This window comes from Neophocaena asiaeorientalis, unplaced genomic scaffold, assembly GCF_003031525.2.
Source record: "Neophocaena asiaeorientalis asiaeorientalis breed wild unplaced genomic scaffold, Neophocaena_asiaeorientalis_V1.1 scaffold99, whole genome shotgun sequence".
Taxonomy (NCBI): Eukaryota; Metazoa; Chordata; class Mammalia; order Artiodactyla; family Phocoenidae; genus Neophocaena; species Neophocaena asiaeorientalis.
The window spans coordinates 1,386,037-1,458,125 of record NW_020173022.1 but is presented as its reverse complement, the minus strand read 5'-3'; the positions used below and the strand labels follow the sequence as shown (position 1 = coordinate 1,458,125).

The following is a 72,089-nucleotide window of genomic DNA, read 5'->3' as shown; positions in this document are numbered from 1 at the left end:
TTATCTTACAACTGGAAGTTTGTACCTTTCAAACACTTTCATCCAATCTCCCCTCTCCCCACCCGCCGCCTTTCATAACCACAAATCCAATCCCCTTTTTTTCTGTTTGTTTGTTGATTTGTTTGGTTTTGACGTATAAGTAACCTACAAAACTATGTTAGTTCCTGGTACCAACATAGTGATTCAATATTTTTATACATTTCAAAATGGTCACCATGATAAGTCTAGTTGTCACCCACCATACAAAGATATTACAGAATTATTGACTATATTCCCCACAGTGTACATTTCATAACTGACTCATTTATTTTGTCACTGAAAGTTTGTACCTCTTAGTTTCCCTCACCTATTTCTCTCCTCCCCTCACCCCCTTCCCTCTGGCAACCACCAGTTTTTCTCTCTGTATCTCTAACTCTGTTTCTGTTTGGGCACGTTTTTTAATTGTTTTTATTTGTTTTCTTTTAAGATTCCACATATAAGTGAAATAATACACTATTTGTCTTTCTCTGACTTATTTCACTTTACATAATTCCCTCTAGTTCCATCCATGTTGTTGCAAATGGCAAGATTTCATTATCCTAAGGTTCTATCTTTTCAAAGACAAAAATAAAAGCAAGGACTTCCCTGGTGGTGCAGTGGTTAAGAATCTACCTGTCAACGCAGGGGACATGGGTTTGAGCCTTGGCCCAGGAAGATCCCACATGCTGTGGAGCAACTAAGCCCATGTGCCACAACTACTGAGCCTGCACTCTAGAGCCCGTGAGCCACAACTACTGAGCCCACGTGCCACAACTACTGAAGGCCGTGTGCCTAGAGGCTGTGCTCCACAACAAGAGAAGCCACCACAATGAGAAGCCCGTGCACGGCAACGAAGAGTAGCCCCTGCTCACAGCAACTAGAGAAAGTCCGCACACAGCAACGAAGACCCAAAGCAGCCAAAATAAATAAATAAATAAATTTATTTTTAAAAAATTAACCATTCATTTAAAAATAAATAAATAAAGACAAGATTACTACTATTGTTTTCTTTGAAACATACTTCCAGTATATTTTTTCTTATATTGTACTTAGTTTTCTTCCCCCTAATTTAAAATAGCTTTGTCATATTTTTTCTAATAAAAACAGTGTGGTTATTGTAAAAAAAAAGTCAGACGCTATAGAAAAAATAACTTTTTTAAGAAAATTCACCTAAATCCCACTACCCAAGATAGCCATTTAACCACTACTGATGGACCTTCTCCCAAGCATCTCTCAGATAAATATGCCTACACGTATATCACTTCACAGTCTTTTTGCAGCATTCAATGGCTGTAGATTTATTGTACATTTGCAATGTGTGAGGCTTTGTTCTAAGCACTCAAGGGCATTAACCTATTTAAGAATAGCAATATTATAAATTAAGTAGAATTATTATCTATAGTTTATAGATTAGAAAATTGAGGCTAGGAGAAGTTAAGTAATCCACTCACAATCCCAAGGCTTAGTGATAACAGAGTGAAGATTCAAACTCAAATCTGCGAGATTCCAAAGCCTAAGCTTTTAAGCAGTGCCCTATGCTGTCAGATCTTCTTTGATGCACTTACTACTCCCTATTGATAGAGTCTCTAGGTAATTTCCTTTCTAAACCACGACCACACAGCAACAAGAATAGACATGTCTTTGAACTTTCTGTACTTTTCTGTATATCTCTTTGTCATCAGTTCCCTCCAGAAAGTTTTCACAAAACAGTCTCTTACTTTCATACATACTGCTCTCTTAAAAAGCTGTGCAAAGGTTGAATATGTAAAAATGAAGCTTGCTGGCAGGTAAATGCCACATAAGATACCTCTCAATGGTCGTTACTTTTCCACTGATCTGCAGAGCCAAATTTGTTACATGAAAGTCAATTTATACCACTCAGACTTTGGAAATGCTTCCATTTATGGTATGTATTGACGTGCAATTTTTAATTTATTTCATACCAGCTCAATGGTTCTCAGATACCATGTTTTGTACCCCTCAATTAGAAAACATCTTTCTAAATCAGAACACCTAGATTCATGTAGTTTGTTGGTCAGATACTCCATGTTGCATGCATGTGGATTAATGGTTCATTAACTTGTTCTTTTACTAAACTCTCACATCGTTTGGAGTGTGCTGTTTTGATTACCTTTTAGTAAGTGTTCGTTGTTGTATATTGGAAAGGCATGGTCTTGGACATTAGATAGAAGTGGCCACAAATACCAAGTCTGCATTTTTAATAGTTGTGTAAATGTGGGTGAGGCACTTTGCATTTCTGAACTTCAGTTACCTTATTTTGAAAGATGCTTTAGCATTCTTCAAGCACTATTGAGAATACACGATTATGAAATAGATGAACATAAAATAAGTAATCAATAAATTTGTTTCCTTCCTTCCTAAAAAAACAAATCTATGGATATTTATTTATAACATATGAAACTGTGGCTTATAGTAAGGTCAAAATAGGGCCTAAATTACCCTCCCACTAATAAGGTATGAAAACACAAGTTTTCCCAGATTAACCAATACTGGGTCTTATCAATCATTTTAGCCATTGCAAACATATAGGTGAAAGGTTAATGTTTATATCTTCTTCAGTTTCAATTGTTTTGACTACTAGTAAAGCTGATAATATTTTACAAATTGCCTTTCAGTAATTTTTGCCCATTTCCTTTGGAATGTTTGTACCTTTCTTTTTATTGTGAGAGTGTGCTGTCATATTTATTACAACTATTTTTCTACTAAATTTCCTGACTATTGCAATGCTAGTAATATATAAAAAGTGAGAATACTAGGTATATACTGGTTTATTCACTTTCACAGGAACTACACATACTTCCTGCAAACCTCAAAAGTGCCATTTCTAACAGAAAACCTCAGCTTAAAAGTACAGATAAAATATTTTAGTTTGCATATTTCTTGTGCAAGATCTAGGCCAGGGGTTTCTCCATGAGGGGAATATATCTTGTTGCTCTGACATTTTGTTTGGGGACTCTCATTTAATCCATAATGAATAAAACACTGCTTATTACTCAGAGCTCTTCTGTGTGTTCCTTACTTATTAATTAGGTGACTTATAAAGAAACACCACTTAAAATGGAGTACAAGAAACTATGCCACGGATACCAGTAGAGGCTCTACCACAAACTAGTTTTGAGGAATCAGCCAACCAGTGACTGTCAGTGACCCAGTGCCTCTATCTTTACTTTCATTAACCTCTTGGACATATGGTGGAAGCTGGTAGTATTATGTCTACAAAATACTCAGATAATATACAAAGTACAAGTGTAATTTGTAACCATGCTCTTTCTCTTTTGCCATGTAGATCATAGTATGTCAGACAATAATGCAGGTAAAGAAGTGAAATTAAGGAAATTAGGTAGCTCAAGGGTACATTTTTATGTTCAAGTTCAGGATAATTAAAAGGCAAAGAGGAGAGGGAGAGAGAGAGAAAAAATGGTACCTAATATGAATTGAATGAGTAGCCTGTTCTCACTCCCAAGGGTTTCTAAGCAGAGTTTTGCAGGTACTGCCAATGGGTACTGTGAAAACAAGTGGCCTTCATACTTTGAGTTTCAAGTTGCCACCAAAATCTCTCCTGACCCAAAGCAATACTCCCATGATTCTGACATAATATCAGAAATCCCTCCATTAAAGTCATTTACTCATAAAGTTACACCTTCATTCAACAAAAACAGTTTTTATTATGTGTAAGATACCATCTTAGAAATAAGGGAAAAGAAAAGAATAAGGTATGATTCATGTTCTGGTGAGTGATATATATCTATATCTACAGACATATAGATATATATCATAATCCATTGCAACATGAGCTGTACTATCATAGCTTGATTAATTACTTGAAAAGGAACATTGAATCTCCAGGAGCCACAAACAATCCTGGGGGTGCATAGAGCATAGAGCCTCACTCTCAGATATTAACACTGAATTATGGTTAATACATTACGTAATAGAATGTCACTCTATGGAGCAAGAAGGTCCCTAAGGGAGCTCACAGAGAAGATAATTCTGAAGAAAGAACGTGGGAAGATTGGCTCTATTGGCATTTTCCCAAGTGTTTTATACCAAACACTAGTTTTGAAAGTTATTCTATGAAAAAAGAAGATGGGGTCCACTTCTAATAAGCTTGGGATATTTTTGTGTATTATTAAATCACAGTATACATCACCATATTAAAAGTTCTGAGAAGACCTGCAGTAAAATTTAGCTAACCCAGCTTTTCCTAAATATTTTTAACTTACAGAACCCTTTTTCATAGAAGACTTAAACAAACTGGAGATGTATTTTAGAAATACTAATCCAGTGCATTGGTATTCTGTCTAGCGAGGGCCATACTAAAAGTTAGGTGTGATAGGGGTGGGTGCTAAACATAGCACTGTCTAAACTAGTAAGCACAGGAGTCATTTTAAGTTTTGTTTTCCTTTTTTTCAGAAGGCTGACATTTTGGCCACAAAGTCTGCCATAATCTTAAAATCCTCTGTCATGCAGAATTCAAACACTTATGGGTTTCCTAAACTGGATGTCAGGTAGCCTCAATCTGCCTGAAAAGAAATATACCTGAGGCCTGACATCCATGGCCAGCAACCATCCTAAGGAGCCTTTCCTTGAGAAGCCACATACTGCAATGGAAACCACGAGCTGTAAAATCACATCGTTCAAGCTTATCCTGATCCTGGCTCAGTTGATACAAGATGTGTTACATGAAGGAGAATCAAGATCATCCCCACCTCACAGACATCAGAATTAGAAACAGAACATATAACTTGTCTGGATCATAGGAGGGACTCAATAAATGGCAGTGATTACAGTCAAAAGGTAGTCACTGAAACCAACACAAAGACTCAAAACTAGAGCCAAGACTGCCAGAAAAGTTGGTGACAAGAGAGGAATGTGGTTTTTATGAGAGGTTATGATTTTATTTTTATGAATACTAATGATTGATTTTTTTGGAGTCAGCCAAACCTATGATCCTCTGTTTCCCTTACCTGATCTCCTCCCCATACTTGAAATACCAGGAGGAAGATGTATGTCACTAGACAACTTTGACCTCAGGCTAGAAGACATTTCCATCTTCCCGATGAAGGACCACTCACAAATACAATAAGACCTCTTTATTGTGGAATAATTAGTGTGTGAGTGTTATGGATGACCTAACTCTCTGATCAACCAAAACAATTTTTAACTTTATTCTTTACAGAAAACTTTTCCAATTTTTTTTTCTGATAGAGCAGAGGAAAAATACTGAATCCTTAATGATTGAGCCTCAGTCAACACATTTCATATTAGTACCACAGACCAATAACCGATACACAAAACCTAGAAGGATTCTGACCGTGTATGCATTACCTTAAAGAGCCTATGATACTAGATTGAACCTGAGTGGGTCCCCAAAGCTGATTCCAAAAACAAATTGATCAAATGTGGTCTTATCAGAGTCTTAGCCTGGATATTCCATATAAAAGAGCAGCCACCATCCCACTCCTAAAATTTCTCGTCACCTGCTTTATCTGGACTCATAGCTCTTATCATCACCTTTGACACATCTTTGTATATTCTGTGTATTGTTCTTCTCTCTCTCCTAGAATCTAATGTCCTAAGAGCTGAGACTGTTTCAGTCTTGAATTCTCAGTGCCTATAATGTAGGAATTCAATAAACATTTATTGATTAAATAAAGGAATAGAAACTGATTCTCTTGTCATTTTCTTCTAAGAACAAAAAAGAGAAGCCCTGTTCAATTTAACTCGGAGCAAACCACTATATGCTGATATTATCCTAGTATCATGAAACATATGGAGGGGGAAAAGCTTAAAGTTTATGGGGACTAGAACAGATCTTAAAATGATCTAGCCAATCCACTATCCTTTTATGAATAGGAAAACAAATTACACTTATGGATGCACACAGTTCAATGCATTTTGAGAAATGAATACCCCTCTGTAACTAGTACCACAAGACATAGAACATTTCTGTTGTCCTTTGTGTCCTTTCCCACTCAATCCTCTCCATCCCTGGGCCCAGGCAAAAACTGATCTGCTTTCTGTCACTGTAGATTAGTTTTCCTGTTCTAGAATTTTATATAAATGGAAGCATGCAGTGTGTAATCTTTTGAGTCTGCTTTCTTTTACACAGCATTGTGTTTTCAAGATCCATCTATATTGTTCCATGCATCTGAAGTTCGTTTAATTTTATTGCTGAATACTATTTCATGGCATGGATTTAGAAGAATTTTTTTATCTAGTCACCTGCTGATGGACATTTGGGTTGTTTCTAGTTGTGGGCTTTTATTAATAAAGTTGCTATGAATACCCTTAAAAAGCAAATTGCAGTTATGGGCAACACCAGGAAACTAATGCCTGTTCTGTCACATCCCTAGGGCAGGGCTCAGTGGAAGTCAGAAGAGTGACCCCACCAACAAAAAATGTGATATAGGGCTTCCCTGGTAGTGCAGTGATTAAGAATTCACCGGCCAATGCAGGGGACACGGGTTCGAGCCCTGGTCCAGGAAGATCCCACATGTCACAGAACAACTAAGCCCATGCGCCACAACTACTGAGCTTGCATTCTAGAGCCCATGAGCCACAACTACTGAAGCCCATGAACCACAACTACTGAAGCCCGCGTGCCTAGAGACCGCACTCTGCAACAAGAGAAGCCACCGCAATGAGAAGCCTGCGCACTGCAACCCAGAGTAGACCCTGCTTTCCGCAACTAGGGAAAAGCCAATGCGTAGCAATGAAGACCCAATGCAGCCAAAAATAAATAAATAAAATAAATACATTTAAAAAAATAAAAGAATAAAGAGATGAGATTGACAAACATGAATCATTTTTTCAAAAATGTGATCTATATGGGGGAGAATGATTAATGCATTTCTTTGTTTGCTTTTCCAACTACACAAGACAGAGCCCCCATGGAAAAAGTACACAGCGATAGGTTCATGTGGTGGATGCATGCTTGCACGCTAGTCTTCCCCCATCACCTGTAGTGGCTCCTTTTCTGCGATCCTCTTCGCAGTTCACTGCATCCAACCAGGACAGACATTAAAGTAAAATTAAGTATGAACTGCATTGTGACCTGGGGTATACACACAACTCTAACCCATCTACTTCCCTTCTTTCTGTAAATGACATTACTCAAGTAACTTCTAAAAAATTCAAAGTGTTGATCATCTTCTTTTTAAAAGTTGTGATTAGTACCCCTAATTTCATTATACATTTTCTTACTTATGGTATTTTAATATGTTCCATAATAAGCTATAAATGTAAAGCTGTTCCCGAAAATTTCCCTCAAATACCTATAAAAGTTTTATACTCCCCTTCGCTGCTTAGCTGAGTTTACAGCTTACCTTTTCCTTCTCTTTACGACCATGATCATTTTTCTTTGGGTCACAGTCAATAGTCTACAAAAATGAGTCACCATATTTGCACCAATCTCTACACTCCCAGAGCCTCCCATTTTTTTTAGTTCTTGTTTCTTCTTTCTTTCCTCATGTCACTTATATTATCCCTGCTGTAGGAATTTACTTAATCTTTGTATTATTATCTCCTATTGGAATAAAGCCTATTAATTTCTGAGTTTACCATCAAAACCAAAGATGGAATCATCCTCCCACTGTTAGAATCAGTTGATAGTCCTAACATTTAAAAAATAAATCTTTAGATATTCAGCATCTGGATTTTTCTTACATAGTCAAAATAAATTTGTTAGAGGTATTTACATTTGCATAACTGACATGAAAGGAGTTTAATAAATGTGTAAACTTTGCGAATTTAGTGCCTAAACTGTTAGTGTGAGGAAATGCTAACACTTTTATTAAACAGTTCCTAGAAGTGAATGTATGAATGTATTGAAAGAAGGTAGGAAAATTACACGTGCACTTAAGTATTTCTGGCAGGGATATCTCCACCAAAAAAAACACAAAAAACAAAAACAAAATGGTGCACGTATAGAAACAAAAATGGTGTACATATAGAAATTCAAGGAAGCAAATATCAAAATGAAGAAGACTTTTTTTTCCATTCAATGGAGAGAAGAGAGTGAATTAATTATTCAGGTATTATGCCTATAATGGAGTTACTCATTGAAATATATTAATGTGGGTTTTTTCCCTTTCCACATTGGTGTCTGTAGTGGGTATTTGCCAGAATGGTGGCAATATGACTTCCTATGTCTATGGACATTCCCATATCATAGTCCTTTCTCCCAACGTAGAGTCCTGAGTCCATCTCCAACCTGTCATTGTCATATGGCTTAGATTGAACCAATCAAACTACCGCTACAAGTTTGGATTTGGAAGAGATTAATATGCAGATGGAATGCTCCACATGGAATCCATGTTTTGGGAGAATTTTGTGATTGTGGACAAAAGCCATGGAGTTTGTTTGTTTTTAGTTAACTGACTTTATTTTTAAGGTCAGTTTTAGTTTCACAGCAAAATTAAGCAGAAAGTACAGAGTCCCCATATATCCCCTTGCCCCACACACAGGTATAGCCTCCTCCTATCATCATCCCACACCAGAGGGGTCCATTTGTTCCACTGATGAACCTACATTGACACATCGTCACCCAAAGTCCACAGTTCCCATTAGGACACAATCTCTGTGTTGTACATTCTATGGGCTTTGACAAATGTACCCACCCTTTACAGCTTCATACAGAATAGTTTTACCACCCCAAAACTCACCTGTGCTCCACCTATTCATCCCTCCCTCAGGCTAAATTTCTGGAAACCACCACTCTTTACTGCCTCCATAGTTTGCCTTTTCCAAAATGCCATATAATTAAAATCATATATTATGTAGTCTTTTCACTTTGACATCTTGCACTTAATAGTATATTTTTAAGTTCCTTCCATGTCTTTTGTGACTTGATCGCTCATTTCTCTTTACTACTGAATAATATTTCATTGTATGGGTGCAGCAGAGTTTATTTATCCAGTCTCCTGTCGAAGGACATCTTGGTTGCTTCCAAGTTTTGGCAATTTTGAAAAAAAGCTATTAAAACATCCGTGTGCAGGTTGTGTGTGAGCATATGTTTTCAACTCATTTGGGCACATTCCAAGGATAGCAAGTGATGGATCATATGGCAAGACTATGTTTAGCTTTGTGAGGGACTGCCAAACTATTCATAAGTGGCTGTGCCACTTTGCATTCCCACCAATAATGAATGAGAATTCCTGTTGCTCCAAATCCTTGCCTTCATTTGGTGTTGTTAATGTTTTCAGTTTTTACCATTGTAATAGGCGTGTAGTGGTATGTCATTATTATTTTAATTTGCAATTTCCTGATGAGGTATGATGTTGAGCATCTTTTCCTTTGTTTATTTTCCATCTGTATATCTCCTTTGGTGAGGTGTTTGTTAAAATCTTTTGCCTGGGTTATTTAGTCAAGTTGTTTGTTTTCTTATTGTTGAGTTCTAAGAGCTCTATGCATGCTTTGGATAACAGTCCTTTATCAGATATGTCTTTTGAAATATTTTCTCCTAACCTGTGGCTTATCTTCTCCTTCTCTTGACAGTCTTTCACAGAACAGAAGTTTATAATTTTAATGAGCTCCAACTTAATTTTTTCTCTTAAGGAGCAGACCTTTGGTTTTATACCTAAAGCAAAAATAATCTCCAAACACAAGGGCATCTAGATTTTCTCCTATGTCATGTTCTAGATGTTTCATAATTTTGTGTTTTACACTTGGCCTATGATACATTTTGAGTTAATTTTTCTTGAAACGTGTAAGGTCTGTGTCTAGATTTTTTTTTTTTTTTTTTTTTTTGCTTGTGGATACCCAGTTGTTCCAGAACTATTTATTGAAAAGATTATCCCTTCTCCCATCATACCCACTCTAAGAAGAGTTGTACGTTACCACTCTCTTTCCTGAGGCTGAGATATCACAGAAAGTCACTATCTGAGATCAGGCTCAGTTTCTTAATAACTGTGTGCTCTTAGCCAAGACAATCAAGCTCTCTGTGGCTCAGTTTTCTTACCATTTAAATTTCAGTGACAGTTTTAGACTCGCTGTATCCTTACATCTAATATCTACGAACAAATATAACGCTCTACAAGTATTACAATCACAGTGGAAGAATTTCCTAGTGAAGAGAGAAACATGTGACAACGTCTTTCTTCAAACTAGCTAAGGATGCATCTTTCATTTCCTATTTAATAATCGTAACTCATACTTATATATAAATTCAGAAAAATTTTAGAGAACATTCTTGGTATAATTCTCCCCTTCTCTCTGTTATTTCTATTTCTTGATCATGTCCATATTATTACCTATTTCAAATGCTGTACTGCAACTGGCTTTCTTACATCATAGTGTCATCTGCTGGATTGTGAGTTCCTGGAGAACAGAAGTGGTGTTTTAATTATCTTGACATATACTAAGCTTAACAAGCTGTCTGTCTTATAGCAAGTACTCAAAACTACTTGCTGAATTGAACCTCCTGTTAATAAAGTTTATTTTCCGTTATACATAATTTTAGAAATATGAAAGTATAGAATGAAGGATATAATGTAATTTGTTATTCCTCCCATTCATCCCCAGAATATTAATTGACCCCCTTCCACCGTTCTGTGCTAGGCAAGGGGACCTGGTGTCACACAAGCAGCTTCCAGTCTAAATACAGGATTGGGGTGAGGGAAGCACAGACAGGCAAAGGAGCAATTTCAATATAAATTGGTAAGATTTAGGTTAAAGTTAAGTATAAGATGCCACAGAAGCACAAAAGAGGGGTTGCAGTCACTAAAAATACAAATTAATATTGTAAGATCTCTCCTTTTTAGATTATTTCATTGAATTGAATTGAAGTCCAAAAGACCACAGGGTTATTGTTAGTAGACTCAGGTCCTACCTAAGTGATTCAAAACATCCAGTCAGTTAGTTAAAAGTTATGTGCACTATTTGGTTGAAACCTCTTAGCCTTACCTAGCTCCCTTAGATAATGTGATAACAAGATATGTATACCTATATTCTTCCACATATATTATTATCTTTTGAAAACCTCTAGAGTTTGGAAGACATTTGGGAAACTCAAGTACATGTTCAGTCAGGAAACTTTCCTTTCATCTTCTGTGACTTTGCTAGGTTTCACCCCTCATAAAACAAGTATTTTCTTCTTAGTGTTTCATTTAAGACCAGCTTTGAACATTATTATAGGCAAACATCAATGAGAAAGGACAGATGACACCACCCTTTGCTAGGAGGCACTGTGTTAATCATTTCCTCTCTGGTTCACTAGTTGGATGACTAGAAGTAAGCTGATTCCAACAAGCTGCCCTCAGTTACCCTCTGAAAATACTTGACATTGCTGACTCTCCCCTTAGGACTAGTAAAACAGTCCTTTCTCTTCCCTTGAAACTATCTAGGTTTGATCATCTCTTAACTATTTAAAATCACATAGAAGTGGATGTATACATCATCAGCTACTTGGATAGTAGAGTCATACACATGAATCAAATTAGCAACTTAATAACAACAGGGGGGCATGAGTCTGGGGTGCTAAGTGACCAGGTGAAGTAATGTTAATTAAAACGTTACTACAAATTGTGATCACATTCAAAAAATGTTCCAGGTGACAGTGTTTGGAATGTTAAAATCTTACTGGCAAAACAAAAAAGCATGACTTGTATGATAACTAGAGTAGTGACAGTTATGGAAATCACAGAAAGGCAGTGAGATCATTGCCCAATTTGAGGAGAATTGATTTTTGTTTGAATAAAGTATCTTTCCATCAAAAGTCTAATCTTTGCTACTTTGGCAAATGAAAGAACTCGGAAGTTGTATTTTTTTTTCTTTCTTTTAAGGAGATCAAATGAGACACAGAGGTATGAGAATTTGCTCCAGATCAAACTTGAATGAAGCTACTTTTTGAGTAGTGAACCCTCAGAATGGGACCCCCAATAGTGGTTGGATCATTTTCTCCTTTATTCCATAAAAATAGAACTCCATTATGAAGACAGGTTGAAATAGATTTTAAATTGTCATTGTCACAGTTGTCACCTATAACTCATGTGTAGAGAACCATTTTGCACTAGAACCTAAAAATGAGGAATATAGCTTTCATCTCTAATAAACACTGACCAAAATCTCTCCCATCATGGCTATCAACAAAAGGAGGTCCAGTTAAGACAGAAATGGAACACAAATGATGAATTACTTTTCCCAATAGGTAATGAATAAACTTTGGGACTGTTCTTAATAACAAATATGTATTAATTAGAGCATCTAAATGAATATGAAAGACATAAAAATATAAAAACAATAATTTGACTCATGCAGCACTTTATAAAAGGTGAATATAATGTAATTAGTCCATGAGCTTTAAAGGGAAATGAGCTGCCTGGCTAGTGAGGGGACAAGATGCCAGAGGGTCACTACCCACTCAGGGTCACAGCTGGATTGCTGGATTGCTGGGCTCCTGTAGGCTTGGTCTGGCTCACATTTCTCCTGGTGGACTTTATTGTTCGGACTGCTTTGTTCACCCATTCAACTTGTGGATCAGCACAGACTTTAAGGCCACGTCTGGTAATAAATCTGCAATGCAAAGAAAAAATAGACAAAGTTAGTCACATCCTCAAAGTCTTGGGACCAGAAGTTAAGATCAGATCATATATAAGAGATCTTGTGCAGAAATGACTGGACAAAACAGTCTTTCAGATTCAGGAGAACATAAATGAAAATCTTTCCTCTGCAATCTATTTTCCCATAACTGAGAAATAGCTCCAGGTAATACCCAGATCCCTGGTTCAGCATAAATTGCAGGCTCCTTTTCTCATCATTGCTACCAGGTGATGTAATTAAACTGGACATTTGAGGTCATCTAGTCCAATTATTACATATCATCTTCTTTTTCAAATTTAAACACACTCATCTTATTTGCTGGACAAAACATAATTTCTTTATCATATTTTGGGAGGTAAAGTTGCAATTGTGTGTTGGGAAGAGTTGCTGTTCTGAAGATGAGATCCTAGAAAGAGAACGGTACCATGTAGGCTAGTTGTTGACACTATTCCTCGAGATATGGCAACTGATAAAATATGGCACTCTACTCCAGCTCACCATAAGGGCAGAGAAAGGCAGGGAAGGGGAAGGATGGGAAGGGAGGCATCCCACACCAGTGTGTCTCTGTGGTCAAATCCTGATCTGAAACAGCCAGCTCTAAACCTAACCCTCGGGACTGAACATATTATTCATCTGGTTCCCAGTTAGATTCTTCTGCTAAGATAAAGCAGAAAGGAGGGTGATAGTCTTCACTCGGTTGCCAATTTTTTGTCATAAACATTGTTTGGGGCTCTGTAAAGACATGGTTCATATGGAAAAACAGACAGACTATTGGCTACGTTGAGGTTTTCCTCCTTGTTGACATTTTTCCTGAGGAGGGCAGCATTTCTATATACTGTGTTCCATCAAGCTCATATTTGGGAGAGAGAAACTCACATCACTGCTTTCATGGGGCCCTCCTTGATGGTGTAGGTCTTGATGTTTTTAATTGGCAGTCGCTGGGTAGTCAGACTCACACAGATGGTCTTTTCTAGAACTTCACTCCCCACACCTAGGAAAGAAAACCATGTAAATAAAAATAAAATATAATTTCTAATACTATAAATGTTTGAATGCTATAAATAAAACAACAAAGAGTGACATGATAAAGAATAATTTGGGAAAGCAACACTAAATATGGGAGAGGTAGCTCATTTTTGACTGAATAAATAAAGGCATTCTCATTTTAAATGGTAAAATGTAAAATATGTGAAAGAAGTAGTTCATAAAGTACTCCTCCTCAATAGAAATGGTCCAGGGGATTAAACTTTTTAAGTGTAGAGAACATCTTACATTAGAGAAGGGAGAATTACTTGGAAGAGTGAATAATAGTAAGGGTTTTCTAAAATCTAAAAAGGGTTTCTAAGTGCTGATTTCCTCCTAAGTTGAAGAGACTGGTATTTGCTTCTCAAGGAAGCAAATATTCTCAGAGACTATTTCTTAGAGAAATATTCAGCAAAAAAGCATCTAAAATAATAGCTGATGATGACAAAGTTTGAGCTACAGTGTTGCTGATATCAGAAGTCTTTCTATAAACATGAAACTGAGCAGAAGGTATTCACTAATATTGCTCTTCATCTCTCCTTCTCTCCATCACACAATATCCAGCCTGTACATTCTTAACCCTCTACATTTGCCTATTTATTTATTTACTTATTTTTTATTTTTTGCCAATTTATTTCTGATGCTGAACTATCTCTGAACCCAATGAAAGAGGGAAATACCCAAGTGTCTACAGTCTTCCTTAGTCTTCTTTCCCCTACCCATACATGGGTTTCCACCAAATGGTAGAATATTGTCTCAGAAAAATGCCAGCCAGCCATGGTTAAGACAACGTTTGGCCTAAACTTTCTGTTTCATCAATATTTTTTTATTTGGGGCACAATTTCAGGGAGTTCCAGACATTGCCATCTCTATTTACGGACACCCTTGGCATCCACGATCAGGTTCAGATATTCTAGTCTAAGTAATAAGTCTACGGATTAGGAGGTTGAAAGGACAGTTAACTGAAACATTAATTATACCCAAAGGATATTCTCTCTTGTTGCCAGAGCCACAAGGAGAAATACACTCCAACCAGCTGGGAAAAAATGATCCTTTAAGAAATATGTGTAGAATGCTCAGGTAAGTCTCAGTGTAGTTAAGTCTCATCTGGGTATGTCTTGTAGGTTTATTTGACTGTATATAAGACATTGATATTTGTTAGCACTTATGGTCTCTTATAAACTCAAGAAATTGATCATCAGTGGGAACAACATTCATAGAAGTAATAATAGACTCTCCTACACACTTAAATGTAATATTGATTTCCTGGGTATGAAGGTATGAGCTACCAGTCATTTTTGTTTTCATAGAAAACATTGATTTCCTTCAGAACATACACCCTCTAGCTCATTCCTGCATTACGAAATGTCAAAATCTGGAGAATTTTCAAGATCAATACTAAATAGGCAAAACCTTCAAAGTCGTCATCACCATTCCACAGCGAACATTAATCAAGAAGTTAGGACTTGTGTGGAAACCTGATAAGTGATTATAAGATTTATTGCATTTTAATCCCTGGTAAGGGTATCGGTTATAACATTCTTCTTATAGATAAGTAAGCATAGGCACAGACAGGCGAAGAAATTTACCCCAAATCACCCAATTGTGAAAAATAGGAGACCAGATTGTGACCAAGTTCTATCTTCGAAATCTACAGAGTCTCCTAGAGTCAAATTATTCCCGTTTTCACTAGGGAAGTCTGAGGCTAAGCTGGGCGAAAGTTTACTGCAGTCAAAGCTTGAGTCAAAACGAAAATGTGTGGCCACTGCCTGCATACATAGATGCTCCTTATCTCATAAATAAGCTTTTGACTTACCTTCCACAGTGTATGCAGCGAGACAGCAGATCCCGAGGAAGGCCAGGATGAGAAGTCTCATGGCTGAGGTCCTGATGAGCTGTGCAGCGAGAGGCTGAGGAACTGATCCTTTCAGTCTCTTTTATTCCTCCAATGATCAGCGCACTTCCTGTGGTGAGAGGGCGCTTTCGAGGTGGGTGTGGAATCACGGAAAGTCTTTGCAATACTGATGCTTTCTTTGGTTGAAAAAAAAAGTTCCTTTGTCCCCACTCATACTAACCCAACACCTTGTGGCCTTTTCTCCTCCTCCTGTGGTTAATGTGTCCGTGAAACCAAATACGTGCACAGAAGAAACATAGTTGTCTCATCTCCTGCCACCAGTCTAAATTAAAACCTTCCACTGCACACATGCCAGTGTCATGGCCCAGCACAGGGACAGTGTAAAGGAAACAAGGTGGAGTGGTCCCTGTGGTCCATCTCCCCCACCTGCCTCATGTAACATCAGCTGTGACGTGAGGCTTCCACCACTGTGGATCCTAAGCCCAGTGATACCTTAGGGAGGTGAAGGGATGCTGTTGCTTCCCTGAGTTCCTCACTCCTCTGCCTTAATCTTCTTATTTCTCTCCTCTGCCCTCATTCAAGTGATCGCCTTTCTTTACACCAGCCTCCCCACATACCCAAGAAACATTTCAATAATGATGATTGGAGCCTGTCTATATGCACAGGTTTGCCTTATTTTAACTTAATACATACCTTTTTAAAAGATTTTGAAAAGTTGTCCTCAGAAAAACTTTATTTTGGAAAAAAGAAAAAGGAAATTATCTATAATCTTACCATTCTGACTGTTTTCATTTTTATTTTTCTTCAATGAGTACCTATCGGTATATATATGTTTGCAGAGTTGAGACAATTATTAAGACTATTTTTACATCTATGTATATATGCTGCCATGTTTCTTCATAGTCTTCATGCTTCTACTCTAAATAAACACATGCACAGGCACTTAAACCAGCCCCTTATAACTTATTGTTATATAAACCACATCTGTAAGGTAAATTTTGATTAATTACACTGAATCTTTTGCTTTTAATCACCAGACGTAGGATTACTAGGCAAAATCATATGATCATCTTTATAACTCTTGCTACATATTGACATATATACTTCCCAAAATGTAATTTCCATTTGCAATTCTTCCAGCAGGGTTTCAGTGTATCGGCTACAATAGAACCTATCTGGCACTCAATTTGTTGTTCTTGGTTTTTGTCTTGTTTTATTTAACATAAGTATCTATAAAATGCATTTATTAATTATGTGTGTAGCTAAAAGGTTTTGTCATTACCATTCAGGGATATGAAAATAACATTCTGATTAAATATATGTATAGCTAAAAGTTTTTGCCATTGTTATTAAGGATATGAAAACTAATTCCTATATTTCTATAGAAATTATAGGTTAACCTCTAAGATGCTTTTCATTAATGGCATTTAATTTTCCACCCAGATTTTACTCAGAAATTCAAATAGCTTTTTAGTTATCTCCACGTGGCTACACTGTCAGTTCTTAAACTTTGAACACATCTTTCTACTCAAAATGCTTCTCCTCCTATTACTCTTTGACATCGAATAATGTGTTATCTACTATTCAATTTCCAAATACAGATTACTTGGGTCATCTTAGACTCATTGCTAGCCACCCATATGTTGTTTTCAACCAAGCTGGACTAAGTATACCTTCAAAGTAGCTCTTCTGTATGTCTTCTCCTCTCTCTCCACAATGCTCAAGGCAAGACCCCATCACTCCTTGTTAGGACTACTACAGTATACCAACTGATTCCCCAGGTTTGGGTCTCCTCTGTTTCCAATCTATTTTCCACAGCATTGCCAGAGTAATCATTCTAAAGTCTTGATCTAATCAGATTGTTTTCCTGCTGAGAACCTCTTTGCTAATTCCCATTGCCTACAGGATTCATTCATTGTCATATATAAAGGTGTTCAAGATATAACACTGCTTCTTTTAAGACTCATTTTCCACCACTCATGCACATGGTCCAAAACCTCTAGCCTTAATAAATGTCTGTGCAGTCAACCAAATGGGCCATCCTCTCTTCTACTCCCAATGTATTGCCTCCGTTTTCTGGAATGCCCATCTAGCTCCCTACATAATTATTTGTAAACTCATCCTCTTTCTACAAGTTTTCCTGAATTCTCTAGATACAATTAAGTTGTGCCATCTTCAATGACCTCTTGGAACTTTCTAGCCACCACTGTTCTACCACTAATCTCATTTTTATTCTCCTACTCAATTACATTTCTGCATCTCCCACTAGATGGCAGGCTGCTTGAGAGCAGGTATTTGACTCAGAGCTGTCTGGGTCTCTGGCACTAGCAGAAAGTTTGCTATATAGTGGACGCTCACCAAATGGTTTTTGAATAAATGAATTTTTCAAAAGACAAACATTATAATATTGTACATTAAGTAAAGGATGAACATCTAAAAACATAAAGCCTGAAGACTGTGCCTATGTCTTCCTCTCCTGTTTATAGTCAAATAGACAAACTGACCAATGGCTGAATTTTTACTTAGCATATTGAAATGGAATTTCTTACACTCTAAGAATGAATTATTCATTTCAATTGTTCAAAGCATGCACTACAGTCTCTAATGGAGAAGAACTAAGTAACCAACAAAAAAGTAGAAACCTATTGCAAAATGGGCATAATCTGCTAATGTGGACGTTGATTGACAATCAGTTGAAAGATATTAGAACAAATTTTTCTCATCCTTGACTCCTCTCTTTCTCTTACATGCCACACCCAATCTGTCAGAAAATACTGTTGTCTCTCTGTCCTCAAAATACAATCTAAACCATTCTCATCACCCCAAGAGACCCAACTCCAAGCCACCCTCACTTCTCATCTGGATTAACAGATTCATGCAACAGCCTCCTAACTGATTTTCCTAATTCCTCCCTTATTTGCTTTTGAACAATTTACCACCCTGACAAAGGTAATCATTTCAAAATGTAAGTAATATGTTACTTCTCTGCTCAAAAATCCTTCAATGGAGCACATTTTCATGAGTGAACAACAAAGTCTTTTTTTTTTTTTTTTTTTTTTTGCACAGGCTCCGGACCCGCAGGCTCAGCGGCCATGGCTCACGGGCCCAGCCGCTCCGCGGCATGTGGGATCTTCCCGGACCGGGACACGAACCCGTGTCCCCTGCATCGGCAGCAGGACTCTCAATCACTGCGCCACCAGGGAAGCCCCTCTTTTTTTTTTCTAAGTATTGTTTAATATATTTAGGTGCTTTGCTCTATGTTAATCACTTGACCCTAGAGTAAAGGTTAAAGGGCAAAAGTATTAAAAATTAATATAGCTACCATAATTTGTTAATGATACACAATATAAAAAGAGGAAAATTAAGGCATCAAAAACATAAAATGGAATGGGGATTAAAATAGATAGAGTTTTTACATGCACACAACGTTATGTTGTCATAGTAGGCTGCTATATTTGTCAGATGTTTATTTAAGCCTCACGATAACCACAAAGCAAAAACAGTATATACACAGAAGAAAAGAGACAGGGATCAAAGCATATTACTATAGAAAATCATCAATTCACAAATAAATTCAGCAACAGAGGAAAAAAGAAACAAGGGGACTACAAAATAACTAGAAAACAACTGAGATGGTATTAGTAAGTCCTTAATTATCAATAATTACTTTAAATGTAAATGGATTAAATTCTCCAATCAAAAGGCCTAAAGTGACTAAGTGGGTTTTTAAAAAAGACCCAAGTACATACTGCCTACAGAGACTCAATTCATTGTTAAGGACAAAAAACAGCTCAGAGTAAAGGGATGGAAGAAGATATCCCATGAAAATGGAAACCAAAAGGGAGCAAGGCTAGCTATACTTATATTTAGACAAAATAGACTTAGGTCAAAAACCATAACAACGTGGCAAAGAATGTTATGTGTCTAGAATGTAAAGACTGTAAATATATACAGTCTTAACAAGGGTTTACACGTACCTCCATGACCTATGCTCTCATCTCCCATTTACTCTCTGACATCATCTCTTGCTACTCTTCCCCACTTCTTTCTCCACTGCAGTCACAATGACCTCCCTGGTGTTTCTCAGACATGTCAGCATGCTCCTGCCTTCAAGTCTTTTCACTTGCTGTTTACTTCGCCTGGTATTTTCTTCCCTCAGACATAAGCATGGTTCAGTCCCTTACCACCTTCAAGTTTTTGTTCAAATACTGCTTTCTTATTGTGGCTTTCCTGACCACGCAATTTAAAAGTGCACACACATACCAATTCTGATATCACTTGATTTCTCTTTGCTGCTCTACTTTCATTCATAGTACCTAGCACCTTCTAATATAACAATAATTTACTTTTTTATTATCCATCTTTTTCCTGGAGTTGTTTGCCTTTTTCATTTCCTCAGAGTCTAGGACAATGCCTGGCATAAAGAAGGAGCTGAATTAATATATACATTCTAAATGTAAATATATAAGAATGCATAAGTGTATGAGTGTGTGAGAAGTCATATGATCACATAAAATATTTGTACCTGCAAAGACTAGTACTCTGGAAGATCAGTACCATTTATATATGTGTGACCACAGAGTGGAATGGTAGAATTTTTTTTGAAGGAAAAAATTCTTGGGGGGGAAGAAAGTATAAGCATGAAGGGTGAAAGTAAGAAAATTCAATATATTTTCTCTTTTCTTTTTACTGTATGGTCTGAATATTTTGATTCATCTGAAAAGAAAATTAATTCATATTTTATCATATGTAACATGTAATTCACATAAAAATTTCTTCTTCTGTAGAATGAATGTTTGCATAATATTCCATTTTTCTATTGGATAAGTTATTTTCTTATTGATGTGTATGATTTCTTTATGTATTTCCATACTAATTCTTTGTCTTTTATACGTGTTGCAAATATTTTCTCTCAGTTGGTAGCTTATCTTTTCACTTCCTTTATGATGTCTCTGATGGGCAAAAAAATATTAATACCAATGTAATCAAATTTATCTATATTTTATTCTATGGTTAGTACATTTGTGCTTTAATAAATTATTTTCTTCCCCAAAGTCAACAAAACTTACTCCACAGAAAGTTTTAAAGTCATGTATTTGACACTTAAATTTTTAACATTTCTAGTGGTTATTTCTGTCTGTAGTGTGAGATAGAGATCCAAATGCATTTTTTTCCTCTTTAGATAACTGAATTTTCTAGCTCTGGTTTTGAATAGTTTTTCCTTTACCCATGCTACCTGTCACATATTAAAGTTCCACATACATGTGCACCTCTTTCAAATTCTCTGTTGCGTTGGTAAATCTGTCTATCCTTGACTCATACCATTCTATTACTATTTAATTACTATAGGCTTATAATTTAACCTTAATTTCTAGTAGGGAAAACCCCCTTTCCTTAATCTTTTTCTTCAGAAGTGTCTTGGCTTAAGCTCACTGGTGATCATGAAAATATAAATCAAACCACGTGTGACCCCACTTTATTCCCATTCAAATGGCCAAATTAAGTCTAATAGTACTACTGTGATGGCAGGGATATGGAACAACATGAATTACTCATGGCATTAGAAATTGGTACAACACTTTGAATAGCAGTTTGGCATCATTGTGTAAAGCTACACATTTGAATATCCTGAAGCTCCAGGAATTCCACTCCTAGATGTATACTTAGAGAATATCAAAAGGAAGGAACACATAGATAGGAGATATTTGAAATGCTCAAGTTATCTGAAATGTTAAGTTGGAGGTAGGTTACTAGTGGAACATTACACAACTTAATTAATTGTATAAAAGAAGGTCATATGTAGACCAATGATGGTAACCTATAATTCCATAACTCAAATTGGACTAACTGCTATAACAAGCAAACAAAACTCTCACTGCCATAACACCAGAAAAAAAAAAGTTTACCATTCACTCACACAAAAGTCAGTGCAGAAGTGCCTAGCAAATTGTTTTTCTTAAGGGCTCTTCTCCAAAATGTGACTCGGGAATCTAGTATGCTTGTACCTTTGAGCAAAACTAACCCTTACAGCCTGGGAGTCCTTTTCTTCCAGCTTCAGAAAGGAAATGAAACAACACAAAAAAGCACACCTACTCTTAATTACTTTGATCTGGAACTGAAATTTTTTTCTTTGGTCACATTTCACTTGTAAGAACCAGTTATCTGGTCCCAATCTAGAAGCAAGGACAGAGGGGAAGAATAGGGTGCATCTGGGAAATGTGATCTAGATCTGTGTTTGGAAAGAAGAGCAGTTAAGGTCTAGTATGCCCTGCCTCAGCCATACAAGTAGCTAAGGACTCAAGGGCATTAACCATTTATGAATAACAATATTATAAATTAAGTAGAATTATTATCTATACTTTATAGATGAGAAAATGGAGGCTAGGAGAAGTTAAGTAATCCACTCACAATCCCAAAGCTTAGTGATAACAGAGTGAAGATTCAAACTCAGATCTGCCAGATGTCAAGGCCTAAGCTTTTAAACAGTGTGCTAGGCTGTCAGATATTCTCTAATGCACTTACAGTTCCCTATTGATAGTCTCTAGGTTATTTCCTTTCTAAACCCCAGACCACACAGCAACAAGGATAGCCATGTTCTCCTTCTCAATGGTGAAAAACTGATACCATTTCCACTAAGATCAGGAACAAGATAAGGTTGCCCACTCTCACCACTATTATTCAACATAGTTTTGGAAGTTTTAGCCACAGCAATCAGAGACGAGAAAGAAATAAAAGGAATCCAAATTGAAAAAGAAGAAGTAAAACTGTCACCGTTTGCAGATGGCATGATATTATACATAGAGAATCCTAAAGATGTTACCAGAAAACTACTAGAGCTAATCAATGAATTTGGTAAAGTAGCAGGATACAAAATTAATGCACAGAAATCTCTTGCATTCCTATACACTAATGATGAAAAATTTGAAAGAGGAATTAAGGAAACACTCCCATTTACCATTGCAACAAAAAGAATAAAATACCTAGGAATAAACCTACCTAAGGAGACAAAAAACCTGTATGCAGAAAACTATAAGATGAAAGAAATTAAAGAAGATACAAACAGATGGAGAGATACACCATGTTCTTGGATTGGAAGAATCAACATTGTGAAAATGACTCTACTACCCAAAGCAATCTGCAGATTCAGTGCTATCCCTATCAAACTACCAATAGCATTTTTCACAGAACTAGAACAAAAAATTTCTCAATTTGTATGAAAACACAAAAGACCCCAAATAGCCAAAGCAATCTTGAGAAAGAAAAACAGAGCTGGAGGAATCAGGCTCCCTGACTTCAGACTATACTACAAAGCTACAGTAATCAAGACAGTATGGTACTGGCACAAAAACAGAAATATAGATCAAGAGAACAGGATAGAAAGCCCAGAGATAAACCCCCACACATATGGTCATCTTATCTTTGATAAAGGAGGCATGAATATACAATGGAGAAAAGATGGCCTCTTCAATAAGTGGTGCTGGGAAAACTACACTACAGTGGACAGCTACATGTAAAAGAATGAAATTAGAACATGTAAAAGAATGAAATTAAAACACTCCCTAACACCATACAAAAAAATAAACTCAGAATGGATTAAAGACCTAAATGTAAGGCCAGACACTATAAAACTCTTAAAGGAAAGCATAGGCAGAACACTCTATGACATAAATCACAGCAAGATCCTTTTTGACCCACCTCCTAGAGAAATGGAAATAAAAACAAAAATAAACAAATGGGACCTTATGAAACAATAAAACTCTCTCACTTCATCCCAGCTTATCCCTCCCCCTTCCCATGTCCTCAAGTCCATTCTCCACATCTGTGTCTTTATTCCTGTCCTGTCCCTAAGTTCTTCATAACTATTTTTTTTTACACTCCTGTGTATGTGTTAGCATACAGTATTTGTTTTTCTCTTTCTGACTTACATCACTCTGTATGACAGAGTCTAGGTCCATCCACCTCACTACAGATAACTCAGTTTCATTTCTTTTTATGGTTGAGTAATATTCCATTGTATATATGTGCCACATCTTCTTTATCCATTCATCTGTCGATGGACACTTAGGTTGCTTCCATGTCCTGGCTATTGTAAATAGAGCTGCAATGAACTTTGTGGTACATGACCCTTTTTTGAATTATGGTTTTCTCAGGGCATATACCCAGTAGTGGGATTGCTGGGTCATATGGTAATTCTCTTTTCAGTGTTTTAAGGAACCTCCATACTATCCTCCATAGTGGCTGTATCAATTTACATTCCCAGCAACAGTGCAAAAGTGTTCCTCTTTCTCCACACCCTCTCCTGCATTTACTGTTTGTAGATTTTTTTTTTTTTTTTTTTGCTGTACGCGGGCCTCTCACTGCTGTGGCCTCTCCCGTTGCGGAGCACAGGCTCCGGACGTGCAGGCTCAGTGGCCATGGCTCACGGGCCCAGCCACTCCGCGGCATGTGGGAATCCTCCCGGACCGGGTCATGAACCCGTGTCCCCTGCATCAGCAGGCAGACTCCCAACCACTGCGCCACCAGGGAAGCCCTGTTTGTAGATTTTTTGATAATGGCCAGTCTGACTGGTGTGAGATGATACCAAATACTACTTTTGAAAGTTATTCTGTGAAAAAGGAAGACTGGGGTCCATTTCCAGTAAGTTTGGGAAATTTTGTGTTTTATTAAATCACAGTGTATATCACCATATTAAGGGCTCTGAGAAGAACTGCAGTAAAATTCAGCTAACCCAGATTTTCCTAAATATTTTTAACTTACAGAACACTTTTTCATAGAAGACTTAAACCAACTGGAGACGTGTTTTAGAGATACTAATCCAGAGTGTTGGTATCTACTTAGGAGGGTCATAATAAAACTTGGGTGTGATAGGAGTGGGTGCTAAAAATAGTCACTGTCCAAAACTAGAGCCTGGCCTAGAGCAAGGGAGGTTGGAAATATTTTGATGGTGAATTCAACACAGGTATAGAACTTGATGCTAGTTGGAAATCCAATTGTATTATACATTTTTCAGTTGAATTACCCAGCCAGGGGAGAAATCTTGACTCTGTGGCAGTTTTCTCCATGATTACTACTCTGTTTCTACTTACTTTCCAATAAAATGTGTAATTGTACATCTTGTTTTTCTCACAGCTTAGAAAAAATATTAGACCCTAATCAGTAACCAATTAAAACAGTAACTGATGTTTTTTCTTTCAGAAACTGCTAACAATGAGTGCTTAACTTTTACAGGATTTTTTTTTTGTACACTTAAGTTGAGATACTGTGCAAAGAGAATTAATTTTTTTCTCCTGAAAACAAGAATTATATAGAAAATATCTATTTATTTCACTGGCATGAACTTTGAGTAATTAATTATAGTCAAATCTGTAAAATTTTATTTATTAAACTGAGTCACTGGATTTTTTAAAATTAGTGAATTCTAATGAGCTGTGCCGCACAGATATTATCTCTAAATGATAGATACTGTTAATAAGTCTATACTAGTAGCATAGCACATACACCCACCTCATGTTTTGTAAATAAATTTTCATCAGAACACATCAATGCCCATTTGCTTACATTTTTACTGGATGCTTGCATACTGCAACAGCAGAGTTGGTGAGTTGGTCTTCAAAGGTTAAAATATTTGCCGTTATAGAGTTTGCTGACCCCTGGGTCCCCCCCTGATTTGTATGTATTATTGAAACCAAGCTATGTTTAATATACTATCAATGAGGTAAAACATGCAGAGAGAGAAAAAAAGACTAAATAAGTAAACCAAAACATTTCCGCGCATTCCCTTAGGAAGTTATCAAGTTCATGGTCAGGCTGGCAGAGTGAGGAAGACATCCAGTAAGAGCTAGCTTCTGACATTTCAATTCCCTGGGTCATTTATTAGCTATTTAATTTATTCATTCTTTATTAATAAAAGTATATGCCACTAGCAGGCAGGCACTTCGTCATTAGGTAGGTTTGTATTCACCTTTGTTCCTTGATAAAAGGTACAGTCACCAAAAAGGACTCAAAGAAATTTCTAAAAATGTTTGTGGTTATCGAAAGGTTAAAAACTACTGCTCTCCACTATATGGGAATGTGTTACTCAGGGCCAGGGATCCACAGGATCAAGCAGGATCAAGGTGACAGAGGAAATACTGCATGTTGGTCACTGTACAGAAGTTGCTTAAACATAGTGTTGCTTACATTGTTCATTGTTCACAGATCAATGAGGAAGCTGGACAGAACAGGCAATCTAGTCAAAGTAACCAACTCTCCAGGGAAGCTTAGGCTGGGACGAAGAAGTGTGCTTAGTCTCTATGATGTCAAGTCAATCACTTTGTCGGGAATTAAAATTAGTAAGCACGGGAGTCATTTTTGGTTTTGTTTTCCTTTTTTCCAGAAGTCGGCATTTTGTGGTGCAGAATTCAAACATTTATGGATTTCCTAAACTGGATGTCAGGTAGACTCAATCTGCCTGGAAAGAAATATACCTGAGGCCCAACATCCATGGGCAGCAGCCATCCAAAGGAGCCTTTCCTTGAGAAGCCACATACTGGAATGGGGATCATGAGCTATAAAAGCAGATCATTCAATCTTATCCTGATCCTGGTTCAGTTGATACAAGATGTGTTACATGAAGAAGAATCAAGATCATCCCCACCTCACAGATATCAGAATTAGAAATGGAACATATAACTTGTCTGGATCATAGGAGGAACTCAATAAATGGTAGTGATTACAATCAAAAGATAGACACTGAAACCATCACAAAGACTCTGACCCTAGAACCAAGTCTGTCAGAGAAGTTGGTGACAAAGAGCGGAAAGTGTTTTTTTATCAGAGTTTATGATTTTATTTTTATGAATACTAACGATTGATTTTTTGGAGTCAGCCAAACCTATGATCCTCTGTTTCCCTTACCTGATCTCCTCCCCATATTTGAAATACCAGGAGGAAGATGTATGTCACTAGACACCTTTAACCTCAAGCAGGAAGACATGTCCATCTTCCCAGTGAAAGGATCAGTCACAAATACAATAAGACCTCTTTATTGTGGAAATATTTGTATGTGAGTGTTATGGATTACCTAACTCTCTGACTAACCAAAACAATTTTTAACTTTACTGAAAATTTTTCCAATTTTTTTTCTGATAGAGCAGAGGAAAAAAACTGAATCTTTAATGTCAGAGTCTCAGTCAACACATTTAATATTAGTGCCACAGGCCAATAACCGATATACAGAACCTAGAAGGATTCTGACAATGTATGCATTCACTTAAAGAACATATGATACTAGATTGAATCTGAGTGGGTCCTCAATTTGTTTGATTGTAAAAACAAGTGGGAGGGAGGGAGACGCAAGAGGGAAGACATATGGGAACATATGTATATGTATAGCTGATTCAGTTTGTTATAAAGCAGAAACTAACACACCATTGTAAAGCAATTATACCCCAATAAAGATGTTTTAAAAAATTAAAATAAAAAAAAAACAAAAAAAAAAACCAAATTGATCAAATGTTGTCTTATCAGAGGTTTATCCTGGTTATTCCATATAAAAGAGCAGCCACCATCCCACTCCTAAAATTTCTCGTCACCTGCTTTATTTGGACTCATAGCTCTTATCATCACCTTTGACACATCTTTGTATATTCTGTGTATTGTTCTCTCTCTACTAGAATCTAATGTCCTAAGAGCTGAGACTGTTTCAGTCTTGAATTCTCAGTGCCTATAATGTAGGAATTCAATAAACATTTATTGATTAAATAAAGGAATAGAAACTGATTCTCTTGTCATTTTCTTCTAAGAACAAAAAAGAGAAGCCCTGTTCAATTTAACTCGGAGCAAACCACTATATGCTGATATTATCCTAGTATCATGAAACATATGGAGGGGGAAAAGCTTAAAGTTTATGGGGACTAGAACAGATCTTAAAATGATCTAGCCAATCCACTATCCTTTTATGAATAGGAAAACAAATTACACTTATGGATGCACACAGTTCAATGCATTTTGAGAAATGAATGCACCTCTGTAACTAGTACCACAAGATATAGAACATTTCCATTACCCTTTGTGTCCTTTCCCACCCAATCCTCTCCATCCCTGGGCCCAGGCAACTACTGATCTGCTTTCTGTCACTGTAGATTAGTTTTCCTGTTCTAGAATTTTATATAAATGGAAGCATGCAGTGTGTAATCTTTTGAGTCTGCTTTCTTTTACACAGCATTGTGTTTTCAAGATCCATCTATATTGTTCCATGCATCTGAAGTTCGTTTAATTTTATTGCTGAATACTATTTCATGGCATGGATTTAGAAGAATTTGTTTATCTAGTCACCTGTTGATGGACATTTGGGTTGGTTCTAGTTGTGGGCTTTTATTAATAAAACTGCTGTGAATACTCTTAAAAAGCAAATTGCAGTTATGGGCAACCCCAGGAAACATGCTTATTCTGTCATAGCTCTTGGTAGGTCTCAGTGGAAGCGAGAAGAAAGACCACTACCAATAAAAAAAAAATGTGATCTATATGGGGGTGAATGATTAATGCATTTCTTTGTTTGGTTTTCCAACTACACAAGACAGAGCCCCCGTGGGAAAAGTACACAGTGATGGGTTCATGTGGTGGATGCATGCTTGCACGCTAGTCTTCCCCCCATCACCTGCAGTGGCTCCTTTTCTGCTGATCCCCTTCACAGTTCACTGCATCCAACCAGGAAAGACATTAAAGTAAAATTAAGTATGAACTGCATTGTGACCTGGAAAATCCACACAACTCTAACCCATCTACTTCCCTTCTTTCTGTAAATGACATTACTCAAGTAACTTTTAAAACTTTCAAAGTATAGATCATCATCTTTTTAAAAGTTGTGTTTTGTACACGTAATTGCATTATACAGTTTCTTATTTATGGTATTTTACTATCTTTCATAATAAGCCATAACCGTAAAGCTGTTCCTGCAAATTTCCCTATAATACTTATAAAAGTTTTATACTCCCCTTTGCTACTCAGGTGAGTTTATTTACCTTTTCCTTCTCTTTATGGTCGTGATTATTTTCCTTTGGGTCAAAATCAATAGTCTACAAAAATGAGTCACCACACCTGCACTAACATCTACACTCCCAGAGCCTGCCCTTTTTTTAGTTCTTGTTTCTTCTTTCTTTCTTCATGTCGTTTATATTATCCCTGCTGTAGGAATTTACTTAATCCTTGTATTTTTATCTCCTATGGAATAGCAAAGTCCATTAATTACTGAGTTTACCATCCAAACCAAAGATGGAATCATCCTCCCACTGTTAGAATCAGTTGATAGCCCTAACATTTAAAAAACATGTCTTTAGATATTCAGCATCTGGATTTTTCTTACATAGTCAAAATAAATTTGTTAGAGGTATTTACATTTGCATAACTGACATGAAAGGAGTTTAATAAATGTGTAAACTTTGCTTATTTAGTGCTTAAAAAGTTAGTGTGAGGGCCTTCCCTGGCGGCGCAGTGGTTGAGAGTCCGCCTGCCGATGCAGGGGACGCGGGTTCGTGCCCCGGTCTAGGAGGGTCCCACGTGCCGCGGAGCAGCTGTGCCGTGAGCCATGGCCGCTGGGCCTGTGCGTCCGGAGCCTGTGCTCCGCAACCGGAGAGGCCACAACAGTGAGAGGCCCGCGAACCGCAAAAATAAATAAATAAATAAATAAATAAATACATAAATACCTAAATTAGTGTGAGGAAATGCTAATCCGTTTAGTAAACAGTTCCTAGAAGTGAATGTATTGAAAGCAATTAGAAAAGGTTACACGTGTGCTTTACGTATTTCTGGAAGGTATTTTGGTATTTCCACCAAAAAAAAAGCACACGTATGGAAATTCAAGGAAGAAAATATCAAAATGAAGAAGACTTTTCTTTTCCATTCAATGGGGAGAAGAGAGTGAATTAATTATTCAGGTATTATGCCTATAATGGAGTTACTCATTGAAATATATTAATGTGGGTTTTTTCCCTTTCCACATTGGTGTCTGTAGTGGGTATTTGCCAGAATGGTGGCAATATGACTTCCTACTTCTATGGACATTCCCCTATAATAGTGCTTTTTCTCAACGTAGAGTCCTGAGTCCATCTCCAACCTGTCATTGTCATATGGCTTAGACTGAGCCAATCAAACTACCACTACAAGTTTGGATTTAGAAGAGTTCACTATGCAGATAGAAGGCTCCACATATCCATATTCTGCAAGAGTTTTATGATTGTAAACAAAAGCCTTGGAGTTTGTTTTTAGCTAACTGACTGTTTAAAAACTTTTTTATTGGAATATTATTGATTTACAATGTTGTGTTAGTTTCAGGTGTACGGCAAAGTGAATCAGTTATACATACAAATATATACACTTTTTTATTGGCTTTCTCTTTAAGAGCAGTTTTAGTTTCACAGCAAAATTAAGCAGAAAGTACAGAGTCCCCATATATCCCCTTGCCCCACACACAGGTATAGCCTCCTCCTATCATCATCCCACACCAGAGGGGTCCATTTGTTCCACTGATGAACCTACATTGACACATCGTCACCCAAAGTCCACAGTTCCCATTAGGACACAATCTCTGTGTTGTACATTCTATGGGCTTTGACAAATGTACCCACCCTTTACAGCTTCATACAGAATAGTTTTACCACCCCAAAACTCACCTGTGCTCCACCTATTCATCCCTCCCTCAGGCTAAATTTCTGGAAACCACCACTCTTTACTGCCTCCATAGTTTGCCTTTTCCAAAATGCCATATAATTAAAATCATATATTATGTAGTCTTTTCACTTTGACATCTTGCACTTAATAGTATATTTTTAAGTTCCTTCCATGTCTTTTGTGACTTGATCGCTCATTTCTCTTTACTACTGAATAATATTTTATTGTATGGATGTAGCACAGTTTATTTATCCAGTCTCCTGTTGAAGGACATCTTGGTTGTTTCCAAGTTTTGGCAAATTTGAAAAAAGCTATTAAAACTCCATATGCAGGTTGTGTGTGAGCACATTTTCAACTCATTTGGGTCCATTCCAAGGATCACAAGTGATGAATCATATGGTAAAACTATGTTTAGCTTTGTGAGGAACTACCAAACTATTCAAATGTGGCTGCACCACTTTGCATTCCCACCAATAATGAATGAGAATTCCTGTTGCTCCAAATCCTTGCCTTCATTTGGTGTTGTTAGTGTTTTGAATTTTTGCCATTCTAATAGGTGTGTAGTGGTGTGTTATTATTATTTTAATTTGCAATTTCCTGATGAGGTATGACGTTGAGCATCTTTTCCTTTGTTTATTTTCCATCTGTATATCTCCTTTGGTGAGGTGTTTGTTAAGATCTTTTGCCTGGGTTACTTAGTCAAGTTGTTTTTTCTTAGTGTTGAGTCTTAAGAGTTCTATGTGTGCTTTAGATAACAGTCCTTTATCAGATATGTCTTTTGAAAATATTTTCTCCTAAACTGTGGCTTATCATCTCATTCTTTTGACAGCCATTCACAGAACAGAAGTTTATCATTTTAATGAACTCCAACTTAATTTTTTCTTTTAAGGAGCATGACGTTGGTGTCATACCCAAAATAAAAAAAAAAAATCTCCAAACCCACAGTCATCTAGATTCTCTCCTATATCATCTTCTATGTGTTTAATAATTTCCATTTTACATTTAGGCCTACGATATGTTTTCAGTTATTTTTCTCATGAAATGCATAAGGTCTATGTCTATTTTTTTTTTTTTTTGCATGTGGATGCGCAGTTGTTCCAGAACTATGTGTTGAAAAGATTATTCTTTCTCCAACGATTTGCCTTTGCTTCTTTGTCAACGATGAGTTGACTATATTTGTGTAGATCTCTTTCTGGGCTCTTTTTTTCTTCCATTGATAAAATTGTCTATTCTTCTGCCAATACAACACTGTCTTGATTACTGTAGTCACAGAGTCATGATTGTGAGAACCCACCTGTAGGTAGTCCCACAGTGTAATTTGGTAATTATTCTTCAAAAGCATGCTCTATTGTTTGCAACCAAGAACTCACAGGGAACGAATGATCTCCAAAGACAGTCAAATGTATTTTCTTGATAGTAAGTTGCCAAACAATTAGCTCTTTATTATTCTTCTTGAGGCAATATGATATAGATAAAGGAAATGGGATTTAAAATCAACGGACCTGAGTCTAAGTTTTGGTTTTGCCTATGGCTAACTGTACGATGCTAGGAATCACCTAACTCTTCCAAATCTCTGTTTATTCTTCTGAAAATGGGCATAATTTCTGTGTCATAAGGTTATTTTTGAGAAGTGATACTAATCAAAACACTTGACAGGTAATAGAAAGCCCTCAATTAAAGCTCTTTACATTTACTGTCTGCCAAGATGATCTTCTTACTCCAAAGTGTTGTACCTAAAAGATAAGGTAAGGCTTTCTATTTGATTGGATGTACCAGCTTAGGAACACTGGTAACAATAGAGAAAATAATTGAATATTTTAAGGAAATACAAAAAGTTTTAACATGAGTAAGCTGAATTTTTTAGTAGTAACAGCTCTATAATTTAAAAATAATAATTAATTATTAGTATAGGATTCAAACAAAAGAAAGGATCAATATATCTTGTGACTAAGGTAGATCCATATACGTTGCATGTTTAGACTAGGTATTGTTGGAAGACTTCTCTTATCTGTTCTAGTTAGTTAAGGATCTGCAGAAGTGGTATTTTTATAAGCAACAATAAGCTTATATGGTCTACTTATTTCTGTTGAAAAACAATTTTATTTTTTCTGTATTATATAAAGTTTAATTAATAGTAATTATAGAAAATTGCTTGAAAAACAGAAAAGCAAAAATAAAGGTAATATCATCTATAATTCTACTATCCAGGGATAACCATTCCCAGTGTTCAGGTGTCTATCTTTCCAGAATATTTCTTATGCATTTAGGTAGAGAGATAGATGACAAAAATAAGAATATACTATATATTCTGTTCCTTAACCGGTTTTCTTTTCACCTAAAAACATTCATAAGCATATTCCACAGATACATAACGGCATCATTTTTAATGACCATTGAGAATCTCTTAAATCCATGTAACAAAATTTATTTAACTAGTCTCCTGTTGATGGATATTTAGATAAGTTTAATGAGAGAGAGGGGGTTATTACCAAAACTGCAATAAACATCCTTTCCCATATATCTTTGTGTACTTGACCAATCATTTCTTTAGGCAAATTACCAGAAGCACAGCTGCCATGTTCCATAAATGGTACCCACTGGTCTTAGCATCACCCTCATCTGTGGAGAAGCATCATTATACTCCCAGAATCCACTTCAATTAAAAAGAATAAAAGTAAGTCTGGGGTTCTTTTTGATAACATAGCACAAAATAATGGTAGAAGTGACCCTACTAACAGCACTAGCACTGCTGCTGAAGCCTGGTTATTCATTTCTTCATCCTAAGAGAATAGCAATGATGCTATTAACAGAGTATCATACCACGGCTGCCGTTTTCTTATCAGATCTGTGTGTGTGTGTGTGTGTGTGTGTGTGTGTGTGTGTGTGTTTCTCTGTCTCTCTCTCTTTCTCTGCCCCTAGAAGTATGTAAGCACGAATATACTACCCCTAAAGCATAGTCTAATCCACAGTAGGTCTATGTGGTTTGTTGAAAGTAACCAAAAGTTCAGTGAAATTTCGTCACTAGTGGTGATGAATACTTTCAAAACCGTTAGTCCTTAGACTCGGACCACCATCAGATATTCCTCAGAGGCTAAGCTTAGTCATATTCACAAAACTTTCTCCAGTCACTGCTTGCTGTCTCTAAAATCAGGCTTCTGTTCTGTGAATGACTGTCAAAATCCAGATGACTTTTCTCAATTTATCTGCTTTCTCCATATGTTTCCATGAATTCTGATACTAGGCTACTACTTAAGCAGAAGTTAAAACAACCTGTTCAGTGCAAAAATTTGCTTTTTGAAACGACAAGGGGGAAAAGAATTAGAGGATGCACTTTCACTAGGTATGGGAGCAGGTAAATGTAGGGATTTAATAATTTTTCACTACAAAAGTCCTACACTTAGATCTTCTGAAAAATGTAGCAGACTTAAAACACAAAAGAAAAATATTTCCCTACTTTATACTCTTCACTGCCAAAAACTGGTTCAGAAAGACGATGAACATAGAATCACTATGGAAAGTTACCAGGACAGAATTTCCATTCCAAAGTTCCACAGAAGCAAATTTCCTTGTGGGCATCTTGTGAAAGATTATAAATTTGTATTTGAACATATACTAGAGTTTATGATAAGAAAATTTCTATGGACAGGTTTATGCCCAAGAAAATAATATTCATGGACAACCACAGAACTTGAGCACGAGCAAATTTTTCTTCATAGATCAAAAAGAAATGGCTGAAAAAGCTGGGAGTGTTTGGACCAAAGCAGAGAGATGCTCAGGAAGACAGACTGATCTTTACCTATTGGCAAGGGATTGCTTGTAATCATATGTTCCACTGGATCAATCTAGAGTACATGGGAAGAAAGTACCAGAGGAGAACCATCAAGAAAACTGGTATGTCTACTTTAGGAGGAGTTTCTCACCCTAGAGGTGTTAAGTACAAGCTGACAATGCTTACAGAAGGTACCATAATGTGGAGCCATTTAATCAAGCAGTTCAGACCAGGAAGTCTATTGAAGTTGTAGAACCAAGTGTGTAGTTTCAGACCCCAGAATACCCAGTTTACACAATATTTAATGTAATACGATTTCATTTATGGAATATCTACCTCCGAGAAGTAATATACTGTAGTGGTTAAGGGCCAACTAGAATGCTGTATTTATAGCCAGATTGATCATTTGGTAACTGTGTGACCTTCAGTCAGTTACTGAATGCACTTAATCTGTCTGTGCTTCAGTTTCCCTCTCTATATAAAATGAAAGTAATAATACTGATTACCATATGGAGCTGTTGCAAGAATTAAATGAGCTATTAGCACATGCAAATTACTTAGAGTTGTTCCTGGCACAGATACAGCATTCAAAATATCTTAGTTGATGTTATTAATATAATGCTAGTATTATGCAAAATGTTATGTACAAGAGAGTAAAAGTTATTAAAAGAATATTTTAGAGTCATGTTATGTGAGGATAATTACCTACTTGATTCAGTAATGAAAGAAGAAAACACATGCTTTTGCTTAAATGACTCAACAACTGAATGGGAGTTTTTCCTGATTTACCTAGATACTTAAACCTTCCTTTTCATTTTTTTTTTTCAGATTTTGCATTTGAACACAAAACACTGACCAAGCATATTCTGTTCCTAAATGATCTGTTGCTTTTTGAATAGGGATATTGAGTGAGGTGTGGGGCAGACACCAGATCTGCTGCTCTGCAGGACATATTTCTGTATCAAGATTGGACTGAATTCCTTTGAGGTCTCCTCCAGCCAGGGTTGCCAGATAAAACACCAGATTCCCAGTTACATCTGGATTTTAAATAAACAACAAATAATTATTAGTATATTTTAAATATTGTACAGACACACTTTTACTAAAAATTATTTGTCTGAAATTCAAATTTAATTGGGTATCCTGTATTTTTATTTGCTAAATCTGGCAGCCCTACTTCCAGCTGTGAGACCGTGAAAGCTGTGATTCCCTTGAGCATAGTTCTCAGCTGCAAGTGACGAAGGGGTTGTCATTTTCCTGTTAGATTTTGTCCCACATCCAAAATACACTCTGATTTACTTCCTGTAACTTCCTATAATGTAAATACTTGTAATCTTACGTTGTGTATCACTTTTTAAAAGCCCACTAATAAGCATGGCAGCATTTTCTAGTTTTTGCAATATAACATAGTCAACAAAAAGAGAATAAATCAGCTTCAATTATCTTCTATCTTCTCTAGTAAAGGGAATGATTTTCAAAGACAGAGCAAGTAGTTAAAAGAGTTAAAAGAGAGTCGAAGTTAGAGGTAGGTGGTAAACAGCAAGACAGAGGCTAGACATTTTAATAGATTCAGATCTGTGGACCAAGATGAATTATGTCAGCCCTGTCTCAATGGCTGGGCTCTGCCCTCTGTGTTCACCACAGCTGAGACCATTAATTTTCCGCTTTGTAGGCACAGTCCCACATTTGATCTCTAATAAATCTGGACATGGAGATTGGCTATCCCGCATCCAGACACCTGTCCTGCTGGGCCAAAATCCAAGATAAATGGGAATAAAATCTCTACCACCCACTATGGAAAATGGAGGACACATTTGTCTCTCAATAACCTGGACACAAGGCAAATTTAAATCAAGTAGATACTTCTCCTTAGAATTTTGCATCTAAAGAGAATGATGAAGTAGTTCAGGGACAGAGCTTATTCATGGTAGCTGTGACAGGATCTAGAGTCGGGCAGTAAGGTAGCCATTGTTGAAAGGCGCTGGCATTCAGCATTGGGTTGGCGAGTGCTCAGTGGTGATGGTGCCAGCATCCTAAGGAAACTGTCCCTGTGACGTCATTTTGATTATCCCTTGCTCTCTGATCCAGGTTCTCCAGAATTTAGGACAATTCAGTGAGCTACTCAATATTCTTCTTTTCTTAGGTTTCTAGAGTTAGTTTCTATTTTTGCTTCCTATCCTAATCAGAAGAGCTCCCAAACTATTGCCTTCCCATACCAGACATGTCCCCATTTCCAGCACAGAGCTGCTCTTCTACTCTCTTACCTTCTGTAGCTCTTGCCAAACCTCCCCCTATGAACAGATCTGAGTAGATCCCCGTTCCTCCCCTACATTCAGACCACAGAGATATGAAATGACTGATTTCCAAAAGTGCATCTGCACAGATTCTATGACACTCTGCTTTGCCAGCCTGTTTGGGTCTTACTGTGGCTGAATCATAATTGAGTTTGTGCCACAACATGAATATGGGTCCAACCAGCCCACCCATGGTTGAGCTGCATCTTGTTTCTCCTCTCTCTCTCTCTCTCTCTCTCTCTCTGCCCTTGTGTTACCTCAAGAAAATGTGCCAGCCTGGAATACTAAAAGCGTGTAAACAGTGAGAATCTAAATAATCATGGAAAATAAAAGGAGGACAGAAGATGGGAAAAAAGTAAGTATTGTCTCTATTTTCAAATATGAAGACATGGTAGATTTCCAGATGACACAATGTTGAGTTTGACCCAGTTTCTAAAACAGATTAGTAAATAAATTATTTGCTAGTATTTAGAAAAAGAAAGAATGATTAGTAGACTCAGATTCACTAAAAAAATGTTGTATCATCCTAATTATATGTACTTTAAAGATTTTCATTGAAACACATGAAAATGGTTTTCTAAAAATGCCAAATAGCCCTAAAAGATGAAGATTTATCATGAAAATAAAGGATCTCTGCTCACCCATTCACAGCTCCCAGCCATAGTTAAACTATGTTTAACTCTTTTAGCTATTTCTTCTATAGTTATATTTGTCTCTCTATATAGATATTGCTTATAAGGTATATTTTAATTTATGAATTTTAGGTGCTATCAATTGACTTACTATTATAACAGGTTAGGATTTTTTTATATACACATTATTTTTCCCTCCCGTACTTTCTCCTTCCAATAGATGAATGTAGGTTGATTCAATAATTACAGTTTATATTATTATGAATTTGGGACCATTGCTAAATGCAGAGCCAAACCACATTCAATTATTACATTTCTTTCCTTGCTCATGTTTTAGTTATCCTTGTAATTTCGAATTGACTTTTGTTTTGAATCTCTCATCCCATATGCAATCCACAAATCCTAAATTTTCCCCCCAATTGTTGTATATATCGGGTAATCTATTGAGTTGCCCTTATTCCTAGAGGCCTCCCTCCTAGAGCCCTCTCCCCTCCTGCTTCCCGGGTGTTACTTTAGGGCTTCCCATTATTGCTATCTGGGGTTAAATCCACTATTTCATAGGCCCATGTCTTCCTTTTTCTCAATTTACTCCTTTTGTTTTCCTGGAGAATATCCTCAAAAAGTTTTGTAAGAAAAGATCCATAATGAAGAGGAAGAAAAAGACTTGTTTTCATTCAACTTTTGAGCTCTTTTCATGGAATATCTCTGGACTAGTGACTTAAGGATCACACACTGATTAATAGTGCTCTATGTAAAAAACATAGTGGAGGGCTTCCCTGGTGGCGCAGCGGTTGAGAATCTGCCTGCCGATGCAGGGGACATGGGTTCGAGCCCCGGTCCCAGAAGATCCCACATGCCACGGAGCAACTAGGCCCGTGAGCCACAACTACTGAGCTTGTGCGTTTGGAGCCTGTGCTCCGCAACGAGAGGCCGCGATAGTGAGAGGCCTGCGCACCGCGATGAAGAGTGGCCCCCGCTTGCCACAACTAGAGAAAGCCCTTGCACAGAAATGAAGACCCAACACAGACAAAAAATAAATTAATTAATTAAAAAAAAAAAAACATAGTGGAAAAATGTGACATGCTATGTAATGCTTAAACCTAAAGCATTACCAAATTGCCACAATTCCAAGATGTCTACTTTTTTTCACATTTTTAACATTTCTAAATTTGGAATCAGCTTTAGATTGTTTACTTTGAATGTGGTAGCATATTTTCATTTTTTTTTCTGAAAATTCCTATTAAGTGCCTTACCACTGGTTTTATTTTAGAACAGAAGAAATGTGATATCTTTCTTGAGCACTTGTACACTTTACAGCATAAAGGCTTTCCCCGATCCTCCCAGATCCTCCAATTGTGGTAGATATTCATAAGGTGCTTGAGACTTTTCAAATTGCTCAACAATGTTAGCAGAAGGCTGAGCTAAAACCCCTTTTCTGGGACAAAGGATTTAGGCTACGAATGGAGGCAAGAGGCCTCACCCCTGAAATCGGGGTTGAGGAGATGAGAATTAGTACTTGGTGTTGCAAGAACTAGTTTAAGTAGAGATGAGAAGATTGTTGTAAGGATACAAAAGTTACTCGTAGAAGCCACGAGCAAAGATGTGCCCGGGCCTAGAGAGCAGTCTGCATGCAGGCTTGGAGCATTTTAGACAGGGCAGGAAAGCATGTCTATACCAGGTTCTATTCCCCTCTCTCACAGCACGTGAGCTTCCAATGCCTCATGAGACTCTACGTGGTATGTCACAGCTACCCTGGTTTCTATTTTCTCTGTTCAAAGTCCTGTCCAGACTAAAACTGGAATCGCTTAGAGACCCCTAGGGGACAGAGTCCTGAGTCAAATGCTCACTCTTGGATCAGTCAGCTGTTGTCGGGAGGATGAGGATTCTATTATAAGAATACGCTTCTCTCATGTAAACATTTGTATGGGACGGTGGAAAGGGTTGTCTTCAGAAAACGGGAAAGGAATCCAAGCCGACAAAATAACTAACTTATCAAAGGTCAAAATCAAAACCGAAATTAAAACAAAAACAGAAAAGGAAAAGCCAATAACATTCTGGAACTCAACATGAGATGCGTAGATTTAGTAAGTAACAGACAGAGTCACAAAGCCAGCTCCTCCTTTCCTTCTCTTCACACGGTTGAGCCAATCTGGAAATTTGTTTATTCCAGAAAGAATCAAAGATGACCATACCTTTGTGAAATTTTATTAAATGTGGGGGACAATCGGAAGGGTCCAGGGGCAGAGGTGAAGGTGGAATCAAAAGCTCTAAGTTTAGACCCAAGCTCTGATTTCCAGACACCTCTTCTCGAAAGTTAATCCACAATTCCATCAAACTAAGAAGAAAAGAATTCATCATTACTTTTCTCACTTTACTTAGAACTTCTAGTATCACTTGTTTTTCTCAAGTTAAGTCATGTTTAGGATCGTCCACTCCACCTTTGAGTGCAATTGCCCTGCTAGTGCGTTAACAACTGAGACTACTACTCAATACCCAGGCCAGTAGCTCCTGAAGAATCTGTCCCCTATCCCAGTTAGGTCTTAATCATGTAAATGATGCCTACAAAGCAGTTATACAATATGTCATGCTGCAAACTCGCTATTGTTATTTAAAGAAGATAACTGAGCACTTCTGCTTTTATTTTTTTGCCCCTTAGAAAAAAGACAAAATGAAAGTTATTTCTACTCAGTTGCCCCTACCTGACAAGCACCCAGCTACACTCTGGGGAATAAACCCATACTCCCTCTTTCCTTTATGTGATGATGTATTCAAGATTTTTGAGTCACCACCTGGTGCCAGGTGTTATTCTGGTTGCAGGTTCAGAGGTGCAGAGGACAAATGATTCCTATACTTAAGGATCTCCCAAGCAAAACTTCCAGATCATCAATATCTCTTTCTCCTGCTTACATTCGGACCTCAAGAGGCAATGCATTCTTCCCAGAGCTCTCTCATCAGCTCTATTCCTTTTTCATGCTGACCAGCCCAACATCAAAGACATTCCTCTTTGGTGTGACATGGGCTGAATCTTCCTCTGCTTGACGTAGTGCCTGACAGGAAGGTTGGCGGCTTCTCCACTGTCAGTCAGTACAAAATATTGTGGTAGACCACCTTGAAGCTGAGACTGGGGGCAGGTGGTGGAGCAGAGAGGAAATAGCTTCTATTTTGAAAGTGTTGAGTGGAGAAGTAAAAGCAAAAGAGGAAAACTCTGACCTGCTCCTCCCCCAAGTTTCTCAGCCTCTGCTGTTCACCAACCTAAAATGTTACTCATTAGACTTTCCATGGGAGACTCTAAGGTTCTTGGACCCTCCCTTGAGCTGGAGATTTCCCCTGGTACAAGACCACCAGTGTAGCCACCTAACCAGCAGGCTGGGGAAGGATCTGTCTGAGGAAGGAGAGATGTCAGTGGTCTGAGGGGGACTTCTGTATCAGCGGAAAAGCTGATTTTTGTTCCACTCGCCACACCATATAAGTATCACACTGCGATGTTTCTCCTCATAACGCTTCACCATGTGCCTATGGGTTACAGTGTTCTTATTCAATGTGGTTTTTGTGTACTGTATTCTGGGGGGGGGGGGGGGGTGCATGTGGCAAAGGCAAACCATTTCCTCTGATATCCACATGCCCTCATGATCCTTTCAGTGGCCTTTACCTGACATCAGTGGGGAAGCATCAGCTCCATTCTATGAGGGAGGATCCTCGGTACCTTTGCAGGGTTAGGCTAGCAAGGATGCTCCTTGAACACCTGAAAACATCCTGTCAATCCCAGTGGTCATGAGGGTCATGAGGTCCAACATGTCAGTGGAGGTTATGCCTCTGAATATTTCTTGTATGTTGAGCTCCATATTTCATATCATAGCCTACACAAGACAATTAAAATTATTTTGCCAATCATTACTTCATATTTGACAAACATTCACTCATATTAGTCATTCATACAATAGACATTTTACTAAGCGTCTAGCAATTCCAAACCCAGTGATAGCACTGGAGACAATGGGTGAATCAAGGAAAGAGCTGTAACACAGAGTAATAAAACAGTAACGGAAGAAAGCAAAGGGTTCTGTGGGAGCACAGAGAAGGGACATCCCTTCTAGTGGGTAAGGGCGGGGCAGAAGAGAAAGGAGTCACAGAGGATTGATGAGTAGGGGTTTCCAATTAAAGAAGGAAGGAAGGGTGTTCCAGCATTCTGGATGAAGGAAAAGTTCAATGACATAGAGAGGGTAGATAAAGAAAATATGTGGATATTGATAGGGCAAGCTAGAGTGGAGTGAGAGATAAGAACCAGAGGAAGGAAGAGACTAGATAGCAAAGGACTTCTATTAAACCAAGGCATGTGGACTTTAACCTCAAGGTGTTTGGGGGAGCCACTGGACTCTTTAAGCAGAGTGGTAATGAAATCAGATACTAAGTAAGGGAATTTTGTTGAGGTTGTCAGCCATCTAACCAAAAGTAGTGATCCAATCTTGCTTGTACTCCTCTCGGTGTCAGTCATACTATAGCCCTTTGAAGAAGGCTTATTGATTGGACTGCCATTTTCTGTCTCAAGGTTCTGTTCCTTCTTTGGCCATTCATGAACTATGGACATTTAATCATCTCACTGAGTGCCTAAGAGGATGTGAAAAAGGACGCAAAGACTTCTCTGTGGTTTTCCACCTCTCACTGCTGGCCTCAGAGGACCTCTCCAAAGCAATAAGGGAAGGTGTGTTAGAGGGTGAGGTAGCTTAAATTCTGGCCAAGATCACCAACGTTGCAATGAGTAGACACCAGTTAAGTGAAAAGCAGTGAGGCTCTCACCCAGCTGACAGAATTAGTAGCGTAGGAACATCAGACACTCCAAAGAGAGTTAGTAAAGGAATCAGAGATACAGTTTTAGCTCCACGACTAGCCCACTCTGTCACCTTGGACAAATCACTTAAATAAGCTTCAGCTCTCCCTCTAAAAACATTGAAGACAATAATATCAATCCTGGCTACCAAATGTATTTCAAAAATGAACTAAGATATGAGAAAGTGCTTGGTATGCAGTAAAATACGGCAAAATGTAAGTTTGTTGTTGTTGTCTTTAGTGCATCTCTCTGGAGTCAGTTAAGACTTCTCCCCCATGTTAAATTTATGTTCTCTTCAGCACAAGGAAAAAATGTTTTTGCTTTTTTTCAATTGTATTTATACGAGGTGATGGATGCTAACTAAACTTATTGTGGTGATCATTTCACAATAGATGTAAGTCAAACCATTATTCTGTACACCTTAAGCTTATAAGTAATATATGTCCATCATATCTCAATAAAAGTGAAAAAAATGATATTCTTCTTGTCCCTTCTTCCCTGACAAGTACTACTTCCATCTCTACTCTACAGTAGGCAATAATGGGCAGCAATATCCATAGTGTTTGCGAAAGCATACATGTTACAACATATTAATACTAGAAGAACCATTACTTCTAGTGAAGTTGGTTTTCTTGTGCAGCATGCAATTATGCATATATTGAACTTTTATACAGTCTTCAACAAGTCAGAGGGATGTCCTATATCATTGTCTCAATTTACAGAGAGGAATCTCTGATCTAGAGAGATTTAGTGACTAACTAAACACCTTCTCTTATCGCTTTGGAGAGGTCCTCTGAGGCCAGCAGTGAGAGGTGGAAAACCACAGAGGGTCACACAGTTGGTAAATGATCGAGCGGATTGTCTCCAAATATCTCTATTCTAATAACAATTCAGCAAATAGCCATTTCTGGCACTAAATGGGTACTCAATAAATGACCAATTAAAATATATATGTAGCTACAATTAATGTCATTTTTCAGCATTTGAAAATTCTGGTGGCTAAAGATTATAATGATTCTGTGACTAAGAATGGCCAAAATCATTCAACTTGAAAAGATGGAAGTATTCTTTTTAAACGTATGTTTGGAAAAACCAGTAGTGAAATAGAGCTCTAAGAAATATTTATCTTGTCCACAATTTATTTTTTATTCATTTATGCAACAAATATTTATTGAAGCCTACAACATGTCAGCCATTTTTTCTAAAAACTGGAGCTACAAGAATAAACCAAACAAAATCTTTGACTTTGTGGAGCAAACATTTGGCAGGAAAACCAGACAATAAACAGGATTAGACAAGTGAAATATACACCAGAAAGTGGTAAATGCTAAGGAGGAAAAATAAAGCCTGGAAGGGGAGAATGAAATATTGAGGAAGGGGTCATTGAGATTTTAAATAGGGTAGCTGTTAAAAGCCACGCTAAGAAGATGACTTTTGAGCAAAGAGCTGAAGGTAATGGGGAAGAGCACTCCAGGCAGGCAGAGGAAACAGCAAATACAGAGGCCCTGAGGTGGGAGTATGCCTGGCACATTCAAGAAATAGCCAAGAAGTCCAAAGTAGCTGGTTTGGGAAATTAATGGGGAGAAGGTAGAAGTTGAAGTCGTAGGGGTGACAGAGAGCAAGATAATAGATCACAGGAGGCTAAGATAGAAAGGCAGACCAGTTAGGAGGCTATTGCAGTAGTCCAAGTGGGAGATGACTGTGGATTGAATTAGAGTTGTGACAGGGGATTGGTAAGGAAGGCTCAAATGCTGGTTCTATTTTGCAGGTAGGACTGACACGATTTGCTGACAAACTGGGTGTGGAATAGTGGAGAATGAGGAGAATAAAGATGGCCCCGAGCCATTTGATGTGAGCACCTAGAAGAATGGTCCCACTATTCACTGAGCTGGGGAAAACACAAGAGTTGCAAGTTTGAGAGCTCAGTTTTGGACATGTTAAGTTTGAGATGCTTATTAGACATCCAAATGGAAATGTCAAGTAGACAGGTAGATAGGTCTCGAGTTGAGAGGAAACATCAGGGCTGGAAATAAATTGAGAGACATCAGCTCTCACAAACCACAAGAGAAATTGAGAAGTAGTCAGAAACTTATCTTGGATAGGTCCTCATTTTCTGACCTATCCCAAGAATTTGACAAAATCGTACACTCCCTTTTTCCTGCAAACACGCTCCTATCTTGGTTTCCAGGACACCACATAACTTTCTGACTACTTCTCAATTTCTCTTGCTGGTTCTTCCTCATCTTCCCAACCTGAAGACCTTGGAGTGTCCTAAGGCTCAGTCCTCGAACCTCTCTTCTTTTTTCTATCAGCTCTCACTACCTATGTGCATTCACCCTTTATCATGGCTTGAAATGCAATGTATTTGCTGATGGCTCTCAATTTATTTCCAGCCCTGATGTCTCCTCTCAACTCGTGACCTATATACTTGTCTACTGAATAAAGAAGATGTGGCACATATACACAATGGAATATTACTCAGCCATAAAAAGAAATGAAATTGAGTTATTTGTAGTGAGGTGGATGGACCTAGAGTCTCTCATACAGAGTGAAGTAAGTCAGAAAGAGAAAAACAAATACCATATGCTAACACATATATATGGAATCTAAAAAAAAAAAAGTGGTTCTGAAGAACCTAGGGGCAGTACAGGAATAAAGATGCAGACGTAGAGAATGGACTTGAGGACACAAGGAGGGGGGAAGGGTAAGCTGGGACGAAGTCAGAGAGTGGCATGTACTTATATATACTACCAAATGTAAAATAGATAGCTAGTGGGAAGCAGCCACAAAGCACAGGGAGATCAGCTCCGTGCTTTGTGACCACCTAGAGGGGTGGGATAGGGAGGGTGGGAGGAAGAGGCAAGAGGGAGGGGATATGGGGATATATGTATATGTATAGACGATTCACTTTTTTATAAAGCAGAAACTAATACACCATTGTAAAGCAATTATACTCCAATAAAGATGTTTAAAAAAAAGATAGAAAAAAAGGAAAAAAAAAAGAAACAGAAAATGAGGACTTAGAAATGACTGTTGAGTTTCATAACACAGGTGACCAACCATGAGAGGAAATATTTCATTGGACTGGCAGGAGCAAAAACCTACTGACAAGGGTTCAAGAAGGCCTGGGAGAAGAATTAGAGGCAGTCAGTATATATAATTCTTTAAGAATAGTTTTAGACTTAAGTTGCCTCAAAAGTGTCACTATAGAGGCTTGAAGAGAAAAGGACTATAGCCTAAGAAGGAAGTGGAGTCAAGAAAGGGTTTTTGTTTATTTTAATTTTAAATGGGAGAAATAACATCAAGGTTGTATGCTGATGGGAATAATCTAGTGGAAAGTTTAACAATTAGTATAATACTCAGTGTATCAGCCATATATATTTGCCTTCCTTCTAACAATTTGAATTTACAAATGCCTGTCCCCTAGAAACTAGTTATGCATTTCTGACTCTTTAATCTTTCAATCTCATTACTTCCACCAGGAACTAATCATATTGATGATTAAACTATTTCCTGGTATTTCCTAGAACCTATAATAATTGTGTTTTTTCAATAAAAATATGATTTCATTTAAAGAGCTTTATAAATAGACATTAAACATAAATTATCTACCTTTATGTTGTAGCAGTAAGAAAAATCACTATTGATACCAAAATTAAAAGGAAACTCATATCCAGGATAAACTGAGTCCTCTCCCCCATGCTTCAGCTACTGCTGATTAGTCTTTGAACCCTGCGTATTTGAAGTTCCAGGGGCAGCACAGTTGACTTAAGAGTCAGGTGTCTGTGGGCCATGCTCCTCCCAATGGGAGAGGAACATTCACTTCTGAGGTGATTCAACAGAAGTAGTTCCCTGCCTGGGCAGTCACTTTCTCTGACTTCAGCATTGTCACTTGCTGCTACTTTAACGAATTCGTTCAAGAGAATGTCATCTTCAGAGTTGCGGTTTCCTCCCCAACTGCAGCTTAACTTTTAATACAACACCCTTCAATATTTCCTTCCTGTTGCTTCTGCCCATGCCCCAAGCTAAGAGTAATGAAAACTCTGCTGTAATTACTCCTGACTTTCTCAGCCTCTTGATCTCTACTTTCCCCTTACATTATAATTACTTAGATAACAAAATGATTCTCAATTCTCACTGCAAAACTCTTTATCTCCTTTATATTAAATACATAATATTGTATCAGCTTCTTGCTGCCTCAATTTTATTCTTTTGGAGCCTATTTCAGTTCTTTATTTATCGAGACTATCTACCCTCCTGCGCTTGATTTGTTGACAGTTATGCATTTTGAACAGAACAAAGAAGAGTTATAGGCTGCAGTTTCCTTAGAAGGGTCATTTATGAGTATACACACACATTTTCATATATTAGATTATAGCAAGTATAGCTTAAAATCGCTCATCCTAGTAGCTAACCATTGGTAAGCACTTACTCCAGGTCTGGCACTCTGCTAAGCATTGGGCATGCATCATCTGATTTGATTCTCCATTTTACTGCTGACAAAACTAAAGATTTGGAGTAGTTAGAGCATCTGCCCAAGGTTACACAGCTAGTAAGTGATTGATCAGGGATTTGAACATAAGTGATCTGGCCTCAGTACCCACATACTTAGTGACTCAGGCAGAAGAAAGCCATTTTGCAGATGTGTAAAGGCAGGACTCCTAAAACTTGTCTAGTCGAGTCTTGATAGAGGGGAGAGTCCACTCCCAGAGATGAGAAAGTCTTGGTGAGAAGGGAGTTACAATACTCCAACAGTTCCCTGAAGTCTCATTACTGACATTTTAAGTCCATGATAACTTTGCATTCTGCTTCATAATATATCCATATCACTTTGATATAAAAGGAATATTTGACTCTGTTAAAGGACACAAAAGACTTGTGTAAATATTTATGAAGTAGATGGCAAACACTGTAAAGATGTCAATTTCCCCCCAAATTCATCTAGTATTCAATGTCTAGTATGCAATTCAAAGTCATTCCAATAAAAATATCCAAATAATTTTGGGAAGAAATTTTCTAATCTTATTCTTAAATTTGTGTGCCACAAAGATATTCACAGATAGCTGAAGCAAGTTGGGAAGAGAAAAACATAGAGGAAAAATATGCCCTTTCAAATGGTAAAGCATAAGACAAAGCTCTGGTAATAAAAAACCTTTAGCGAAGAGCAAACAGAAAAATGGAAATTATATATATACTATGAAATTATGTATATATTATGAAACTAAATATATACATATATATTAAGTGATCAGAAGAGGATAAGATATATTATTCAGTATGTTTTGTTGGAATATTTTCTTTATTTTACAGAGAAATATAAAATGTTTCCTAACTTACATTATGTACAAAAATAGACTCCTGATGAATTAAATACCCAGATTTGAAAAACAAATACATACAGCTTAACAAAAGAAAATATAGGAGATTATTACTTCTAGGTAGAGAAAAGATACCATAACCAGATTCCCAAAGAATAACTCATAAAGAACGAAACTTATATATTTTGAAATTACAGATAAACTTAGAGTCACTGTCTACCTGATTGACCTATTCATGGTATTTATCTCTTTGTGAAGCTGTCTTCCTTACTTAATTTTTGGCCTTACACTCACCTGCTGTCAAATGCTCTACCCCTGAGCTATAGTCCCATTACACTCATCTGAAGGTACGCTTCCTGAGAGCAGGTACTTCACCTATTGTGTTTACACTGTAGACACCACACCTAGAACTGTGCCTATTATAATAGGTGTGCAATAAATGGGTTCTTTGAATGCTGTTTAAAGGGTTTTTTTAAAATGTTCCTATATTTTGTAGATCCCACTGCTGTCTGTCTAAGGCTCTCTTTCCTTACCGTCATGCAAGTTCTACTGTACTTTCCCCAAATGTAAGCCCTAAAGGATATCTACAAGACTGATAATTAGAGGAACTTCATGGTTACTACCAAGCCTGAAACTCTGATTTAAACCCTGTAGGCAACAGTGGGACTATTATGACAGCATCTCTTGAATGCATTATGTAGGGCAAGTCTTTTTAAATGAAAAGATACTATCTTTCGGCTATAGCTAAGACGAAAGAATTGAAAATACAGAGAAGCATATTTTAGCTTAACACTATAAATTATTTTCTCCCAGTTGCAGTCGTCCAGAAACAGAATGGGCTGTCTTGAGATGCAATAAATGGTGCATCACTGGAGATGTTTGGGAAGAATCTGGAGCGCCACTTAACAAGAGAGAGAAAAAGTAAGAAGGAATTATTTCCTTGCATCCTCAGATCTTTGCTCTGTTCCTTCTTATAACCACCTCCTCTTCACAGAACCTTTCCCTTTCATCCCACCAGGAATATTCATTGAAGTACCATGATGACAAGAGCGGTGATGAACATTGTAAATTTTTGTTATTTTCAACATTTGATGAATGACACCAAAAATTAAAGGAAGGTTACAAAGTAAAGCAAGCATTCTGTAGGGCATTTATCTGGGCCTCTGGAATACAAAGATATATAGTCAGAGAAACGCACTCATTCGCCATTCTTAAACCCCCATGCCCACCCCATTGAGAGAGGCGCTCAAGCAAACAACGGGCAAAAACCTCATGGTATGGGTTGAAATTCATAGACAGAAGGCTTAGCACAGAATAATGCATGCAGCCCTCTGTCTCTCGAATCCCATGAATAGGCTTGACAGTACACAACTGGACACATCAAAGGTTTTGCTCTAGTTTTGTTCTGTCTACGAGACCCCATCCCTTGCTGCTCTCACTTTTTAATAGCGATTTCATGAAAGTAGCCTTAGAAATGCGGGGGGGGGGGTGGAATTCTGAGCATGGAAACCAGATGCTCAGGAGTTGCATTCCCATACTGATAGCACCTAGAGAGCTTGTGGGAGGCTGAGGCTGCACCTACTGCTCCTCCAGCTGGCAAAAGAGCTTCCCTTACCCCAGTCCCAGTGCTCATTGCAAGGAATCCCCAAGATGGGCCTCAGGTTGGTTCAGCAAACAATCCAATCATTTTCAAATTCCTTACCTTGTTTGATCCTCCCAAGAGCCTTGTACAGAAAGATAGAGCAGGTATGATTGTGTCCATTTTATTCATGAAGAGACAGATACAAACAGGTTAAAAGGGCTGGCTTAAGTCATCCTGCTACATGACAAAGCCAGGACTCATTGCAGTCCGTCAGAATCCTCTTCTCATGCAGTCTCACCCTAAATATATATCCCGTCAGGTTGCCCTGGCAATGATGCCGTCCATGTCAGAAAGAGGAACTCTAAGAGGAATGGTTATCTGTGCCCCATTTGCCCCAGGAAGAAGGGCAGCACCCAGGAGTTCTCTAAAATTCTGAAGAAGTGATAATAACAAGGCCAGAAGCAATTCCCTCCAGAAGCACTCTCTCCTGGAGATGTGTCACTTTCACATGTAGGCACTGCCTATGACCAACTGTGGGCCACCTGGGAAAATAATACGACAGACACAGAATAAGACTGAGATGTTTAGTTTACCCCTCCCCTTGCCCTAGATCAAGGAGTAGAGACTATATCAGAAGAGAAAGTGCTTTTTCTCAATATTTGCTCTTGGATTACATGTGATATTGCAATCACACCAACCACAGTTCCTGTGCCAAATTCAGAAGTGGGACAGGATATGGAGAAATCTAAGAGAAGAGAGAATGATTACTTGAAGATACCTCTTGAGAGATGACGTACACAGATTGAAATACGCCCTAAATTGTCCAATATCAGTGGGCTTCATATGGAGAAGATAAGACTAGAAATCAGGTTTTGGTGGCAAACCCTAGGTCTCTTGTGTTTGAATTAGAAACCTGTTTTGACGCCACTTAACTTGTATCAATGCTCTGAATTCTGGACTCATCTGCATTAACCAACCATGTGGCAATGAATATAGTAAAACTGAAAGAATACTGGATTAGAAGTCCTGTAAGTCTGTGATCCCTCCTTGCTTCACCTCTCTAGAAACTGATTTCTTCATCAATAAAGCGAGGGAGATAAATATAATCTCCAACTTTCCATTACGTTCTAAAAGTCAAAGTCATTTTCTACACGTAGAAAATTAGATGGTTTGAACATCATGTTTTCTAAACTCCTCTCTGGTCCTAACACTTTAGTTTCCAAAGTATATTTTCTGAGTTATTTTTTTCTTAGGATAAACATATGGTCCCTAGTATTTCAAGTGGTCCCTCTGCAGTAAACATACAGCATAAATGCTGTGGGTTGTACTGAACTGAAGAAATGTTATGGTTAGCCTATATGATACCTTCATGCAAATCATAAAAATGTTTTCTTCTCTGGACAAATTAGAAAAGGATGCCTTTCTCTACGGAAGCAGCTCCGTAGATACAGGACTAAAAGAGGGTTGTTTGGGCTGAATTTCAGCTTCCTCCTTCCTCCTCAGCTGCACGTTCTTCTACAGTGTACAAAACACTCAACTGAACACAGCAGCCCTGGTGGAGTCCAAAAATCTGAAGGCATTTGCTTCAAGCCAAACTCAAACTTTCTGAGGAAAATTCTGAAAGATTATAGTTAGCAGCATACAACCTCTAGGCTCTCTGAGCTGGGCAAAGATTACACTGAAGACTGATTTCATGATTGGAATGTTGATTTTGCTATTTGTGCTCTGAAGGATAAAGACAGCACCTCTGTCACAGGAAGCAAAACAATCTGAAATGGTCCATTATTGAAGCATTAATCTGATTAATTAACCTACTTAGGAAATAGATTACCCTACACTCTAAGCTTCTCTTTCAAATAGACTATAAGCTCCTCAGGACAATTGAAATTCTTGCTCATTTTTATACCTCCAGAATTGACTACAGTGTCTGGCACAAAATAGTTGTTCAACGAACAATTACTGACTGAACTCATTATCTGAAGTTGATTTGATTCAAATACCCCAAGACTGGATATTATAGACATAAAAGAAATGCAATGAAATTGAAGTAGAATTGGAAAAGTCAGCCTAGAACAGTAGTTCTCAACCTGCATGTGCAATTACTAAGCATCTGGGGATTCTAACATGTCTCCCCACTCTGTCCCTGCTCAATCTTGAGAACCCCTAAAGGACTGAGATTTTCCAGACACCAGTTCTGAAGGTCCTCTCTCACCTTCCACAAACCTAATCAGAGTGCAGAGACATCGCGTTCTCAACCTGGAAGGGCAAAGGTGCTAGTCAGAATTAGCTCCCACCTCTCCAGTTAAGGAGGTTGATGACAGCTTTTACAGGAATAAGGCCCCTGGGGCATTTTGTTTGTTTGTTTTTTGTTTTTTTGCAGTACGCGAGCCTCTCACTATTGTGGCCTCTCGCGTTACGGAGCACAGGCTCTGGACGCGCAAGCTCAGCGGCCATGGCTCACAGGCCCAGCCGCTCCGCGGCATGTGGGATCTTCCCGGACCGGGGCACGAACCCGTGTCCCCCGCATCGGCAGGCGGAGTCTCAACCACTGCGCCACCAGGGAAACCCCTACTTTTCTTTTAACCCGTCTTTATCAGTGTGTTTTAAGTACGTTTGTAAATGACAAATAGCTGATGTTTTTTTAGCTTGCCTTTTTAATAGATAGGTTTACTCCATTTATATTATACTTACTGACAAATTTGGATTCATTTATACCAGGAGTTGGCAAATTATGGTCCTTGGGACAAATGTAACCCAGCACCTGCTTTTGTATATAAAGGTTTATTGGAACTCTCATGCTCAGTTGTTTATGCATTATCAGTGATTACCTTTATGCTTCAATGTCAGAGGTAAGTAGTTGCATCAGAGACCATATGGCCTGAAAAGTCAAAAAGTTTTACTATTTAGCCCTTTACAAAAAAGTTTGCTGTTCCCATCATGACTTTTTTTCTTCTAGCTATACTTTCACCTACTTCTATTTTCCCCCATCCTCCATTCCACTGGCTTAATTCAATAGAAGAATGAACTCCTTTCCCTCCACTAGTTTGAAAGTTATACATTCTATTCCTTTTATTTTAGTGATCATTCTTAAATTTTATAATGCATTTTTTTGTTTCAAAATTATTTAATGCATTAATTTGGTATAATTAACATACAATAAACTGCATATATTCAAAGTGTACAATTTTTGTTTTGACATATGTATGTACCCATGAAGTGACAATTAAGAAAATGAATGTATCCATCACTCCCGAAAGCTTCTTTATGCATAACTTTCCCCTCTCTTCCTTCTCTGACCCCACAACCCCAAACTACCACTGATTTGTGTTCTATAACTATAAATTAGGTTATATTTCCTAGAGGTCAATATCAATGGCATCATACATTATATACTCATTTGTTTCTGACTCCTTTCACTCAGCAGAACACTTTGGGTCTCATCCATGTTTTTGTGCATATCAATAGTTCATTCATCTTTATTGCTAAGTAGTACTCCACGGTATGAACACATGACAATTTATTTGACCACTCATCTATTGATGGGCATTTGATGTTTCCAATTTGGAACTGTTATAAATAGAGCTCTTATGAAGATTAATGTACAGGTATTTATATAAACGTATATTTACTTTTCTCTGTGTAAATATCTAGAGGCAGCATGGCCGGATCATAGTACATTGTAGATGCATGTTTAACTTTTAAGAAGTTGCCGAACAGTACCACCTTACATTCTCACCATCAGATAGTTTCCTTGCTTAGAGCTTCAACACTGTGAAGGTAGTGTAAATTAGGTCGGTATTCTCAACTTAGGTTTGAGATCCTGATTTCTCTTATGTTATCCTTTTTCAACCCATTACCCAGAAAATGTGACCTACTCATATGCTTGTCCCCAGACTATCAGAGAGAAATTTTCCGATCGGTCTCATGGATGGCGCACTTGTGATGCCTGGCTTTGTGCAAGGGAGTCAATGTCAACGCTCTACTTCAAAGGAGCTTGAGACTTCATCTTTTTTTCCACCCATGAAAATCCCAGCCTCCCCCCCCACCACTAAGGTCTATAACATGCTTCTGTAGGCACTATGCACTGTTCGGCTTCAGCTCCTGCTTATTGCTTTGCCTTTAAGTTCACTCTCAGTTCTAGCACCTCCAGATTTCCCTTCCATGTTTTTGAATTCAGAAATTAATTTATCTCATGGTATATCAGGTCATATTATCTTATATTTTACTCAGCACTTATTGGAGTGAAGGGTATCTGTATATGTCAGTTCCCTCTGTCATTTTGATTGGAAGTAATCTACACATTGGTTCTTAAATCAATGTATATATGAATCCCTAATTATGTAATATTCAAAATAAAATTTGCACATAAGTTTCTCTCACAAGTAGAGTGTAACATGATTTGTTGAAGGCTGCTGGCTCTGGCTTTAAGAAACAAAACACCATCGTGTATATAGATTCACTACTACAAAAGTATCTGTTAGGTTTTCTGAGATCAAGGGACCCCTTGAGCCTTGAGTCCTGGAGTCTGAAGGTGATGAAACATCCAATGTTCACACAGTGCACACAAGCACTGACAGCACCAACTGTTGAAAGTTGCAACAGTCAGCAAGCAAATGATATAGCATAGAAGGGACCTAAGTTTAATCTACTTGTTGTGAAGTAGCTAAGTTGTATTCTACCAGGTAAGAAGCTTTACAATTTTTCATGAGAAACCAAATCACTTTCCTTACACAACTCTGTAGTCAAAATGGGCCTCTCTGTCCCTCTGACATCTAGGTCAAAGTGAAGCCTCAAATTCCACAACTTTTGTAACTTCATAACTACCCCCCCAACGGTTTCTGAAAATTCCTAGAGACTTTTGCTTTCTCATGGCAAAATACCATGCCTCCAGCATCTGCCTCTGCATACAGTTTCTATGTCAGCTCCACATCAGTGGTGACAAGAAAATCAGCTCCTCAGATTTCAGCAGAAATTCTACTGACCTCAAGCACTTGGGAGATCAGAAACCGTACTGATTTCTGGGAGGAGTGAGGGACGAAGAGACGGTGTTCCATCACACAGCACACAATCTCTCATCAAGCCACTCTTTTTTTTTTTTAACTTCTTTACTGGAGTATAATTGCTTTACAATGTTGTGCTAGTTTCTGCTGTATAACAAAGTAAATCAGCTATATGTATACATACATCCCCATATCCCCTCCCTCTTGCATCTCCCTCCCTCCCACCCTCCCTATCCCACCCCTCTAGGTGGTCACAAAGCACCCAGCTGATCTCCCTGTGCTAGGCGGCTGCTTCCCACTAGCTACCTATTTTACGTTTGGTAGTGTATATATGTCAGTGCTACTCTCTCAGCTGAAAAAGAAATGAAGTTGAGTAATTTGTAGTGAGGTGGATGGACCTAGAGTCTGTCATACAGAGTGAAGTAAGTCAGAAAGAGAAAAATACCATATGTTAACGCATATATATGGAATCAAAAAAAAAAAAAAAGGCTCTGAAGAACCTAGGGGCAGGATAGGAATAAAGATGCAGACGTAGAAAGTGGACTTGAGGACATGGGGAGGGGGAAGGGTAAGCTGGGATGAAGTGAGAGAACACCATCAAGTCACTCTTGTTCCCTTCTTGTCTGTTAGCTCCCCTTCCCTCTCAAGAACAAAATACATTCTACTCTTTATCTCATGTCTCACAGCTGGAGAGCAAGTTTTATTGCTTGAGCATGCCCTGAAGTCTTACACTTCAACCCAAGCAATTCATCAAAGTATTTCTTCCAAACAAATATAATACTTTCCCTAAAGGAAACCTTGGTGAATAAAACATTTTCTTCACCTCATTGCACCCATCATTGGGATTGGTATGTTGACGGAGTCTGAATGTACATTGGAAGAGTTCTCAACAGAAGGTGACAAACTCAACCAGTTACACACATCTCGCTACAAATTCGCTTTTACTTCCATCTGCTTCCCCCTTTTCAGTTATTAATATGAAAGAGAGAACAAAAAAAGAGAGACTCCATATCTTTTTGTGGGAGTAGGGAGTAGAATGTTTTATGAAGAAACATGAGTAGGGAGTAGAATGTTTTATGAAGAAAAGTGTTTCTTTTAGGCCAATATGCTGATATTTAGCAACATGGTTTTCAGTCCTCCTGAAAGTAGAAGGGGAGAGGCATCATGCGTCATTCATCCAACCCCCTTAAATGTAAGCCCTGCCCATAGGATGCCCTAAAAGTTCACGGAAGAGAATGAGGGGGATGCAGGGGAGAATGTGGTGACATTTGCAAGGGACCCAAGGGCTGGGGCAACACAGATTAAAATAGAAGAGGTTGGAGGGAGTGAGAGGGAAACCCACCACAAAGATCACAGAGTATTATTACTCTTTTCCCACCCAGGTGACATATACTCATGCATCAAGTACCCAGTCACTTGGTCGCACCCACAGCTACCGCCAGGGAAGCCACAGGGTCTTTCATCGCAGCACCACTCTCCCCAGCCCACTGAAGGACGTACCTCAGCAGTGAGGAAAGAGTAGGAGGAGCTGTGACCTGGGCCCCCTGCTCCCAAGCCAAGCATTTGAAGCCTCTCAAGGGGAGGAGCTGTGCAGGAGGAAAGGGTGGAGGCGGGAAGACTGGGGAAACTTGCAAGGTCTCATGGAAGTGAGACTGATTTCTCCATCTCCAGTGTCTCATCCTGCACCCTCTCCCTAGGATTTGTATTTCTCCCATTCCTCACGGCCTCATGTGTAATCACCAAACCTGCTTTGGCCAAGAAGCAGAATGTGAAACTGAGCGGCCATAGGAAGTTACAGCTTTAAGGTATGTTCCTTTGTCTACACTTTCAGTCTGAGAGGTCTGAGTCCATTTTATAGGTCAGCTCAGATGGTACATGTGTTGAGATTATGAATAGATGAGAAACACAGAGCCTGAAGAGTAAGCAGAATGATCAAGAAGAAAGGGAAGGACCTCAAGTGCTAGAAATCACTGAAGACAGTTTTCTTTCCTCTAGTACTTTTTCTATTCATTGTGTGACTTTCAAAACAAGTCGATAAGACAAAGAGTAATTGGAAAGGGGGAGAAGAGTGACACATTCATTTCTGGATGTATGGCCAACTAGACATACTGCAACAGCCTTCTAATTAGACACAAAATGTCAAGAATAGGCAAGACTACTGAATTAGATGAAGAAATCTAAGGAGGAGGAGAAGCATAGAGACATACCCCAGAGGTGGAGATGAACTAAAGCTTGTTTAAAGGTAGGTAATTAAGGCAGTGGTATATTGGGAAAGGAATAGACAAAGTGACCCATGGAGCAGAATAAAGAGCCTAGAAATAGACCCACTTAATCTATGACTGACAGAGCATCACATATCACTGAGGAAAGAATAGGCAGTTTAATAAATGATTCTGAAACTATTGCTTAGCCATATAGGGGGAAAGGAAATAAGATCCCTGTCTCACAGTAACAAAAATTCCAGATGGATTAAAGATTTAAATGTGAAAAAAAATCTAAAAACTTTTAGAAGAAAATATAGAATATCTTTATGATTAAAACCACAAAAGCTAAAACCCTGAAAGACTGATAATTTTAATAATTAAAATTAACAACTTTTGTTCATGTAAAGATATACAAAGAAGGTAAAAACACAAACCACTATATGACAGAAATATTTGCTACACAAGTAACACAGAAAAATTAGTATCCTGAAAAATACATCTCCTAGAATTAGTAAGAGAAAGACTTCCCCTCCCCTCAAAAAAATAAAAACTAGAAAATGGGCAAAACCTGTGAAGAAGTATTTCATAGAAGAAGAAATGCAAAGTGCCTATAATTTAAATGAAAATATGTTTAACCTTAATCTCATTAGTGATTAGAAGGAAGCAGATTCAAGCTAAAGGAGATACAGTAAGTCCCCTACATACAAAGGAGTTCCATTCCAAGAGCATGTTCGTAAGTCTAATTTGTTCATAAGTCCAGCAAAGTTAGCCTAGGTACCCAACTAACACAATCGGCTATACAGTACTGTACTGTAATAGGTTTATAATACTTATTACACAAATAATACATAAAAAACAAACAAACACAAAAAATAAAGAAAACGCTTTTAATCTTACAACACAGTACCTTGAAAAGTATGGTACAGTACAACAACTGGCATACAAGGGATGGCATCGAGTGAACAAGCAAGAAGAATTACTGACTAGAGGAGGGAAGGAGGTGGGAGATGGTAGAGCTGAAGGATCGTCAGCAACAGGAGATAGCGGGCAAGCTGCAATTTCACTCACACCTGACGTTGATGGCACAGGTTCTGATTCCTTGCTGGATTCAATTCTTCTACCCCCTTGAAAAAATGATTCAGTGATGTCTGGGTAGTAGCTCTTTTTTTCTCATCATAGAAGGCATGGATTGCATTCTGAACCGCTGCTGCAACCTTCGCGTACCTTTCTATGTTCAGGTCCTGTGCCTCAAAAACTAACAGTGTCTCCTCAGAGAAAATCCCTTGCTTCCGGACATCCTGGGATTGAAATAAAGATACTGTACTACTGTATTCTATACAGTACTGTACAGTAAAGTACACAAAAGCACAGCCACTTGTAGAGAATGCACGCACCTGACAATGTATGCCAGACACGTGAACTAACTTCCATGATTTGACATGCGAACGCAGGTTCGAATCTTTGAAAGTTTGCAACTTGGACTTACTGTACCAAGTTTCTCCTTTCAGATAGGTAAAAGTAAAAAAGTTGAACAATACCAGGTGTCAGCAAATATACAGAGGGAGGAAGAACTCTCATTCACTGGTGCATACATTTATATAAGTGCTTTGGAGAGCAATTTGGCATAACCTAGGAAAGTTAAACATGCACAGATCCAATGACTCAGAAAGTCACTCCCAAATTTACACCTAGAGAAATTTTTGGAAGTGTGCTCTAGGAGTTATATGCAAGAATCTTCATAGCAGCCATGTTTGTAATCACAAACATTGGAAATAACCCAAATGTTCATTAGCAATAGAATGGGTGAATAAATAGTGGTACTATCATACGATGGAGTATTATGCAGCAGTGAAAATTAATGAACTCCAGCTACGTAGATCAACATGGAAAAATCTCAATTAAAACTGGGAGAAATAAGCACATCAGAAAATCACATCCAGTATAATTCCATTTATATAAGGTTCAAAAATATGCATACATTAAACAATATATTGAGTAGGAGTAAGTATGTAAGTGATAACACTATAAATAAAGCAAAAGAGTGATTAACACAAAGTTCAGAAGAGTGGTTATTTCAGGGTTCAGAGAGAGTAATACTGGGGGAAAGTTCAGGAGAGCCTCTAACTTAGTATAAACTTCTATTTATAGCCAACACGCACAGTTGTTCATTTTGTTATTATTCTTTGTTTGCGCCCAATCTATCAATATTTTTTATTTGTCTTAACTTTTTTTGTTTGAATTTATTTTTTATTTATTTTTTTCCAACAATTATTTTGGGGTTTTATTTTTTCTATTCTTTTTCAAATTCTTTTCCCATTTAGGTTATTACAGGATACTAAGCAGAGTTCCCTGTGCTATACAGGAAGTCCTTTTTGGTTATCTATTTTAAACATAGCAGTGTGTACATGTTGATCTCAAACTCCCAATCTATCCCTCCCCCTCGACTCTTCCCCACTGGTGAGCGTAAGTTCATTATCTAAGTCTGTGAGTCTGTTTCTGTTTTGTAGATAAGTTCATTTGTCTCATTTTTTTTAGATTCTGCATATAAGAATGTTATTATTATTCTTTAAATTGTAGTATTACAATTAGGATTTTTTTAATGAATTGAAAACAAAGATGAGACCATACAATGTACAAGCTGGCTCACAAGTGAGCTGGGGAGAGCACAAAACTACCTGCTCTCCCTGTTACCGTGCCGAGTTCTTCTGACTCCAAAAAATAAATTTTTAATAGATGATCTTTTAAAAATTGAGTCACAGCTCAGAAAAATACCAAAAGGAAGGGGGAAATAAGCACCTGCATATTAACAATGTCTTTTATCTGAGATCCTCATGAGTTTGAGCTCAATATTGCCATCACAGAGTCAAGACAGCAAAGGAGAACAGGAACAGAGATTTTTAACTCTGACTCCACAGGTCTAGAGTGAATTTGGGTTTTGACTTTTAGGTTTTTGAATAGTTGATCAATGTGAAGTATGGTCAACCTTTTCTCTACAATAAATTGCAAACTTAAATATACTTTTAATTCTCTCACATACAACATTCAGACTTAAACTATAATTTCTAGTAACTGAAAGAGGCTCTTCAAAAATGTTGCCATGGTCTAGCATGAGAAAGAGAAGCAGTTTAATGATATGTTAACAATAAAGCCTTACAGAATCAGATTCATAATAGTTAAATGAACAGGCAGCATTACCCAGAGGTCTTCTATATTAAATATTATTATGTTAACTTCTCCTACCCATTATATAAATGCAAACCAGATGCTAACAACTGGTAGCCCCAACAAGCCTGTTTTAATGAGCAAAGAAAATATTGCTTCCAAGAACTTTAAAAGTGTGATTTCTCAGGTCATGAATTTCCAAGCTCAGCCAGTTGACTTCCAAATGCATATGGTTAGCTTTAACAGAGTCAGAGAGAATTGTGGACCTAGAAAAGTTAATCCTTTATCATGTTTGCAAAAACTCAGAGAATGTCTTAACTTCAGTGAGTTTGTAATGCTATCATTTTAGAAGTATAGAAATTATTTTTTCTGATGGTAAAACAATAAATATTCATGATAAAAATTTTAGAAAAGGTATAGAACATAGAGACAATTTAAATTACCCATAATTCTACCACCTAGAAATTACCACTATTCATGTTTTGGATCATTTCCTTTCAGCGTGTTTTCCCCCCCAAGGACATATACGTGTGTTTACGTATTTGAGACCATACAGTTGGTTATCTTTTTTCTTTTTCTGTTAGCATTATATTGCGAGCACTTTCCTTTGCCATTAAATATCCTTTGAAAATCATTTCTATAGTTGTATAATATTTCCCATATGGGCGTGATATAATTTAAAGAAAATTTTCTCTGTTTTGGGAAAATTTTGGTGGTATTGTCATCTTTTTATATCAAGAAGAGCCTAGATAGTCTTTTTTTTTTTTGCTTTTTTACTATCTTATGTTTATCTCTCATGCTTGTCAATGGATATCAACTCTTGGACATCAGGACATTTTTGGAAAACGTGTCATCAACCTCATTTTGTAAGACTAGAAATCAGTTTGTACATTCTTTCATTCAGCAAATATTTATCATATGCCTATTACATGCTATGAACTCTTTAAGTGCTGGGGGTAAATCCTGGAATAAGAGAGGAAGTCCCTGTCTTCACGAGCTTATAGCAGAAGAGACAGAAAACAAACAGGCAGATAATGTCATGTGGTTTTAAGTATAACAGAGAAAAATAAAGCAGGGTAGGGGGAATACAGAGTGTTTTGGGGGAGGTAATGGTAGTGGTGGTGGTTTTATTTTATATAGTGAGGGCTGTCAGGAAACATGACACATGAATAAAGACATGATGAAATAGGACCGTGGGGGACCCAAGAGAAAAGAATTCCATCCAGAAGGAACAGCCAACACAGAGACAGTGAGGTGGAATGGGCACAGGCTCAGTGTGCTTGAAGAACAATAAGGGGGCTGACTTGGCCACCATCGAGAGGGCCAGGAGGAGAGTGGGAGGCTCTGAAGTCAGAGAGGTACCAGGCCAGATCATGGAGGGTCTCATAGTCTATCACAGGACTCACTCAGGTTGTTTTTCTGTAGCCACTAGACTCTGAAAGAGATTAGGGGAAGGTAGATGCAGGAAGACCAGTTAGCAGGTAACCAAAGTAAAGAATGTAAAATATGATGGTGGCCTAGACTACAGAAATAGTAATGAAGATGGCAAAAAAAAGATCTCATCTGGACAAATTTAAAGCTGACAGATTTGCTGATGGATTTGATGGAGTATGATAGAAAGAGAGGAAGTAAGGATGGTTCCAGGATTTTGGCCCAAGAAAGTGAAAGAAAGAAGTTGTCATCTACTGATATGAGGAAGACTAAAGGACAGTAAGTTTGGGGAGTAAATCAAGAGTTGGCTCTTGATGTGCTAAGGTTGATATGCCTATAAGAAATCCAAGTAAAGATTTAGTTGGAGTGCAGAGGACAGGTCCAAGTACAAAATAGAATTTTGACTATCATCAACATTTAGATTACATTTAAAGCCGTGAAATAGGATAAGGTCATCAAAACACTGAAAATGGAGGGAAAAAAGGTTCAAGGACCCCAACGGAAACTGAAAAACAACCTCCAGTGAGGTAAGAGAAGAAAGAAGAGAAAATGGTGCCCTGAGGCTAGGGAAGGCAGCATTTCTGGAATAAGGGTGTAAGAAACTGGTCAAATGCCTTATTAAGGGGAGTAAAAATGAAAATTGACCATTGGGTTTCAGAGGTTACTGGATGGTAAAGTGATCGTATAATCTTTGCCCAAATCAGAACATTTTTGAGAGTGAAGGAAGATGCTCACAATTATTAAAATATGTCAGGACAATAGGCATAAACCAGGACTGACCTGAACAAAATAAGACAAATCATCACCTTAGCTATAGGTAACCTTGACAAAAGCAGGTTTTTGTTTGTTTTGTCCTGTTCTTTGAGTGATGAAAGATAAAGAAACTTGGTTGCAATGTGTTCAAAAGAAGAAGTGAGAAAAGGAAGTGGAGATAACTAGAAGAGATAACACTTTTGAAGAGTTTAGCCATAAAGAGGAGCAGAGAATTGGGTCAGCAGTTCATTTCTCTTGTGTGTGTTCAAGAGAAATTTATTTTTAGACAGGATACAGCACGGCATACTGGGTGTCAATTGGAAAATCTGCAAGAGAAGGAAAGATTCAAGAGAAAGCAGAAACAAAGCTGGAGTGATGCCCTTGACGGGTCAAGAACAGGTGAGGTCCAGGGCCCTGGAGGGAAGCTGGGCTTAGGTAGGAGTAGAGATGTTTCATCCACAGAAGGAAAGGTAGATTGGGAGATGTGATGGTGGAAGCAGGTGGAAGCAGGTTGAAGCCTCTTCTGGTTGTTCGACTATAGGAAACCAAGTCAAAGACCCAGCCACACTGAAAGCAGATTCCTTATTATAGACTGAGAACTAGACAAGCTAAGTGTTCATTTCCACTCTGCCTTCTTGGACTTCTTCAGGACAAGTGTTCATATTACCCCATAACACCAACAGAACCACTGGTAATGAGGTTCTCCAGCCCATGACGCCAGAGGAAGAGACTCCCCCTCCACTCAGGGCACTGTGGGAGCAGTGGAGGGTGTTCGGGTAGCATGTGCAGTGGCTACAGACAAGGACAAATTTTGTGACAATGGGATCATTTATTTGGTGCAAGAAAGAGAAGAAACAACAAAAATGATATTCTTGATCAGGCATGAGAGCGAGGGGAGGCAGTGCTCTGGAGGAAGACTTCTTTACTCAAGGCATTCTTGTGTGCCCTGTGCTAAACCCTGGAAACTCTGTGTGAGAGTCACAGCCCCAGGCCTACAGGAGGCCACAGTCTAATGAGGAAGATGGAGAAAGAAAGTCAGCAGTAATTGCTTGATTTTTTTTGGCAGATGAGTAGGATTTTGTTAAATGATGCATTAAGAGAAGAAATTCACAAGCAGAGGAAGTGCCTTGGGCAAAGGTCAGGAGTCTGAGGTGGCCAAGTCCACACCCACAGTACTCCTTTGCATCAAGGAGCAAATTCTACAATTTCCCCTCCACTCCCTGTGCAAAATAAACTTCAAATCGGCCTCCACGCTGCACACACTGCACTCAGTCCCTCTCTAAACCCTCTAACGCATGACAGGAAATGGCCATTTCCCACAAGTACACTCCGTTCTTGAGGGACTTTGAAGTCTCTTAGTGTTTGACAGAACTTTTATTTGTAACATAAGCCCAGAGCCTTGCGATCATAAAATCTGATAACTATCACAGCTATCGTAAAATCCATTTATTCTTGACTGAGGCGAGACCCACCTCAGCAACTGACCCTGTTGAAGACAGCATACCACCTCAGGTTAACTGGACACTGTTGACATCCAAATGTCACAGACATTATATGATGCTACAAATCCTTAAGCAGCAAACTTTTATTTAAGAACTTTAACCTCAGCTCAGCCATCTCTTTTGGTCCCTACCTCAACATTCAACTTTTCAAGAAAATTCCGCTTTTATTCCTTCCTACCTTTCTCCCTCCCTCCCTTCCTCCCTCCCTTCCTTCCTTCCTTCCTTCCAGGTAATTAAATCCCTCACAACTTTTGGACATAGGAAATGACTGCTAAATGATGCTGAAACACTGATGGGCTTGTGTTCTCTTTAGTAAAGCCCTAATCCATCAAGTGACGTTAATCAACTGCAAACAAGTGCTTTGATAGACTCTTGGAAATAGAATCCCAGAAATCCATAAATTCCAGCGGAGAATCTGAGAGCAGGCATTTTCTAACTAAAAGCAACAACTAGAGGTCAAGTTTGAATCTGAGGGTAAGTGGCATGAGGTTTTGAAAGTGTCTAAGATAAAGGGTCAGGACTTCCCACACTTTTCTAGACTTCATAAACTAGACTCAAAAAGACGCCTGAAAATAAACACTGCGATTTCCCATGTCAGGAGTAGAAGCAGAGTAATATCAAAAATTTACTGACCTAATAGGCTGTTTCCATTTCTGGAAATGTCTCTGATTATCAGCCGTATTAAAACTTCCCATGGCCCATCTTGAGGTCTGGACCACATAATTAAGAGAGTGGACAGCCTACTCGGGTTCACATCTCAGATCCAACATTGACTGACTGTAACTCTAGGCATATGTCCTCAGCTCTCTATGCCTCCATTGACTCATCTTTTTTTTTTTTTTTTTGAAGTATAGTTCAATGTTGTGTTAGTTCCAGGTATACAGCAAAGTGACTTAGTTATACTTACATATATATATTCTTTTTCAGAGTCTTTTCCCTTATAGGTTATTACAAAATACTGAGTATAGTTCCCTGTGCTACACAATAGGTCCTTGTTTTTTATCTATTTTATATACAGTAGTGTGTATACGTTAATCCCAAATTCCTAATTTATCCTTCCCTCCCCTTTCCCCTTTGGTAACCGTAAGTTTGTTTTCTATGTCTGTGGGTCTATTTCTGTTTTGTAAATAAGTTCATTTGTATCATTTTTTTAGATGCCACATATAAACAACATCATATATTTGTCTTTCTCTGTCTGGCTTACTTCATTCAGTATGACAATCTCTAGGTCTAACTATGTTGCTGCAAATGGTATTGTTTCATTCTTTTTTTATGGCTAATATTCCATTGTATATATGTTCCACATCTTCTTTATCCATTCCTCCGTTGATGGACATTTAGGTTGCTTCCATGTCTTGGCTATTGTAAATGGTGTTGCAATGAACATTGGGGTGCATTATCTTTTCAGATTATGGTTTTCTCTGGATATATATATATCCCGGATACGTCCCGGACATATATACAGAGAAAGCCTCATCTTTAAATGGGAGTAAAAGCAGAACATACTCCATAAGGGGGTCAGGGAATTACACAAGGCAACATATGTGTACCTTGGGCCAAGCCCTGAGGCAGCACAGAATTCATGTTAGCTAATGTCACTATTGCTCATAGGTCCTAACGTTCACTCAGTATCTCTAACTCAAACTCAACATGCTCGAAACTCAACTTAGGTTTACGATTAGAGCTGAAACATTCCCAAGTTAGTGAGTTGCCTTTGTTCAGAAGAATGTTTAAGTATTCTCTCATGACATAAAAAACTTTTGTTCAAGTTAGTAGAATTCCTGCTATCGGGTAAAAGATGTGACACAGTCCTTGTGCCCCATATATAAAATAGATAACTAATAAGGACCTACTGTGTAGCACAGGGAACGCTATTCAATATTCTATAATGGCCTATAGGGGAAAGAATAAAAAAGAGTGGATATATGTATATGTATATGTATAACTGATTCACTTTGCTGTATACCTGAAACTAACACAACATTGTTAACTCAACTATACTCCAATAAAAACTTTTTTAAAAAAAGAAGGCGACCCTTTTTGAAGTCCTTAAAATTACACTAACTCTCTAATGTAAGAGAGATAAGAAGCCACACCTTTCAACTCAAGGTCATAAGTTGTAGATGCCAGCTCCAGCTCTGCTGTTGGCTTTTGTACCACAATGCTTTCCCGACAACAGATTTGGGAAGAGTATTACCTAAGAATTTAAGAGCACAGACCTTGGATCATCTGAGACCCAGATTAAATCCCAGCTCCGTCAGTCAGTGTAAGAAGTTGCTTACCCTCCAAGGTTCAGTTTCCCCAACTATAGGTAATATTGGAACCCACTTCACAGGACTCAACCTTTGGGGTAGATATAATTTTCTAAAGGGCCAAAGACCTGGTTCTAGCTAATCCCTCTCACATTAGCAGCTCTGTGCCTGTGGAATGGGCCACTTCATCTCTATGGGTCTCAGTTTCTTTATCTTTAAAATAAAGGGTCTGGGCCAGATGGTCTATGCTCCCTTCTAGAATTTTCCCTTATATTCTTGGTGCTGCTGTGATTCCCACATCCTGGAATGTTAACAGCTGTGATTTTACTAATGTTCCCTGCTCCTAATGAAAAGATGGCTCTCTTTCCATTCCTTCCACCAATTTCTGACTGCCAATATTCTCTCATTCTTCAAGATCTGACTCAAAAGGAATGATAAATCCTCGTACAGGGGGAAAATGTGATACCACCGCTTTGGGCAAATCTCAGACCATCTCTGATTATTGGTTTTACCCTCTGTAAAAAAAGGAAATTATAATGTTTGCCATGCATCCCTTATAGTCTCGTTGTAAATTTTTTTTTTTTTTTTTTTTTTTTTTTTGGGTACGCGGGCCTCTCACCGCCGCGGCCCCTACCGCCGCGGAGCACAGGCTCCGGACGCGCAGGCCCAGCGGCCATGGCTCACGGGCCCAGCCGCTCCGCGGCATGTGGGATCTTCCCGGACCGGGGCATGAACCCGTGTCCCCTACATCAGCAGGCGGACTCTCAACCACTGCGCCACCAGAGAAGCCCCTCTCGTAAATATTGATGAATTAGTTTATTCATCGTCTTGTAACTGACCATTGTAAACACGGTATTACTAATTGCCATCTCCTCCTGAACCCTCTTTATTCCCTTCCTGGGGCTCATTCCCATTGTGCTGTGCTGTTCCTGGTTTTGGTCGACCACCAGCCTGCAAGCCACTTGAGAGGTGGGCCTGGGCCCAACTCATCCTGCCATCTCCTCACACAGTCGGGGCTTGGTGAACATTTATGTAATATATTCATTCATTCAACAAATAACTACTAAACTGTGCTAGGCTTTGAGAGACAGTGGCGAGCAGGACAGATACAATTCCTGCTTTCACGGAACATAACTGTCCACATGACTGATAAACATTAACCAAATGAATGTAGAATTGATTGTAGCAATAAGTGCTAAGAAGGAATCTTATAGCTGTTAATGGTGTGGGTATGTCCGGGAAACTTAATGTGAAGGGTCAGGAGAGGGCTCCTAGAAGAAGTGACAGTGAAGCCGTGATCACCAGAACTCAAATCTGAATCAATGCATTTGAATCTCCCTCTGCAGGGCCCTCTAGGTCAGTTGCATATATTCAGTTTGTTACCAAAGTCTGGGACCCAAGTCAAATTCCATATGTGTGATTGAAGGATGACACACCTGCTCCTCTGTGACCCTGATGTGCACTGGATCCCCTCAGCAAATGACGAGCCCTGATGTACTCCTTGCCCAGCCTCACACTAACCCTACAGCCCAGCTTTCTCCTTTTTCCCCACCACCTAGCAGCTCACAGCAAATAGAGGAAAGTCACCTTCCTCTCTGAAAATCATCTCAAATGCCCCAGCGAACAGGCCTTTTTCCATTTCTCCAGCACATATTTCCTCCGCCACTAGCCCCAGCAATTTACACATCACCCCCACCTTGACAGTGAGTTTGGAACCTTGCCCCTCAGCTACCCCTGCTACCACCACCCCTGGTATCACCACCAGTTGCTTCTATTTCAGTCCTCAACTAAGCAGACATCTGATGAGAGAAATGAACTATTATTTCATTGCAGTGGTTTTTTGGTCTGGGCTATTTGAGGTGATGGGTATTTCCTGTGCATTCCCACCCTAAACCTATCTCATCACAGATTTTGGAAAGCCGTCTCTTTACTCATCAGTGGGATGGAGGGCAAGCCTGGGAACCAGGACAGCAGGCTATGTGAGGTCACACAGCCAACCTGCTGCAGAGCCCAGCTGTCCCACAAGCTCTGCTCAGCAGAGACCTCTGAAGTTGAGGAGATGCTCTGATGTGATGAAGATGTGGTATTCACCCCCTCTTGACCATAATAACACTCGAGATGTGGACTTTCCCCTGCAGTGACTCAACTCCACTTTACACTGCTTGGGGGAGGACACTGGGCTATTTTAAGTGTTCGTGTTAGCTAATTCAGTGGGTTGTGAGCAATGTAAAAACTAATGAGATTGTCCTACATGACCAAAATAAGAATTTATGGCTAAGTTTCTAGAAACTCATGTAGCAGAAACATTTCTGCTACATGATACTTATATAAAGTATCATGTAGCAGAAATGAACATTTAAATTATACTCACCCAAAACAGCTTAAGCCCTTGATTCAATCAGATATAAAGTAGGAATAAAAATATCATGGAGAATTCAATATAAGATAGAATATAATAATTTACAGCAACTAATACACCATTAATAGAATTCAGTGAATTCTCAAAAAGCTCTTCTGATTGATAAATTGAAGATAAAAGAAGTTTTCTTGAAAGAATACCCCATGCAGGAGCACTTCTCTGAGGAAGGGAGACACAGGAAAATGGCAGTTGACTGGCCTGAGCGTCCTCAGACATACATCCATCCACCTGAGACCATGGACACACACCACCTGCCTCAAATGCCTCTGTGGGTGTAGAGCCCAAAGGAAGGGAGGAAGGGAGGGAGGTGATGGAGGGAGGGGTCGGTGTGGGCTTTCCCTAAGTGGAGGAGAGGAAGAATGTAAAGTAAGTGTTGAGTTCCACCCTTTAGAATAAAAGTAGATGGCAGAATTCCAGATGGCTATCAGTTAGCATATCAGAGAGGGTTAAGCAGACATTGACTAAGAATTAGTGAGATTCTAGAAGTAACCCACTCCAGACATGAAGGTACATGGCTGTACAAGGGTAATCAGCTCCTTGAAAGCATATAACAAAATGGTCTGGCGATGAATAAATGGAAGCATTATAACTATACTCAGCGCTATTTCACTGCTCATAAACCAGATTAGAAACAATAGATCCAAAACCAGCTCTGGGAGAGGACTCCTCTCAATGTTATACATGTAGTGCATGCTGGTATGATCTGAATATCTGGCATCAGAATCCCTGTAGAAATGGAGCCATCTCTGGGGAATCACTGGGGAGGAAGGTGAAACGCCCATGTACGAGGAGCAAAAGTAACCAAACCAACAAAATAAACAGGAAGCAAGAGGAGAGAGATGATGGCCAAGCAAGAGGGTAGACTGTCCAAAGGATCTTTAATAACAAAGGCATTTCATAATGAATTTGAACGTTTTATTTTGCTCAAAGTAAACGTCACACTTCTGTGCCCTTTCTCTCAGGCTTCCGTCTTTCTGGAGAGTCTGCTAGACCCGCAAAGATTGTGTGTGTGTGTGTGTGTGTGTGTGTGTGTGTGTGTGTGTGTGTGTGTGTGTGTGTGAAATCAGAGGACAGAGCTGAGTTCCCTTAGCCATACTAACCAGTGTGGAACAGCAACTATATACAAACCATAATCTAAGAACTAAATTAACTCAGTAACGACAGAAGTTCAGAGCTAGAGATAACTCTAAAACATAGCCCTTTGTGAAATTACAGAAGTCTTAGGAAAGGTGTTGGACAACCTATACATAAAATGCTTTGAGGTGAATCATATCTGAAATCATAGCAAATATCTGGGTTACATACATGTGATGAGCTCACTGAGAAGCCATGTATCCATGTATCCTGAGAGTAACTACTGCCCCCAAACTTTATATTTTTTAGGACAGTCACCCCAAAACACCTTTGTATCTCTCAAGGTTTAAAAAGCAAACATGAACTATGATATCATCCTGGGAAGTGTTTTCTCAGCCAGATTGACAAGAAAACTGCCATCTGCTTAGACCCAATGTCCCATGTTCCACAAAGCCAATATGTACAGTGCAGTTTGACCCTGCCGTATGGCGGAGACTGTAAGAGTCCCTGAAAGATTCTAGTTATATGATCCCCAATATCCCTCACAGTCCACTCTGTCCATTCTGGGGCCGCCCATCTGTGGCAGTGACATAGTGGCCTAATTGTCACAGTTGCTTCTTGGAGGAAACTGAGATGAGGCCTCGTAGAATTGTCCTGGGGAGGACATCCAGGGTGACACAAATCAATGCCACATGTGTAGCCTTCCTCAACAGCAAACCTTCTCTGTGCCCTAAAACAAGACCAAAAAACCACTGATCCCTTCACCTCACATCAAAGTGTGGCCATGACTTCTTTGGGGGCCTTTTGGCCCCAGAGTGAAGGAATTTCTACCATAAATGACTCTCGTGCCCAATGGGCTATATGTCTGTTTCATTCCACTCATTCACATGATGTCTTAATTCTGTTTTATGGGAATTATTGCACATAAACTAATTTTCACATAGACCATTGCCTATAGACTAATTTATCTCCACAGACAATTGTCAGAACATTTATAACGGTGATTCGGTATCATTGTACTAACACAACAGAGCATATTGTCCAAGAGCGCAGCTTTGGAGTAAGGTTAGATGTCTGGAATTCACTTTCTAAAACTTTAGACTTCCACAACCTAAGTGTCCATCGACAGACCAATGGATAAAGAAGATGTGGCACATATATACACTGGAATATCACTCAGCCATAAAAAGGAACGAAATTGAGTTATTTGTAGCGAGGTGGATGGACCTAGAGTCTGTCATACAGAGTGAAGTAAGTCAGAAAGAGAAAAACAAATACCGTATGCTAACACATATATATATGGAATCTTAAAAAAAAACAAAGTGGCTCTGAAGAACCTAGGGGCAGGACAGGAATAAAGATGCAGACATAGAAAATGAACCTGAGGACACGGGGAAGGGGAATGGGAAGCTGAGAAGAAGTGAGACAGTGGCATGGACTTATATATACTACCAAATGTAAAACAGTTAGCTAGTGGGAAGCAGCCGCATAGCACAGGGAGATCAGCTCCGTGCTTCGTGACCACCTAGAGGGGTGGGATAGCGAGGGTGGGAGGGAGACGCAAGAGGGAGGAGATATGGGGATATATGTATATGTATAGCTGATTCACTTTGTTATACAGCAGCAACTAACACACCATTGTACAGCAATTATACTCCAATAAAGATGTTTTAAAAAAGTGATTCAAACTATGTTATAAAGGATGCCAGTGAAAAATCCAACTTAAAAAAAAAAAAACTTTAGACTTCCAAAGAGCTAGGGAACAAGAGGTAGTGGGAAGCAGTAAAGGGACCCAGCCAGACCTCTGCCTTCTCTGTCTGGAGTAAGCTGTCCGCATCAAACCATCTACCTGGGAAGCCTGTTGCTGTTGTAAAGCCACCTGCACAGGCAAGGATGTAGAAATCCAAGCTGACAGAACCCTTATTTCACCAGCCCAATTTGCTGAAACAAAGGCGAGTCATCAAAGGCAAAAACAGTAGCAACCCAGGCCTTCCAGCTACTGACGAATATGCCAAGCATCCATCTGGATCAAAATCTAGACTCAGATTCTTCCTTAAGCCAGAGATGCTGAGTGGAAACAAAGAATCACACGGCTTTGTAGTTGGAAAGGACCACATAGTTAATCTTATCCAGTCTTTTTGTTTTGCACATTAGGGAACTGAGGCCAAAACCTGTTAGGTGTAGCCCCCAAGTTTCTAGTCTAATAAAGACAGAATCAGAATGAACATCCATTGTTCAAAATATTGGTTCAAAAACACTGGTCTTTGGATTCAAGTCCAGTGAAGGTCATTCCACAATACTGTGTTGTAGCAAAGTAGGGAAAGCCTCTCCCAAATTCCAAATCATATATTTAACACAAAATTGTGTCTCAGAGGAACCTTCCCCAGGCTAAAAGAGAATCCTTTTCATTGTCACTAATATCTCCAGTACCAACAGGCAGCTAAAATTATAAGCACTTTTACAATATGCCTGGTATTGTGCTGGGCATTTGGCATACGTTATTTCATTTAACCCTCATGATAATCTGATGAAGTAGGTACCATTACCACCCACGTTTTGCTGAAAAGACACCCGAGACATCAAAACGTAAAGTAATTTGCCCACATTCACACAGCTACGTAGTTGGAGGAGACAAGATTCAAATCCAGATTATTTACCTTCAAGACTCAGTTGCTCTGCTATACTGACAGTAGACTAACAAACCAAAAAATGTAGCATAAATTTTACTGAGATGCATGAAAATAGCTAGCTAAAGGATATGTCTTTACTCATGATTTGCTTTGTCCCGGGGGACACTTAACATCTAAAATAAATGCCAGGCCTCTATCTACGTCAGAGCCCCTGTAGGAGGAAGTTCTGCAGTCTCGTCCACCATTAGCAATCTCCTTGAACCTCCCATCCAGGATTCCGGTTTGAGAGAGTCTAGTGCCTTGAAACCTCTGTCCCGGTGTGCTTCAGTTTGCCTCCTGTTTGGAATTCAGGGCGCATCAGAGAGGAAGGATGAAATTATCATCAGCTCTCCTCCCACGCTCTCTCCTAGGTTCTGCAAAAGGGCTTCAAGGATAAATATGTGAGCAATCCTGGCTGTGTTCTCTTGGGATAAGCAGGAAGAATCAGAAAAAAATGGAGAGAGAAAGACAAACCAAGCCCGTGTAAGGATGGGTGATGAGATGGGGTCAGGGAAATGAGGGAACACTGGTATTTACATTGCTTGGTTTAAAGTGTATTGGCTTATTATAGGGTCTGGTAAAACTATGATTATCCAAATGTCATGTGTCTATAGGGGTATCTGTGGGAATCTGTGGCAGCCAGTATGATACTGTCCCTCCTAGGGTCTATCTTCAGATCTGCCTTGTGTCTCAGAAGAAGCAACTACTTTGTGACTCGGGAATGTATCCACATTTCCCAAACAACTCCCGTATATATTTAGTAATGCCAGAGCTATCTCCAGTAGCAGAGAAATGCTGTCAGTCCACAATTAGAAAAAAGAAAAGGCTCAAACTACTGAGATCAGCTTCTTTTCAGAAACAGCATTTCTTTGAGGGAGGGAGAAGAGGAAGGAGAGAGAATGGGCACTGGGCTCCTGCAGTGGGAGTGGGGACACGATACCTAGGGAGGAGACAAGGAACTCCAGTGACAAACTGCTGACCATTCAGGGTCACCCTGGGTTTTCCCACGGTATGGGACCAATAGAGGCTAGGGTTGTCAGGGTTGAGGGAGGGAAAGTGGACACACAGCATAGTTATTTTCATTCAGGTCACTGAAAACA

The 72,089-nt window shown here is 38.5% G+C and overlaps 1 protein-coding gene across 1 annotated transcript; it reads right to left on the bottom strand.

Moving 5' to 3' along the window:
• Positions 1-12,210: 12,210 nt before the first annotated feature.
• On the bottom strand, positions 12,211-48,785 carry LOC112398031 (lymphotactin-like). The gene is made up of 4 exons (XM_024742397.1): positions 48,644-48,785; positions 15,419-15,566; positions 13,456-13,570; positions 12,211-12,552 (listed from the first exon to the last, which is right to left on the bottom strand). Exons 2-4 carry the CDS (start codon positions 15,477-15,479, stop codon positions 12,393-12,395), a joined length of 336 nt encoding a protein of 111 aa, XP_024598165.1. The 5' UTR covers positions 15,480-15,566; positions 48,644-48,785; the 3' UTR covers positions 12,211-12,392.
• Between the last annotated feature and the right edge of the window lie 23,304 nt (positions 48,786-72,089).

What these genes read in the sequence shown, in the direction of transcription:
- LOC112398031 (XM_024742397.1), bottom strand. Translation starts at nt 15,479, where the DNA reads ATGAGACTTCTCATCCTGGCCTTCCTCGGGATCTGCTGTCTCGCTGCA. An exon ending in CGCTGCATACACTGTGGAAG is followed by an intron (nt 13,571 to 15,418) that starts GTAAGTCAAAAG and finishes TTTCTTTCCTAG; the next exon opens with GTGTGGGGAGTGAAGTTCTA. An exon ending in GGCCCCATGAAAGCAGTGAT is followed by an intron (nt 12,553 to 13,455) that starts GTGAGTTTCTCT and finishes TTTGCATTGCAG; the next exon opens with ATTTATTACCAGACGTGGCC.